At 39.8% G+C, this 72,089-nt stretch overlaps 2 protein-coding genes and 1 long non-coding RNA gene across 7 annotated transcripts; all 3 read left to right on the top strand.

Annotated features, from left to right (window-relative positions):
- Window positions 1-3,404: 3,404 nt before the first annotated feature.
- On the top strand, window positions 3,405-4,820 carry LOC145557579 (uncharacterized). Its single transcript, XM_081618753.1, has 2 exons — window positions 3,405-4,361; window positions 4,461-4,820. The coding sequence occupies exons 1-2, from the start codon at window positions 3,405-3,407 to the stop codon at window positions 4,818-4,820; spliced, it is 1,317 nt and encodes a 438-aa protein (XP_081474879.1).
- Window positions 4,821-38,640: 33,820 nt separating this feature from the next.
- LOC145558498 (uncharacterized) lies at window positions 38,641-45,037 on the top strand. Of its 4 annotated transcripts, XM_081619763.1 has the most exons (13): window positions 38,641-38,903; window positions 39,014-39,082; window positions 39,289-39,456; window positions 39,908-40,003; window positions 40,102-40,159; window positions 40,243-40,258; window positions 40,510-40,693; window positions 40,782-40,954; window positions 41,517-41,597; window positions 42,494-42,631; window positions 43,752-44,195; window positions 44,304-44,373; window positions 44,464-45,037. In XM_081619763.1, the coding sequence occupies exons 7-11, from the start codon at window positions 40,675-40,677 to the stop codon at window positions 44,049-44,051; spliced, it is 711 nt and encodes a 236-aa protein (XP_081475889.1). In that variant the 5' UTR covers window positions 38,641-38,903; window positions 39,014-39,082; window positions 39,289-39,456; window positions 39,908-40,003; window positions 40,102-40,159; window positions 40,243-40,258; window positions 40,510-40,674; the 3' UTR covers window positions 44,052-44,195; window positions 44,304-44,373; window positions 44,464-45,037. The 4 variants fall into 4 exon arrangements, with proteins under 4 accessions (XP_081475889.1, XP_081475890.1, XP_081475888.1 ...); XM_081619764.1 differs by lacking the exon at window positions 40,243-40,258; XM_081619762.1 differs by having other exon boundaries at window positions 40,243-40,693.
- A 13,377-nt stretch (window positions 45,038-58,414) lies between these two features.
- On the top strand, window positions 58,415-62,305 carry LOC145559696 (uncharacterized). Of its 2 annotated transcripts, XR_014092879.1 has the most exons (8): window positions 58,415-58,816; window positions 58,917-59,043; window positions 59,727-59,786; window positions 59,872-59,949; window positions 60,065-60,083; window positions 60,756-60,916; window positions 61,221-61,262; window positions 62,032-62,305. It is a non-coding gene; the product is annotated as an uncharacterized LOC145559696 (long non-coding RNA). The 2 variants fall into 2 exon arrangements; XR_014092878.1 differs by lacking the exon at window positions 60,065-60,083.
- Window positions 62,306-72,089: the final 9,784 nt, after the last annotated feature.

The raw sequence follows: 72,089 nt of genomic DNA, 5'->3' as shown, positions 1-72,089 counted from the left end.
TTGCCAGCCTCTGAGCGGGGAGCGAGTCTTGATAGGGAGAAGCAAGCACGGATCAAGGTTATTCCAGATGATACCCATTTTGCCGGGAGATTCTGGAGGAGCCGATGGAGAAGATAAAAATGCCAAGCTGCAGGTATAACGGAACTACAACACCTAAGAACCATATTTCATCATTTGAGAACCACATGGTGCTTTACACCATGACAGACTCAGTCTGGTGCAAAGCATTCCCGCCAACTTTGGAGGGGTTGGAAGCGGAGTGGAATGGAGCCATTCCAAAAGATTTTGTGTACTCGTATAATAAGCTGAAAAGGATGTTTATGGAGCATTTTGTCACCTTGGTAGACCGAACTTAGATGACAACTGAGTTGATGTCACTAGTTTAGGGGAAGGACGAACCCCTGAGGGAATTTATCACCAGATTCAACAAGGAGGCAACAACCATCCCAAACATGAGCCAGGAGGTAGCGCTGCTGGCAATGCATAGCGGTCTGCTACCAAGCTCGCCATTCAGAGCGTATATGGGGAGTAAGAGCCTCAAAACGCTAGGCAAAGTGCACGAGTTCATCATAGCAGATGAGAATGACAGAGCAATGCTGAGTAGGAAAACGCCAAGCGACCTAGTTATGCGGGCAGAGGTCACCCGGATTGAAAATGTAGCTAGGGTCGACCTGCCCAGTAAAGCTGAGCAAGGTCATAGGGAGGCAGACAAAGCTGTAGGGGTGAGAAGGTCAGACCCAAAAAAGGGGGGAAGACCCGGAAGGTTTGATCAGTACACTCCACTCACTCACTCGAGTTCTCACATCTTCAGCGTGAAAAAATTTGATGATAAATGGCAAAGGCCCCCAAAGATGGTTAATAGGAACCGTGACCCCAGCGAGTGGTGCGATTTCAACAGAGATCACGGCCACACCAATGACGAGTGCATGCACCTGAAGGATAACATATAAGACCTTATTAGAAGGGGATATTTGAATTAGTTCCAACAACACTCCGATTCCTTCAGAAAAAGAGAGGAAGACAGGGCAGGTTGTTACCGCAGGGGTGGTCACCGGGGTCCCGCTGAGGACAGGGATAGAGATAGCAAGCCAGAGGGTAAGGTGTGTGTGATCAGCGGGGGACTCTTACATGGAGGAATTGTGAACAAAGCGCGGGCATACCTGCGAGCAATGACACATCAGATAAATTACAATGAAAAGCGGAGATGACTACCTTTTACCCCGCAGCCGCGACTTACATTTGACGAGTATGACCAGGAGGGCATAATCTATCCTCATGATGATCCTCTTGTGGTGACGATGAGAATTGGGAACTGGGAGGTGGACCGAATGCTGAAAAATTGGGGCAGCTCAGCCAACATCATATACATCAGCGTTAAAAGAGCTGAAGCTAGACAAGGACCTAAAAAGGGTGAGTTATGAAGTCACCGGGTTTAATGGGTCTGGGCTGACTCTCAAAGGCATAATTGAGCTTTCAGTCCGAGTAGGGGAAAGGTAAAAAAAAAAAAGCGATGTTCGAGCAGAGTTCCTAATTATAGACTCTCTTTCACCTTGTAATGTGATCATGGGTAGGCCGCTCATCCACAAGATCGGTGGGGTGGTGTTCGCCTATCATCTGGCCATGGCTTACACTACCAATGAAGGGAGATTGGCAAAGCTCATGGGAAGCCAGAAAACAGCTCAAAAATGCTACATAACTGCCCTAAAGCAGCCCAATAGGACCAAGCAGTAGCCGGTCTCAAAGCAAAGGTCCGCTGAGCAGGCTTAGAAAAAGTCAAGGAAGAGGAAATGCGGAGAGTACTACAGGTTGAAGGATGAGCAGAAATTAGCCATGAAAAACTTCGAACCCCTAAAAGAAGAGATAGCTAGACCACTTCCCAACGGGTAACATGTTACTATCGAGCTCACAGAAGGTGATCCTTCAAGAATAGTGAAAGTCGGAAAAGACATTGACCCACGAGTGAGAGTGCACCTCATAGAATTGCTAAGGACGAATAAGGATATCTTTTCATTCTCAGCAGATGAGATGCCCAGAATTGAACCTGCAGTCATGGTCCACAAGCTGAATGTGAAGGAAGATGTTAAGCCAGTCAGGCAAAAAAAACGAAGCTTCTCCATGGAGAAAAATCAGGCAATCTAGGAGGAAGTGGAGAAACTTTTAGAAGCGGGATTCATTGAGCCCTGCGATTATCTAGAGTGGCTAGCTAATGTGTTCATGGTAAAGGAGGCAAATGGCCAGTGGAGGATATACGTTGATTTCACAGATTTCAACAAAGCATGCCCAAACGACTGCTACCCGCTGCCGCGGATCGACCAGCTGGTAGCCTCAACCAGCGGGCATGCTCTACTAAGTTTCACGGATGCCTTCTCAAGGTATCATCAAATCAGCTTGCATAACCCAGATCGGCAGAAAACCGCATTTATCACCAACGGGGGAGTGTACAATTACATAGCCATGGCGTTCGGGTTTAACAATGTTGGAGCCACTTTTCAGAAGACAATGTATAGAGCGTTCATGCACCAGAAAGGTAGGAATGTTGAGGTGTACATTGACGACTCAATCGTCAAGAGTATCACGCAGGCAGGGCATATAATGGATTTGAAAGAAACATTTGCCACCCTGAACAAGTACAACAACCAGCTCAATCTGAACAAATGTTTTTTCGGGGTAAGCTCCAGAAAGATCTTAGGCTTCCTGATCAGCGAGGGGGGGATAGACGAAAACACGGAGAAGGTAGAAGCAGTTCTAAACCTGCCTGAGCCTAAGTTCATTAAGGATATCATGCGGCTAAGAGGCAGGATGGCAGCGCTGACTCGGTTTATCAGCAAGTCAGCTGATACAGCTTTACCATTCTACCAGCTGCTCAAGGGGAACAGAGAATTTAAGTGGGGACCTGCAGAGAAAGAGGCTTTTGAAGGCGTCAAGGAGCATTTGACTAAGCTCCCAACCATGATCAGCCCAAAGGTGAGCGAAAAGTTACAGTTGTACGTCTCCGCATCAATCCAAACAATCACATTCGTTATCCTAGTGGAAAGGCAAAAATAGTGGAGGCTAGTATACTTTGTGAGCCATGTGCTGACCGAGGCTGAGCAGAGATACCCACTGGTGGAGAAATTGACCTTCACAGTAGTGACTATAGCGAGGAAGCTGAAACCTTACTTCGACGTGCACACAATTCAAATCCTCACAAATCACCAGCTAGAGAAAGCTTTGCAAAAAATGAATGCATCAGGAAGACTCCTAAAGTGGACCATTGATCTCTCTGAATATGAATTCGAGGTGAAACCTAGGGCGGCTATCAAAGCGCAAGCCTTATCAGACTTCATTGTGGAAGCCTCTTACGAGGTGAAAGAAGATGACATTGGAATCTGGAAAGTGGAAGTGAATGGATCATCAGCCGAAACATGAAGCGGAGTAGGGATCATAATAACATCCCAGAGGGAAATGTATTTGAGTATGCCATTAAGTTCAAATTCAAGGCATTAAACAATGAGGCAGAGTACGAGGCAGCTTTAGCAGGCCTACGTATGAGCATCGCAGTTGGGGCCATGAAAGTACATCTGCAGACTGACTCTCAGCTTGTCGCCAGTCAGTTGAGGGGGGAATATGAGATTAGGAAATCCAAAATGCTAAAGTATGTAACCAAGGTAAAAGAGTTGGCAGCTTTGCTAGTACAATTCCACATAAACTTGGTCTCTAGAGCGGGAAACTCCCAGGTTGATGCGTTGTCAAAGTTAGCCAGTTCTACCCTGCAGAGCCTTACAAGGATAGTGATGGTGGAAGTCCTGGAGGAGAGCAGTATCGCTGAAAAGGAGCAGGTGAACTACATCGGGCAGCAACAAGCATGGTTCACAGACATACTGACATACCAAATTCATGGCTCGCTGCCGGATGACGAGGTGCGAGCTAAGAAAGTTAAGAAGGACGCCAACTGGTATGTGGTAATGAATGGGGAGCTCAACAAAAATGGCTTCTCAAAACCACTGCTAAGGTGTATCCTAGAGTGCGAGAAGGAGAAAATCATGGAAGAACCACATTTGGGAATATGCACCAATCACATCGGCGGAAAGGCCTTGGGAGTAGAAGTGCTCAGAAGGGGTGCATACTGGCCAACTCTGACGCAAGATGCACTAGCATATGTGAAAAAATGTTATAAGTGCCAAAAATACTCTCTAGTTATAAACCAGTCAGCAAATGATCTGAGCCCAATCCTCAGCCCGATCCCGTTTGCTCAGTGGGTAATGGACATATTAGGACCCTTCACCACTAGGTCAGCGGGCAGGAAGTACCTCATAGTGGAAATAGAATATTTTACAAAGTGGATAGAGGCTGAGCCTACTAAGTATATAAAGGCAGTCCAAGTGAGGACATTCATATGGAAAAACATCATCACAAGGTTTGGGGTGCCACAGTGCATAGTCTTTGACCATGGGTGCTAGTTCGACTTTCACACCATCAAGGATTACTTGGAGGAAATGGGCACCGAGTATGCAACTGCCTCAGTCTACCACCCGCAGAGTAATGGCCAAGTTGAAGCAACAAACAAGCTAATCCTAACAGCCCTGCAGAGGAAGCTGGAGGAGCACAAAGGTTTGTGGGTTGATCTGGTTCTAGAAGTGTTATGGGCAAATAGAACCACCGAGAAAGAATCCACTGGAAAAGGCCCTTTCACTCTAGCCTACGGGGCCGATGCGATCGTCATAGTGGAAGTACAAATACCCAGCCTAAGGATACAACACTATGAGCAGCATGGAACTGAAAAGTGCATGCTGGAAGAGCTGGACTTCCTGTCGGAAGGAGCTCTCAAGCTTGCAGCCTAGAAGAGCAGGATTTCTAAAGCTTTCAACAAAAGAGTCCGGCACCGAGAGCTTCTGCCAGGAGACTAAGTCCTCAAAAGGACGGCAGTAGTGGGAAGAGGAAACCAACATGGAAAGCTGTCAGCCAATTGGGAAGGCCCCTTCATCATTCACGAACAAGTAGGGCCTGGTGCTTTCCTACTCGCAGATCAAAAAGGTTAGGTCTTAAGGAATAGTTTCAATGCTGATGTGTTAAAGAAATATTTTGTTTAAAAAGGCAAAAAGTTGAGTAGAATTTGGAACACTTACTTTGATTTTTGCAAAAAACTTTGTTTATCTCATATTATGTCAATTAAGGCACTTAAGCAATTTTAATTTAATGAAATACAAGCCTCTACGTGAGGAGTATGTTGTGTAATTTTTTTTAATTATGTTTTGCTTTAGCATCACGCGCACTAACATGCAAATATAAAAAGGGGGGAGAAAACCCATGTGAATGCTAAAAGCAGAAAGCAACATATCGTGGTGCAGCAAACCAACATTGGTCGCTAAAGAGCATCCCGCCCTAAACATTCACCTTACCTGCTCAAAGTAAAACAGGGTACCACCTCGGGGACGCCTGAGGGGGAAGCCTAACACGTTCTACTTGAGCAGAAAATGGCAATAGAAACAAAAAAGGATGAGCTGCGCGGACAACACTTTGGTCCTCTTAGTCCCACCAGCTCACCTCTTTGAGGGGGAGAAGAGATAAGCAAATGATGAGCCCTTACAACGAGAAGTGAGAGGCATAAAACAATAAGTCGCGGCACAAATAAGCTGAACGACACAAGCAAGTCACAGCAAAATAAGCTGAATGACATGAAATGAGCAGTCAAAAAAGCTGATTAACATAAATAAGTCTCAGCAAAGCAGACTGAATGATGCCCAAACAGGCAACAATCAAACAAACAAGTCAATATGCAAGCAAGTATCTGCGAAAATTAAGTAGAGTACGCAATGCACAAGCATCTAGCGTAAACATGGTAGAAAAGGCAAAGCTCATCAAAGTTCCTGCTAAATACAGCAAAGAATAAGAAAATTAGAAATCCCTCTACAACCGAATCAGAAGAACCGGGAGGCCCAACCTACAAGGCTTCACTGAAAACAACAAAGGGGTTGTTGCGTTAAGGTTTAAGTACTACTACACCTTGGCCCAGCAGCAGGTCCAGACAAGCACGCAGACTATAAAACAATCAACAGGCGAAATAGTAGAAAGATCACCGAATACATACAACACAATGCTGAACCCCTGCCCACTAGGGCTGAGTAAACATTCAGTAGGTAAAGTCATAATAGCTGTAAGGCTGAACCCGTACCCACTAGGGTAGAGTAAACATTCATCATGTAAAGTCATAATGTGTAAAGTTGAACCCCTGCCCACTAGGGAAGAGTAAACATTCAGCAGAGTAAGTTAATAAAACACAAATTCAAATTAAGCTAGACAGGCCCAGCAGTGAAATGATAAAAGTGTTAAGAGAGGACACAAGAAAAACATAATCTTTGGCGGATATACACCCCAAAGATAGTAACAAAAACTACCTAGTTACTACAGATCTGGGTGAGGGAAACTCAGAGGAACCGCTGGAATAGGAAGGTGACAGCCACCAAAATCTTTATTGCCAACCAGCCAAGGTCTCCACCAAAATGGTCGCAGCAATGTCAGAGCAAAAGGAAACCTCCAAGTTCAGTACGACATGGTCACGAACTTTGCAGTTAGCAACACAAGGGTGATCAGCAGGCAATTCGAACATGCTAGCATCCCTAGCAGCCTCAACTTTAGTCTACAAAGTGTTAAAGTGAGCCTTCTATTCCTCACCCTCGCTATACAAACTGCTTACACAACGGGTTGCGGCCTCCCAGCCTCCATCATGGCGATCAGCCAGTAACTTGGCAAAGGCATGAGATAGTGCAAAGGCCCTAAGCGCCTCCCTCTTGGTAGCTTCCAGCTCAGAGCTCGCAAATCAGCAATCTCCGCCTCCAACGTCTGCACCCTGGCCTGAGAAGTCTGTAACTATTCCTCGCAGTTCGTCAACTTGGTCTTAGTGACTAGAATTTCTCACAGCGGAAGCTGTAGGGCCTCCGCCCTCTCTCTTAGGGGATTCACCTCACTGACCATGACGTCCCTCTTAGAACGAGCCTGCTGAACCTCAAAATTCTTCTGAGAAAGGGCCATACCCTGATTTTGGAACTCCTTCTCAATTGTAAGCAAGGCATTGGATAAATCCGCGACAGACTTGCAAGCTACAAGAAGTAAAAACAAGAGAATAAAAAAAAAGACAAGACATCAATAGGAGAGTAAGCAAAGAAGAAAATGAAACCAGAACTAGAGAAGTAAAGACTAAAAGCATAAACAAACCTTTTACAAGTCATGACAAGCAATAGCCTCTGAAAGGCTGACCGAGCTGGGAGTAGAGTCAGCAGGGAGACGAACCCCCTTAGTAAGGCGATACCCCAAAGTACCACCTTAATGGGGGTCATCCACAAACAAAGACTGGTCAGCCATGACATTCATCTCAGGGCGGGAAGGAGTATCTTCAGCTCCAGCAGGGCACAACAACGGACGGAGGTTGACAAAAATGGGCACCTCAAAGAATTATATGGGTCCAATAGGACGAAAGGTACCCCCGACAGAAATAGAGGTCGCAGACAGTGGGTTCTGAAAGGGTCGCCCAAAAACTCGTGAACGCGGCGATTAAGTTCACTAGAATTCATAGTGTCAACTATCCTATAAGTATTTCAACCAGGGAGCCCAGTGTTGGCAGAATGAGAGGCAAAGGGATCAAGACTAGAGGAAGTACAGGCCTTCTTGGCAGCGGGCTCATCAGCATCATGGGGGGAGGTCACAGGGTCATCGTCTAAGTTTATAACTGGCCGATCTTGCTTTTGTGTACCCTCCAGCTGAGAGAGCCCGATCACGGGTTATATAGGTCGTTAAGCTACTACCCTAATCAAATTTATCATTTATAATACCTAAACCTACACCAAACTAGTTAGCGACAAGTAAAGGGTCGAACCACTAGGAAAGAACACTAATTCAACATCAATAATCACTAATGCAAGAGTAAAAAGGGGATTATTTTTGTTGGTTTTGTTGAGTAAGAACACTAAAACTACAAAAAGGCAAGAAAATAATGATTAAAACCAATGAAAAATGACGCTAGGGATACGGGGTGTCAAATATGATTAGGAAGAGGGGAATAATGATGATTATCATGAAACACATGCCAAAGAACACAAGATTCTACCTAAATAATTCACTCTCATGCAATCTAGGCAAATCAATGAAAGAGGTCTACACTAATAAGGATCATTCTCATGCATCTTATTAGTCACAATCAAATCAAGAGAATAAAGAAGCACAATCCATAAAAACTCTACTTTAATAACTATTCTCATGCAATCATTAAAATAGAGATGATCTTAATCTAGTTCAAATCACTTTCATGCATTTAAACTATAAAACATCAAATAGAGTCCAACAATAATCTCAAGCTATTAAAAATCATTATCTTTCATCAATTTATGGAATAAGTTCAATCCAACCATCATCATTCATCCAATATCAACTCATATCTTCCACCCCCTTCCCCTAACTAAAAGATTAGCCTAAAGAAGGGAGATTAAACATAATATCAAAACTAGAAACAAACTTAAGAAACTCAAAACAAAACATGATTAAAATCAATGAAATCAATAACAACGAGATGAAGTAATAAGATTAACAAGAATAAGAAACAATAAAACAATAAATAAAACTAAAGGAAAGGATAAGATATTACTAAAGAAAGGATTAATGAAAGATGAAAACTTGGATTCTTGCTTGATTGAAGATTAAACTTGAGCAAAGTTGAATACAAAAAGGAAGTTTGAATAACAATCTACTTTCTCTCTCTAGATTAGGCTAATCTAACCCTAAGAGAGAGAATCTCTCCTAAAACTAATTAAGAAAATAGCATAATAAATTCCCCCCTTCTAATTACCAAAAAATGGGTATTTATACAAGCTAATAAAACTAAGTAAAAATAAAAGAAATGGGAAATTAAGGAGGAAACAAAAGAAAATAAAAGAGAAAAGAAATAAGAAAATAAAAGGAAAATAAAAAGAATAAGGAAAGAAAATAAAAAAAAATGAAAAAATTGAAAATGAAAGTAAACCCACCCATTCTCCAAATTAAACCGTCAACCCATTTCCTTTCTTCTTCGATTTTGCTTCAATGGGAAATAATCCCATACTTAACTCACCATCAAACTCCATCATTAAACATCGTCATCAAATCCCCACCGTTCATCATCATCAACTATAATAGAGCATCAAATCGTTGCAATCCGATTTTCATTAAAATCACGTGACAAGCTCGTGATTGCACCTACATTTGCGCGCCCGCGAAGACGTCGCGTAGAGGTCGCGCAAATGCTACTGCCTCGAATCTGAATTTGGACTCCATTTGTGCGCTTTCTGACAGGGCTGCGCGGCTACTAATAGCTTCAGTCAAATTAGACCTTAATTGAGATCCCATGTATGCAAATGGTGAAGAGTGTTGGCCGGAAATCGCTGCTGTGCTGGTTAGGGCAATGGTGGCTGGAGATTGAGGGTGATCTGTGATGCAGGTGGCGTGTTAGGGTGGCTGAAGCAGAGATGCGGGCTGCTCTAGTTTGGTGGTGTTGCGAGTGCGGCAGCTTTAATTGGTGGCTGACGGTGGCTGTTAATTTGGTGGCTGCTCTGTTAGAGGTTGTTGGTGAGTGTGTGACGGTGGTTAATTGAAGGTGAATAATTGCGAGGTGATGTAGGGGATGTAGGTTGTTTGCGGGTTTGTTGCGGTTGAGTTGGTGGCTTGCAAGTTGCAAGTTGGCTAGGATTGGTGGCGAAATAGGAGACGCAATAGGTGCTGCAGGTTGTTGCTATAGTAGTTGCGGGTTGTGATTGCAGGTGGTCTTGGTGTGGGGTTAGTTGCGTTGTTGTTGTCGTTATTAGGTGGATGGTGGTCGAAATGGGTGAGTGTGCGGATTTGCTGCTATTGCTATTGGTGTTGTTGAGGAAAGCAGGGAAGCAGAGGATGTTGGTGATAGCAAGTGAGGAGCAGGGGAGTGAGAGGTGGAGGTTATGTTGTGGTGTATGGTAAGGTGTGATGTGGTGAAGGATTAGAGGCAGCAGAATGAGCAGCAAGGGGCAGCAGCTTGCTTAGCTCAAATTTTGTTCCTTGAACCTCGAACCTTGAACTTAAATATGACTTTGAAACCCGAAATACCTAACACGACCTACAACAAAAACACGAGGGTAATATCAAGAGATAAGATAAAATAAAATAAAGATAAAACAACTTTAAAATAAAATCAAATGAAATTAAATAAAATAAAGAACACAAATATGAAAATAAAATAAAATAAGAAAATGAGAAAAAAGAAAAATTAATAAATAAAATTACGAAAATAAACTAAAAACTAATAAAATGAAAAAATGCTCAAATATAAAGACCAAAAAAAGGAAAATAAGAAAATAAGCGAAATAAAGCATAAAACTAGGGAAATTATTAAAAACTAAACCGGAAAATAAGCATAAAAATGCCCTTAAAGTGACATAATAGTCACGTGTCAGAGCCCACCCCTACTAGCACTTCGGAGGCGCTCACGCAGTTCAGCAGGGCGTGGTAGGAACTTAGGGAGCTCCATGATAGTCTCATTAGGAAGCTTGAAATCAACGGCCTCAGCAGAAGGAACAATAGTATCCTTCGCCGCATCGGTAGTATTAGCACCATTAGAAAAGAGCAGAACATGCTCAGCAGACGTAGTGGGCTTTCCACAAGCAACAGTAGTAGTCTCAGCCTCATTAAAGGGATTCTTAAGAACATTATCCGCCAAATCATCAGTGGTATTCTTTGGATCATTAAAATCTTGATCAACTGGCTCCTTGGCTGCGTAAGTCTGAGGTGTCGCCTGGTCGAAAGCCGCAGCAGGCCGTTTCTCAGGAGAATCACCCTGCACCACTAACGCCTCATACCCTGAAGCCGCTCTCCGGGGGGCAGGACGAGTGTCACGCCTGCTCCGAACAGTGGAGGATGAAGGCTCAGCTTCAGCATGGCTGGACCCTCCACGGTCAACAGCTGTCATGGTGCCAAAGACAGCCCGTAGTTCAGCTGGAGCTAGACGCACTTCATTCTGCAAAAAACCAGCATACACCTCAAGAGTATTAAAAAGCTCTAGGGGGTTGTCAGGATTAGCAGTCAAGGGATCCTTCAAATTATCAGCCAACCCAAGAATACACCTGTCCAGCATGTCCTAATCTAAAAACCAAGAGACCAAAAGACAAAGTAACAATAAGGGACGAAATAAAGAGGAGGAAAGAGAAAGGCATTTAGAAAACATGAAGAACAGAAAGGTAGAACTTACCAACCTCATGTGTATGGCATAAACGCATGGTAGAGAGTTGCTTGTTACCCACAATGTACAAGGAGTTAGTCAACCATATCTTGGGATACCTCGAATCGCCTGACCTAGTTCCCTACAAAGCATCAAAAGCTTCTGTCTCACGAACAGGCTCGCAGGGAGAAACATTAACCCCAGCCATATTGGTGCGAATTTCCCGAAAGTTACGCGGCACCGCGAAAGTGGAAGGCACCCTCACCCATAAGAACTTGCCAGTCCAATCCCGAAAGTGGGCAAGCTTCGAGTGGGACAAAACTCTGCTTTCTTCAGAAGCTACATAATACCACCCAACCTCTTAGCCAGAAGCAGACCTTTTCAAATTCAATAAATACTAGAATAGGTGCAGATACTAAGGATATCTTTGAAACCACATAAACCATAGCAAGCGTATTAAAGTATGCAGAGAAGCAGGATGCAATAAAGCAATGCAGAGGTTAAAGGTGCGGAACACCTTCTCAAGAGTGGGGTCAAGAGGAAACCTCAGATCCAAATTCAGCTGAGAAGAGAACACCGCTATATGACCAGCAGGGGGAGCAGACAGCTTCGCACCCGAAGCAGGCAAAACAAGCTCATAGCCCTCACCAAAATCATAAAACTTATGTCCCATAGAAGCAAGGTTCAGCTTCATGGTGTGTTTACGGTAGTGGGAATCCTGCACACAGTTCTTCTGCCCATAGCACTTGTCGTCTAAAAAGAAATCGGTTTTGCCCACTCTACAGGCTCCACAACGTAAGTGGGCTGGCAGTCATAAAAAGCGCGGTCACTCGGAGACTCAGCCATTTTTCTCAACTTAACGGCTGGGGAAGGAGATGGTGATGAAGTCGCAGCGCTGCAACCCCACACTACATAATGGTCAAACGGATTCACATCAGCCATGTCATCAAGCCAAGCAAAACTGTTTAAAGGCTGAACATGGGAAATGGGGCTAACAAGAGACACGTTAGGGGGATTATCCTTGACAGCGTTAGCTAAAAGTCTATGGCCCATTGCACGAATCCTTTAACAATTGTGATGGGACAAACAAATCCCATCCTTAACAAGCACCCGCTCGCAGTAAGGATAAAAGAAATCAGGACAAAGCTCCCGCCGAAAAGGGTGAAAAGCACTACCCTCAGCAGGACGACTACTGCCTTACCCAAACGCGACAGTAGGAGTCGCAGCAGTACCCGTATTGCTCGCGACAGGAGGACAATCAAAGGGCATAACCGTTTGCAAAGGAATGTGGGAAGAATTAGGAAAAGTAGAAGGAGTGTGCGCAGGCCGCTGACCTAAAGGGGCTAATCGAGAAGGAGAATCCAACTCAGTGGCCACATGAGGCTCACTTATGTTATGACTGTCAGAAGTGTCGGACATTATGAAATCTACAATGACAAAAAGCCCACAAAGAAGAAGAAGAAGAAGGGGCACCAAAAATTAAAAATCAGTTTAAGAGGCAAGGCCAACGGAAAAACAAAGAGAAAGAGTCAAGAATACGGATACAACAACAACAAGGGCAAAATCGGACAATGGTAATGGAAACGAACCAAAAGACGCAACTTTGTGAAGAAAAACGCGAAAAGAAGCATAATTGGGCAAGTACATACAATAAAATATACAAAGTTAGTACCTTTAGAACAGAAGTTACAGAAGTAATAGAGAAAAACAACAATGAAAGGGAAGGATGAGAAAAAGAAAAGTGAATTAATGAGGAAGTAAAAGAAATAGAGAAGGGACAGTGAATTAATTACGGAGTAAATAGGCTGTTGGGCATAAAACAATGCCAAACCGTCACTTCAGTAAAATAAAAACCGATGGCTTGGATGACCGACATGTGTCCCACTCATGCAAACACTGTTCCGACCTAAACCCAAAAAAAAAGGAACTTCAGCGGGAGTGATCGAAATTCCTCTCCGCAAGATCGTCATCTCTAAGACTTCAGCAGGAGTGATCAAAGTTCCTCTCCGCAAGATCGTCATCTCTAAGACTTCAGCAGGAGTGATCAAAGTTCCTCTCCGCAAGATCGTCATTTTTAAGACTTCAACGGGAGTGATCAAAATTCCACTCCGCAAAATCGTCATTTCTCAGACTTCAGCGGGAGTGATCGAAATTCCTCTCCGTAAGATCATCATTTCTCAAACTTCAGCGGGAGTGATCAAAATTCCTCTCCGTAAGATCTTTATTTCTCAAGCTTCGGCGGGAGTGATGGAAATCTCTCCGTACAGCCTCGGCAAGCCACAACCAGAAATGTGCCCAGCAGGCAGAAACGGAGCCATCATAAAAACCTAATAGTACGACCATGTCATCACCAAAATTACGACCTGACCTCTCAAGTCTTCCGATCGCATCACCAACCTAGAGACTTGAGGGGCTAGGAGTGTGTAGGGTAATTTGACTAGACGACCCGTTGAGCCACGACCGATAAGGCTACACGCTCAGAATAACTGGCATGAATGACCTCATACCAGCTCTTGAGGGGCTAGTTGTAGGGGATAGCTCCTGCTGAGCTATTTCTTCCAACTAGGATCAGTTAGGAAGACTCCACCGCATAAATAAGAGTCGGCATGAGTGACCTCATACCACCTCTTGAGGGGCTAGTTGTATAGGATAGCTCCCGCTGAACTATCGCCCAGCTTCCAGGGTGCGCAGTCATTGCCAAGAGAGCAGCTAAGATGGGCTCAATAGCCCAATAGAGTCAGCCCGTAGAGCTGACCAGGCCGAACTCTCCACAAAGGAGATCGTACACCTATAAATATAGGGCAATGTATAACGGAAAAGAAGTTAGACACACATGTTATTACACTCTCTTTATCTCTCTAAGTACACTTTCTCTCATTAAACACTAACTAACATAGGCATCGGAGGGGGGTTCCTCGAGCCACCCCCGAGGGCAGTTCACGTGTGTTGCTTTGTATAGGGTGTCAATAAGACCCAGCTCACCCAACAGAACCCTTGGATCCACACCTGAAACAATTCTTTATTTAATGTGTTGGTTATTTTTGCAGAAGAAGCTTTGAACATGGTGGCTGAGGACAAGACCCCTAAGTTGTCCTCTGCACAAATAAGGAGAGACCTAGCGGAGGCTAGGGCCACTAAGCTAAGGGCGGAGGTAAATACTTTTGCTCCTTAGCCTAACTTTTTATCTAGCGTCTCCGGTTGCTCATTTTTTAATTTCTTAAATTGCAAGGTGGCAAACTTCCCAGGTCCTTCACCAAATATCTTTTCAAACGGAGCCTGCTATGTCTGAAAAAGCAACTTCAGGTAAGACAGGCCTTGAGGGGTCTTCCGGGAAACACCGCCTCCGCATCGGGGGGAAGAACACCACCGTGGGAGGCTTCAGAGTGGGTTTTGATTTGGTCCCATGTGGCCTTTATGTGCATGTGGGTGGAGCAATCCCATAAGCTTCTTAAGGTAAATATAATCCCTTCAAATCCCCGCCTGAGCTGGGCTGGCCGTTGCGAGTGAAATCTGACTCTCAAAAACTTCCTTGTCAGACAGCCGGTATCAAACCGGTGTCACCTATATAGCTCACTCACCTTTCACATATGGTGCGGATCAATACCCCCGATGGCCGGATGTCCAGGCGCATGCCCGAGCCATGTTGGCGGTCATGCACAAGAAGGAGAAGGATGTTATTCCCGGCATTGAGACGTTCAATGTTGACTGAATCCTTGCACTCCTGTCTGAGGTATACCTAATTCCCTTTTTCTTAAATTAAGTATGAAATATCTCGCATGATTGACGCCGTTTGTATCTAAAGACCATTCTCAGGGTTGAGGGACTCAAGCGGCCATATGCCCGGAAGAGGGGGGAGGTAAAAAGAGCCATTAGATCAACTAGGGATTCCCAAGATGTTGCTGAATATCAGTGTACGATTAATGAACTTGAAACTAAAGCCGAATTGATGCAACAGGTGGATGAGATTAGGGGTCTTAAGCAGGCCTGGAGGAGGCAAAAGAGAAGGCCAACACAGCTGAGACCAACCTCAAGAAGGCGGAGGAATACCTTAAGACCTTGCTGGGTGACTCCTAGAAGAATACTAATCTCACGGTGGAGGTTGAGAGGCTGAAAAAAGATGTGGAGCAAGTTCAACAGAATCTCAGGGAAATAACCAAGGCTGAACAAGACCGCCTGATTTCTGAGAATGAAGAAAACTCCGACACCCAAATGAAGATCGCTTGGGCTGCTCTTCACCCCAACAAAGACTATGGCGTGTGGGTTATGGCTTTCCAATATGCTGAACACGTAGTTTATTTGAGAGAAAAAGGGGAGCCAGAGCCCGAGTCCTTCGTTGCCTGGGCAAACAGAGAGCTTGAAGAGCCTGCTAAGGACCTCCCTGAAGAAGGGGAAGCCATTGAGCTTCAATCTGATGAGGAGATCCCGAAGGAGAGTCAGGCGGCTCAAAACCAAGCGGCTCAGAACCAGGGTGTCCAGCATCAGGAGGACCAGGCGGCCCAACCTCGGCCTTGATTTTTCAGCGGCAATATGCCAAATTTAGATCTTTCCAGTCTATGTATTGAGTATTTCTGTTTTTACCAACTTTGGAGTCGGGTAACAATTTAACTTCTCTTCTCCCGGATGTCGATCCGGTTAACAATATTTATCCGATTTTTAGGCTGGTTTTGAATGAAATATGCCGACTAAGTTGGCTTGATGAAATTATATGGTTTTGATTCAATTTTTGCATGTAAATTCTGCAATTTTTAATTTCAAAATTTTTGACTAACTTTTTAAAGCATGCGGCAATTCAAACTGTATACCGGCTACTCTTGCCCCTGGCGGCTGTGTGATTGGTTTTAGTACTTGTATGATTGATTGAATTTGGAATGTTTGATACTTTAAAGAGTATGGAATGTTCCTAAGTCAATCAATCATAGTAGTAATTTCCCCAAACCAAGTACATAGCCGTCAACAACAACCGTTTTACCTAATCGGGTATTCTTATATAATTTCTTTGTGAGCCGGGCGGGTAATTGCCGCCTGACAGTCGATGGGACAAGGGACATATAGTTTGCCTGTCCGGTGGATCCCAGACAACTTAAAAGCCGTTTGGGATACCTGCAATCTATTGTACCTTGCTCGTCTGCCCCATTGGGGTGACTGGTACAACTTCGTTAAATAGTCTAACAGAGAACTTCAGTAATTCACCGGCTGATTTTTGACATCATGTTTTACACTTAATCATTATTTTAGACTATTTTTGCAGACAACTATGAGTTAACAAATTTGGTCGTCTACATATGCTGGTAGAACAAACGATAGAATGTCCTCTATGACGATTGGTGATATTTGCAGTGTGCATTAGGGTTTCAGTAAGCTATCCTCTTTTCAATCGGTGGGTCCCCCAAATGGTCCAATTGGATTTATAAGACCTTTGGAATTCAGTCGATCGAATGTGGTGTCATAACTCATACAAATAGGAGTAAAGTTCCTCCTAAATGGTTTCTTTTGTCCTTGGTTGTTCATAGCAAGGACTTCACTCAAATTAAAGGTGCTAACATTATTTGAGTTGGTGGTTTTGGAAGAAGAAGGATTGTCTTTCTTCTTGCATTTCCAGCCACTATTGGAGTTATTGTTAGCAGCTTTTTATTTAGCAAGGTCGTCTTCAATGTTAATCCCAATATCATAGACGGCCTTGAAGGTATGAAGGTTGTTTTGGTACTTAAGATGCTTGGAGTACTTTTCTTGAAGGTTCTTGATAAACAACCTCACAGATTCCTTTTCACTTGGTACTTCAATCATCCTAGCAGATGTTTTCTCTTTGTCAAGGGAAAAGAACCATTGTTGGCAAACGGTTTCAAGAAATAAGGAAAATAAAGAATGAAATACTTTTCTATCGATATCCTTAATATTCATTATTGTTTCAAAAGCTCTTAAATGAAAGTAAGGGTTATTAGTTGCCTTGAAGTTTGGGATGTCATTGGTATTGAACTTCTGCAGAAGAAGCTCCTTCTCCACCGAGACCCCTTGTGAGCTAATGCCCTAGAACCTGTAATCATTGGATATCTAGCTCAAGCTTTCTTTCATAAGCTCCATTTGTTGTTGCTTCACAGGGTCATTAATTTGGAGGGTTAAGGTCTTTAGTAGTTCAATAACACCAGCCATGTAACACCCCCAAAATTCGAGTCTTTTAAAAAACAATAAGAGTAACCTTTAACTTTCAAACCGAACCATCGAACCCTGGGAGAGTTACTGTTACACTTATTTTCTATACAAAATAAATGCAAACCAAAATGAAATAATATATAAATAAACTAAGTGGTCTAATTGGTGGCAAATAAAATAGTCATTACATCAAAACTGCAATTATTTTGAAACCAATAGTTGTAAGGAAATAATTGAATTTAGAAATAAACTAAATTGTCTTGGCTACGTGATTATTCTCTCTAACGTCTCCTCACACGTAACTGAGTACCCTATTACCAACCTGAAAAAATAAATCAGAAACAAGAAAAGAGAGAAAACTCCCAAAAATCAAATAAACTGAGTAATTCTTACTCCATCCCGTAAAATAAATAATTTTAGTTCAAAACATTTTATACATAATATAGTCTCATAAATATTTTAATACTTAACCAAGTTCAAATAGTCACATAACATATTAGTACTTTATTTATGAAAGGGAAAGAGAACGCCAGTAAGCCGGGACTAGTCCCTGTCACCACCTACTTTACAGAGGGTCGCGCGTTACCCCTAATGGCCATGAAATAAACAGAATGTCCCTAGTGTGCAAACCCCTCACTAATACCCAGTGATTAGGAGGAAGACTAACAGCAATATACAATAATTTAAACCAACTAGTAGCAACCATAACTACTAGTGGACAACTTTTTCTTCACCCTTTCGGGTTTCATTTCCCTTCTTAAATTAAATTTCACTGTACATTTTATTAGATTAAATCATCCAATTACATTGTACACAAGTATTGCACAAATCAATTTAATTTCAAGTAACAATACTTCAATTTCAGTATTATTAGACCATAGTCATCCTACATTACATATAGACCATTAATCACATATAATCAATCATCCAATACCCAAGATTTTATTTATTTTTAAAAGAAACTCATACGATATCAAATAATAAAATTTTTCGAAAGTACATATACTAGTTCACAAAATAGAAAACTAATATATAATATGATTCCATAATATCATACGATATCACACTCATCACATATAATTACTGTAGGGAATAAATTTCAAGCGTTAATGCCACTAGCTTGAACCCCACTGTGATCATACACTAAAGTACGGTGGCGTCCAAAAGGGAAGAAGATAGAGCAAAAGAGTCGCCAACAAGTTTTAGGAACTTGTAAACCGTTCACAGGGTGAAGGTTACACCCCTTAACGATCCAGGAGATCGTCAACTCCATAAGGTCTAGAACCAAATAAGGGTTCGGGGATGAAGGTACAAATTCAACCTAAAAGAGATTGAACCTGCCCTAATAATAGGCCTCTACTTTATTCTGATCGTATTCATGTGCGCTTTCTAATTAACATGCAATCAATAGGATTAACCCTAAACCTATTTAATCTATGTTGGTTGAATATTTATGCACAAATAAATCTATTATTGGCAATCACTTGAAATTATAATCATATTAACCCTAACAAGATTATTAATTATCTTATTAAGCGTGATTACAAGTATAAAATTCCCTTTAAACATGCATAAAAGGTGTGATCAAGCAATAAAAATAAATATCAAGCAACATAATAATAATAATAAATAATAATAATCATAATAGCAATCATCATAATAATAATAATTATAGCAATAATATCATTATAAATAAAATAATCATCATCAAAATAATAATAATAATAATAATAATATTCATAATCATCATAAATTATAAAATTATAATCATAATCATGTTCATGTTAATATTAAAGCATAATAATAGCAAGATCCTAGGCATGATACTAACAAGATTAATAACAAACCCTAGCATGTCACTAAGCAATAAAAATCAAATCTTTAACCCTAACATGATACTAACAATCATAAATATTAGGAAGAAAATAAAAGGCATCATAGCAATCATACTTAATATTAAAATTACCCTAGACATGATACTAGGAATCATAATAACAATTTAAACATGATTTCTACATCATAACATCAATAAAAACCATTAAAGTACTTACTTTGATTCCTCGTACCTCTTTCTAATAACAAAATACACACGTTAGTAACTTCAAGGAAAATAATAAACAAAACAATTAAATTAAATAATAGAAATAGAGATTTGGGACCAAACCCTCATAAATTAAACCTTTCACGTCTAGGGCGAAGGCAACTTCGAATATGGCTAGGTGTTTCTAGATCTAATGAATGTGGAATTTTGTATGTAAAAGACTAGTTTAGAAAAAGAGAAAGAAAGAGATGAATGAATGATTAGAGAAAAACTTGATGAGAATTAGCGAATGATTAAAGAAGAGAATTAAAGAGAATTGAAAACTGGATGTAGGTGAATGAAAACGGAGTTTTTAATACATTATTTATAGATAAAATCATCCAAAAAGATAAAATATCAAAACATAGCATCTGGCGCACAAAAACAGAGTTGGCGCCAGCACCAGCTAATTGGCGCCAGGCTTGGTTCCAGGCGCCAATGGCTGGCGTTGGACGTTAAACCTGTTTTTGACGCGTTTTCTCAAATCATATATATTTTGCCGTACAGGAGGATAAAATCGTATATTTTCCTCAAAAATGCTCTTTGATTTTAATTAAAACTCTGAAAAGTCAACAAAAGTCGATTTATCAATGCTAATTCAATTAGGAATGAAATGAACCTTCTAAAAGAATCTAGAAGACTAAAACAATTCCTAATTGCATTAGGAATGATAAATCATATTAGGCCCTCTCCAAGATCATTGGGTCGCATATAAGGCTCAAACCGGGCCCATTTTAGTAAATTGGCCATAACTTCCTCAATATTCATCGGAATTGGGCTTATAATATATCGTTGGAAAGCTCTTGTCAAGCCCCATCCAAATACACTACTATTGGACCCATATCATGGACCAACCAAACTGGATTGGCTGTTTTCTTAAAATAAGATTTCAAAAACAAAGAGAAGAGAAAAGAAATTAAAACTATCCGCAACACTAGACTTTCCACACTTTCGCTTCATTCAATTATGATTCGACGTGAAAGGTACTCATCACCGGGTTTAGTTTTGGGGAGACACAAATGGGTGTCTACAGAAGCCCCCACTTTGACTGAGTTTGTAGAAACGAAAGTTTCGAAAAAAAAAGTCAAAGTATCGATAGAGACAGAGAATCACCCTTGTAACGTTCTGCGATCCTAAATCACCCTTGTAACGCCGATACCTGCAAACTAGCGTTAGTTAAACAAATAAAAGAGTTAAGAAACGCGTATCTTGCACCGTCGAGCACACGTCTCTGAAAGTAACTGATTTTCCGCTTTTCCGTTGTTTTGATGACCTTCTGCAAGCTAGAGAATGCCATCCCGCTTGAAAACCGCTACGCCCGTAACTGCTTCCAAATTATAAGATTGCTTCGCCTGAAACGATCCTCCTCCGCTATGATAGTATTCCACGTCCAAGGGAATACTACCGAAGATTATTTCTGTCGAAACAATCCTCATCCGCATTGATAATATTCCGCGTCCAAGGGTATACTACCGAAGATTGCTTCTCTTGAAACAATCCCCATCCGCATTGATAATACTCTGCGTCCAAGGGAATACTATCGAAGATTATTTCTCTTAAACAATTTCCAGTTGTTTGTGACAACTCTCCACAAGCTAGAGAATGTTGCTGAAGATTTCCTCGCCTGAAGCTATCCTCATTTGATGCTAATTTTCCAAAGGAAATTAGCGAAGATCTTCGCCTGTCGATCTTTAAAAGCTCGCCTGAACTTTGCTCCTGCTATGCCTGTACATCGGCGCTTCCGCTGCTTTGAACTCGTACGTCGGTGCCTTTGCATGTTTATGAACCAATATGTCGGTGCTTTTTCTGCTTTTGAACCTGTATGTCGGTGCCTTTTGCGAATGAGCCAATGTTCTTTTTCGGGAGAAAGTCGACACCCTCCACAAAAATAACGGAAAATTTTTGCTTTTTTGCATTTTTGAGTCGCACAATCAATACAATGCACACACGGGTCATGAGTCACACGTGTCATTTCACTTCGAGTCGAGTCGACCTCGAGTCAATCATAGAGAGTCAAGTTTATACCTTGAGTCGTGTCAAGTCGATGAGTCAAGCGACATTAAACCTTAGGTCAACCCTAAGATAATTAAAGAGAATAGAAAAGTTATATAGTCAAAAATAAATACAGGTGCAGCAGAATAGGGAAAACCCTACTCCAGCGCCAGACGACAACATCTAGCGTCTGGCAACAGAGTTCAGCGCCTGACTCTAGATCCCAGCGTTTGGCGACAGAGTCAATTCTTGGCGCCAGAGATATTTCAGCAACGACAGAGCTCGAAGCCTCTCGGAAAGGTGATTTCGACCTCATACAACAATTTCAGGCTCCTTGGTACGCCAGTTAGCCCCTATAAGCAATTTGACATGATTAAGTAGTCTGTTTGATTACAATCACAATAAGTGATCGACCTGATGAAAGATCGTCTCACTTAGCTTTAAGCGCCTAAGAATTGGCTCATCACGGAGACACCGACGTACTGGATTTAGCGGAAGCAAAGTTCAAGCGAGCTTTAGAGGTCGGCAAGCGTTGGTCTTCGGAATTTTTTCTGCGGAATATTATTGCAACAAACGTTCAATCATCAAAGCTCTTTTGTTCAGAGACGCGTGGACATATCATCCAAGCTCTATTGTTCAGAGACGCGTGGACATTTCTTTCAAGCTCTTTTGTTCAGAGACGCGTGGACATATCATCAAAGCTCTTTTGCTCAAAGACGCGTGGGCATCCTATTATCAAAGCTCTTTTGTTCAGAGACGCGTGGACACATCATTCCGAAGTTCATATTAAAGAAGAATATAAAAAAGAAGCTCTTTGTTCAGAGGCGCATGAACATATCAAAGAATATAAAAAAGGAGCTCTATTGTTCAGAGACGCGTGGAAATATTAAAAAAATAAAGAAGCTCTATTGTTCAGAGGCGCGTGAACATATCCAAAAAAAAGAATCTCTTTGTTCAGAGACGAGTGAACATCAAAACAGCAAGATGGCGTTCCCTAGATTGTGGAGAGTTGTCACAAACAACTGAAGGTAATTTCAAGCGAAGTTGTCTTCGATCATGTTCCCTTAGACGTGGAGGATGGTCATAAAGCAGAAGAGGATTGTTTCAAGCGAAGCAATCTTCGATAGTATTCCCTTGGACGTGGAACATTATCAAGGCGGATATTGGAAATAGTTACAAGTGTAGCGGTTTTCAAGCGGGATGGCATTCTCTTGGCAAAAGGTCATCAAAACAATAATAAAGCAGCAACAAATCAGTTACTTTCAGAGACGTGTGCTCGACGGTGCAAGATACACGTTTCTTAACTCTTTTATCTGTTTGACTAACGCTAGTTTGCAGGTATCGGCGTTACAAGATTAATTTAGGATCGCAGAACGTTCTGAATCATTCTCCGTCCCTATCGATACTTTGACTTTTGTTTTCGAAACTTGCGTTTCTCCAAACTCAGTCAAAGTGGGGGCTTCTGTAGACACCCATTTGTGTCTCCCCAAAACCAAACCCAATGATGAGTACCTTTCACGTCGAATCATAATCGAATGAAGTGAAAGTGTGGAAAGTTTAGTGCTGCGGATAGTTTTTAATTTCTTTTCTCTTCTCTTTGTTTTTGAAAACTTATTTTAAGAAAACAGCCAATCCAGTTTGGTTGGTCCATGATATGGGTCTAATAGTAGTGTAGTTGGATGGGGCTTGACAAGAGCTTTCCAACGATATATTATAAGCCCAATTCCGATGAATATTGAGGAAGTTATGGCCAATTTACTGAACTGGGCCCGGTTTGAGCCTTATATGCGGCCCAATGATCTAGGGGAGGGCCTAATATAGATTTATCATTCCTAATGCAATTAGGAATGGTTTTAGTTTTCTAGATTCTTCTAGAAGGTTCTTTTCATTCCTAATTCAATTAGCATTGATAAATTGACTTTTGTTGACTTTTCAGAGTTTTAATTAAAATCAAAGAGCATTTTTGAGGAAAAATACGATTTTATCCTCCTGTACGGCAATTTTTATCTGATTTTAAGAAAATGCGTGAATTTCCAGATCAGCGCCAAACGCCAGCTGTAGCGCCTAGTGCTATGCTTGGCGCCTGGCGCTAGCATTGGCGCCTGGCGCTAGCATTGGCGCCTGGCGCTAGCATTGGCGCCTGGCGCTAATGTTGGTGCCTGACGCCAATAGCCAGCGTTGGCGCTGGTTCAGTTTTATGTGCGCCAGAATTTTGTTTTGATATTTTATCTTTTTTGGCTGATTTTCTTTATAAATAACGTCGTAAAACTCTGTTTTCATTAACCATTTTTCACCTACAATTACCAATTTTCAATCTACCAACTCTCATAAAGATTTTCTTTATTACTCTCTCTCTCTTTTCTAAACTAGCTTCTCTCAAATATAAAAATTCCGCATTCATTAGATCTAGATACACCTAGCCATATTCAAAGTTGTCTTCGCCCTAGACGTGAAAGGTTTAATTTCTGAGGGTTTGGTCCCAAATCTCTCTTTCAATTATTTAATTTAATTGCTTTAATTATTATTTTCCTTGAAGTTACTAACTCGTGTATTTTAATTGTTTAATTGATATTATGATATAGAGATCATGTTTAGATTGTTATTATGATTCCTAGTATCATGTCTACGATAACTTTAATACTAAATATGATTGTTATGATGTCTTTTATGTTCTTCCTAATATTTATGATTGTTAGTATCATGTTAGGGTTAAAGTTTTGATCTTTATTGTTAGTGACATGCTAGGGTTTGTTATTAATCTTGTTAGTATCATGCCTAGGATCTTGCTATTATTATTATGCTTTAACATTATTATGATTATTTTTATGATTTTTTATTATAATTTTATAATTATTGTTATCATGATTATTTTAATTATTATTATTATGATTATTATTATGTTTCTTGATATTTATTTTTATTGCTTGATCACGCCTTTTATGCATGTTTAAAGGGAATTTGGTACTTGTAACCACGCTTAATAAGATAATTAATAATCTTGTTAGGGTTAATTTGATTATAATTCAAGTGATCGTCAATAATAGTTTTATTTGTGCATTAATATTCAACCAACATAGATAAACAGGTTTAGGGTAATCCTATTGATTGCATGTTAGTCAGAAAGCGCACATGAATACGATCTGAATAAAGTAGAGGCCTATTATTAGGGTAGGTTCAATCTCTTTTAGGTTGGATTTGTACCCTCATCCCCGAACCCTATTTGGTTTAAGACCTTATAGAGTTGACGATCTCTTGGATCGTTAAGGGGTGTAACCTTCACCTCGTGAACGGTTTACAAGTTCCTAAAACTTGTTGGCGACTCTTTTGCTCTATCTTCTTTCCCTTTGGACGCCACCATACTTTATTGTATGATCACAGTGGGGTTCAAGCTAGGGGATTAACGCTTGAAATATTTCCTACAGCGACGAACTCTGTTTTCTCAGCGCTAGTTCCTACATGCCTCAGCAGTTTTCTGTGTTCTTGGAATTTTCCAGTTTTTGCAGTATTATTTTGATTCTAGTTGTGAAAGATATTTCTCAAATTTCCTACGTGTAAAAATCCTATGTTTTTTACTCATTACGGATGGTCTTTCCAATGAAAACCATTTTTATGCTTATGCCAATTGATTTGGGTATTTTATACCCGGCCAGGTGGCCCAATCAGAAAGTGCCACGTGGCCTCCGTATAGGTGCCATTTGGACCTATGGATTGATGACACGTGGAGGGTGGACTCTTCTCCGTCCTACGTGGACTGCAGGTCTAGAAGGGACCATTCAGGTGGCGACACGTGTCACACATAAAGTGCTTCCAAATCCTTTGGGCACAGTGACACGTGTCACTCAGGCATTTGCCCTGGGATGGCGGCCTTCTAAGGCCCAAATCCCGAGGCGCCGCAAAACGGCGTGACCTAATTACTAGGTCACCAGATCCTAGGAAGGCACACTTTTCAAAAGGACCCTATAAATAGGGACATTATGTCATTTATGACAGAGAGAGAATTTTTGACACGCAATACGAGACAATACGTCACTTATCTCACTTTACCTGAGCTTGGAATCCAAGCAGATAACTTTACTTCCGCACGTTTTATTTCCGAACGTTTGCTGACTTAATCTTCGGAGGCGGACCCCCAACCATCCGGAGGTCCGTTTGCTTTGCAGGTACAGGCGTCCTCAGCTGAATCCAGTTTCAGTGTTGTAACTCTCCCGAGGGACAAAAAACCCCGAAACATTTGGCGCCCTCTATGGGGAGAGTACCTCTTAAATGGCTTCACAAGAACCTGTACCAAATCCGGAGGCCATTCGGCCTCCAAATGATGTACTGGTCCAAACGGACCATGACTCAGGTGACGACGCTGATGTCGAAACCTATGTGGATCCAAATAGATCCCTCATCTCTAAACGCATCCGCAGTAAGGAACGGCGAGAGCGTCCCCATGTTCAGGCAGGACCAAGCAAAACTGCTGGTCAGCCAAAGAAGCCCTCGGGGCGGCCGGTTGATCCTTCCTAGGCGGCAGGATCAACTCCCGTCACTCGGGATGAGCTAATGTCACTCCTGAGCAGCCTCAGGGGTGAAACCAAGCAGCTCGCCTCAAAGAAGTCGCCTACTCCTAGAAAGGAGCAGTCGGCCAAGAAGCCAGCCGAAGCTGGCAAACAGAAGTCGGTCAGGGACCGTCAGCCGACTCCTCATCCTGCTCCTAAGGAGAAGGCCAGGCCCCAATTTGACCTCAATCGGCTCCGTTTCCCAGAAACGGGCGCAAGAAAACCCATCCGGCACATACAGCCGGATGGTAGCAAGAAAACGTTCTCTGACGCTCGGCAATACATTGAGGAGAGGAGAACCCAGCAATCAGAGTCGGCTTCAACGTCGACTTATCATGATAGCTTTCGGAATACCTCTGTACGGTGTTCACAGTCTGTACATGAGACTCCAGCAAGCAGCCAAAGGGTTCAGTCTGGGCCGCATGTGATTCAGTCCGCTCAGTACATGGCACAGCCATTGTACCAGGCGCCAGTTGTACCTTACATGCAGCCTACCCTCTACGGGGGACAGGCGGCATGCGGCTATCAGCCGATGGACTGGCAGCTTAGGCTGCAGCACCTTGGAGACCAACCCTCTGCTTTCTCCAGAGAAATAACTGAAGCCGTGCAGCCGGCTAAAGTTAAAAACATTCTGGTTGGAGCCTATGACGGGACCTCCAACCCAGAGGACCACCTGTTGGCATACACCCACCTCACGTATTTACAGGGGTTGGATGATGTCGCATGGTGTCGTTGCTTTCCAGCCACCCTGAAAGGCATAGCCCAGCAGTGGTTTGGCAACCTGCCGGCTGGCTGCATAAATAGCTTCAAGACGCTTGCGTTCTTGTTTGCATCAAACTTCTCTATGAACATCCCTGCCAAAAAGACAAGTCTTGACTTGGGCAATGTACAGCAGGGAGATAGAGAAGGTTTGTGATCCTACGTCCGGCGGTTCAATCTGGTCCGAATCCAGATTCATGGGTTGTCTGATGAGGTCGCCTTCACAGACTTCTTTAAGGGTCTAAAGGACGGGTCTACTTTTAAGTACGAACTCGTCCGCAAACAAATCTTTACCCTACAAGGAGCCTTGCGAGAGGCGGAAGCCTACATACAGGCGACCGAACTCTGCTCCTCCAGTAAGCAGTCGGACCATAAGAAGTCCGACCGGCAGAAAGAGAGTCGGCCTGCTCAGCCGGCTCCTAAGCCAGAAGAGAGCAAAAAGAAAAAGCAAGTCTGGGCCATTGATAACTCTGATCAACCGGCCCAGAAGAAGAAAAAAGAGTGGAAACCGTACGTCCCAAGGTACGAATTCCACAAGGACTGCTGCTCCATCCTTTTGGAAATTAAGGATCGGCTAACTCTTGAAAAGCCGACTGCTATGAAAGGTTCCGCTGAAAATCGGAACAAGAACAAGCATTGCCATTTCCATGAGGATGTTGGCCATGACACGAACAACTGCTTTAGTCTCAAGCGGGAGCTCGACCGTCTGGCCGACAAAGGACAGCTGAAGTCCTATGTGAAGTCCAAAGTGACTTTAAGGGCAAATCCGGGGCAGTCCAAGAAAAAGACTCCCCAGCCCGCTGTGAGTACCAAAACTGATGAAGAACCGGTGTACACCATAGCAGGCGGATTTGCCGGTGGTGGCCCGACCATTCGGGGTACCAAGGACCATCTAAGAAAGATGGTCAATTCTGTTGATGAGGGGGATGCAGCTAGCACATCCACCTTCCCTAAAGTTGTCATCACCGAACAGGACAGAGGCAAAGTCCGTCGGCCGCATGATAACCCTGTTGTCATTGAGTGTAAAGTCGCCAACCAGCTGGTTGGCCGAATTCTGATTGACACAGGAAGTTCCTCTGACCTCATCAGCCTCAAATGCTTGTCCAATCTCAAGTACAAACCGGATAGCATGATGGAGGTCACCCACACCTTAGTTGGGTTTGGGGGAGGACTTGTGCACCCAGTCGGACGAATTGACCTACCTGTCCGCCTGGGAAGCAGGGGAGATGGTCGGCACATGACCATCCGTTTCCTAGTGGTTGAAGAGCTCACGGCTTACAACCTCATCTTTGGCCGACCCACTCTTAATGAGTGTAAGGCCGTCATCATCCCTGCTCTCATGCTACTCAAGTATGAGAAGGATGATGGAACAGTTGGTTCCCTTAATGGGGACCAAAAGACGGCTCGAGAGTGTTATCTCTCGGACGTCAAGCCTGCGGCCGCAGCATCCGGCCGGGGCAAGCAAATGATTGACCTCGACGATGTCGAGGAAGAACAGTCGGCTCCACCAGCCGGAAAGAAAAGAAAGAATGATCAGCTGGTGGTGGTCAAAAAAGAAAAGCAATAGCAATCACTGACCGGGGAAAGGTCGGATGATCTTCGTCCCCAGCCTACTGGTGAGCACATTGATATCCCTCTGGATGATAGCCGTCCAGAGCGGACTGTTAAGGTGGGGACGATTGCCTTTGCAAAGTTGGGTGAAAACCTTCACCAGCTGCTCAAGGAATTCAAAGACATCTTTGCCTTTGAAGTGGAGGAGATGCCAGGCATCAGCCCGGATCTCACTGTCCACAAACTCGTCGTGGATCCTAAAAAGAAGCCCATCCGGCAAAAGAAAAGAAACCACGGTGAAGAAAGAAGTCAGGCGGCAGCTGCCGAAGTAAAAAAGCTGTTAGATGCCAAGTTCATTCAGCCGTGCAACTTCCCTGAGTGGGTAGCTAACGTTGTGTTAGTAAAAAAGCCGAATGGAACCTGGCGGATGTGTGTTGATTATACAGACCTCAACAAGGCATGTCCAAAGGATAGCTATCCACTGCCTAAGATCGACAGTCTGGTCGACTCAACAGTCGGACATGCCCTGATGAGTTTCATGGACGCCTATTCAGGTTTCCATCAGATCCCCCTGTGGAAAAAAGATCAAGAAAAGACGGCATTCGTCACTGATCAGGGGTTGTTCTGTTATACGGTGATGTCGTTTGGTTTGAAGAATGCGCCTGCTACCTTCCAATGAATGATTAATACGGTCTTCATTAATCAAATCGGAAGGAATGTAGAGGCGTACATTGACGATATGATAGTCAAATCCAAATAGCAGGCGGATCACCTTGCTGATCTCCGAGAAACATTCGCCACACTCAGGCGGCACAAGGTCATGCTTAACCCAAAAAAGTGTGTCTTTGGTGTTGAGTCTGGGAAGTTTCTCGGATTTTTGATTGACCAAAGGGGAATAGAGGCCAACCCTGAGAAAATACAGGCGGTAATCGACATGCAGTCGCCCCGTACTGTGAAGGAAGTGCAAAAACTAACAGGTTGTCTGGCGGCCCTGGGGAGATTCCTCAGCCGTTCAGGCGACAAGTGTCTCTACTTTTTCCAGGCAATCAAAAAGAAGACAAACTTTGAATGGGGGGATGATGCAGAGGCGGCCTTTCAAAGGCTAAAAACTCATCTGCACTCTTTGCCGAGGCTTGTCAGCCCTTTGCCTAAAGAGAAGCTCTTCATGTACTTAGCCGTCTCTGATCATGCCCTCAGTGCCGTTCTCTTAGCTGAAAGAGACGGCATCCAGCTCCCGGTGTATTTCATAAGCCATGTTTTGAGAAACGCAGAGCTTCTGTACCCCATGGTTGAGAAATTCGGCCTTGCCCTTTACATGGCCATCAAGAAGCTTAAACCTTACTTCTTGGCGTATGCGGTAGAGGTATATACTGACCAACCGATCAAACGGCCACTCACAACCTTGGAGTCTTCTGGACGAATGCTCAAATGGGCGATTGAAATGCAAGGATTAGAAATCACTTACGAACCAAGGAAGGCAATAAAGGGACAAGCATTCGCTGACTTTATTGTCGAAATGACAAGGCCGGTTGTTTCGGACAATACAGACCAGGTTTGGAAAGTGTATGTGGATGGGAGCTCCACTGTGAACGGATGTGGTGCGGGGATTATCTGTCAATCTCCTGAAGGAGATAAGTACGAATACGCACTACGGTTCAAGTTTCAGGTCTCTAATAATGAGGCCGAGTATGAGGCCTTGCTGGCCTGCATCCGGTATTGCAAGGCGGCAGGGGCAAAGAAGATATCCGCCTGCTCTGATTCTCAACTGGTCGTACTCCAGGTTAATGGAACGTACGAGGCCACTCATCCGGCCATGATAAAATATTTGCAGGCGGTCAAGAGTGAAGTTGGGTCACTTGAAGAATTTCATCTAACTCAGGTGCCCAGGTCTTCAAACAATCAGGCGGATGCTCTGTCCAAGTTGGCATCATCCGCCTCCTGTGAAACGCCTCGGTCAGTTTTCTGGGAGGTCATGGAAAAAAGAAGTATATCTGAGGAAGACCCCATTGGAATTCTTGACCGAAGCTCAACCTGGATGGACAGCATCCGGGCCTATCTTGCAGACGGCACGCTCCCTGACTCACCACGGGAGGCGGCTGTTCTAAAAAAACGAGCAGCTAACTTCGAGTTGCGACAAGGAGAGCTCTTCAGGGCTGGCTTTTTGAAACCCCTGTTGAAGTGTGTTACCCCTGAAAAGGGGAAGGAAGTCCTCGAAGAGTTGCATTCGGAATTCTGCGCCTCCCATATAGGCGGCAGATCCCTCGCGGCCAAGGCCAGGCGGCTTTACTTTTGGCCAACTCTGGAGTCGGATGCCATGGAAATGGTGAAAAAATGTGACAAGTGCCAAAAGTTTGGCAAGCTCATCCATCGTCCGGCTACAGACCTGACGGCCATCCACAGCCCAATACCCTTTGCCAAATGGGGCATGGACATTCTGGGGCCATATACAACTGCACCAGGCGGCAAGCGCTATATATTGGTGGCTGTGGATTACTTTACCAAGTGGGTAGAGGCTGAGGCAGTCAAAAACATCAAGACTAAAGACGCCATTTCCTTTATCTTGAGGAACATAATCACTCGTTTCGGGGTGCCCATGTCTATGGTTTTTGACAATGGTCCTCAATTTGAGACGCCTCAACTCAAGACTTGGCTGGGAGACCAGGGGATCTCAAGTTTCTTCGCATCAGTCGGCCGGCCGCAAGCAAACGGCCAGGTCGAAGCCTTCAACAAGTTAATCTCAGACGGGATTAAAAAGAAAATTGAGCGGGCTAGTGGCCTTTGGGCGGATGAATTACCACACGTCCTTTGGTCCATCAGAACGACTGCTAAAGGGGCAACGGGAGAAACCCCATTCCTAATGGTGTATGGTGCAGAATCTGTTCTGCCCATTGAGCACTATGAGCCGACCCTTCGAATCATGTTGTATGATGAAGAGGCGAATTGGGAGGCCATGCGCCTAGCATTGGACTCACTTCCAGAGCGCAAAGGCAATGCTGCCTTGCGTCATGAGATATACCGTCTGAGAATGACTCGGGCATACAACAAAAGAGTACACAAGCGTCCTCTCAAAGTGGGGGACTTTGTGCTACGGAAAATGGAGGCAGTCGGTAGGACGAACGAACAGGGAAAGCTAACCCCAAATTGGGAAGGCCCCTACCGAATCTATGAGGAAGTAAGAGACGGCACCTACCGCCTGGAAGACCCAGACGGCAGGCAGCTGCCCAGAACTTGGAATGTAGACAACTTGAAAAAGTACTACTTCTAAGTACGAATGTAAAAACCTCAATTTTGTAAATCTCACGTATTGTTAATGAGAATATGCCTTCATTTCCCAACTTGTCTTTTTATTTAAGCTCTTAGTGTCGCCTGTATACAATACAGACGGCCAATACGTTTGTAGAGCGTTTGTCTCAACAGCAGACGCTCCAATCCTTCTGAAGGAACCGATTGTTTTAGAACAGTCGTTCCTACGAAATTCATCAAGTTTACACCAACACGACGAATATTTACGTAACTATTTAAGAAGCCTAAGGCCAGATAAAATCATGATGAGGCCCATGGCCGGATGTTAATAAACAAAAAGAGACCGAATGGTCACAGTCTGCTCCAATATGAGTATGACCGTCTGCTCCAACATGAGTCAGATAACCGGCGACGTCCATTCGGGCGAATTCGTCGAGGAGAAGCATCTCCCATTTGGGTGGCACATTGCTCTACGAATATACCAAGCGGCCCTACCGGATGCTAAGGCAGCATTCGCAGTCGTTTGTTTTAATCGAAAGTGAGATCTAAAGAGACTCGAATTTTCTAACTGCTCTAGTACAGTTCAGAAATGGTCACTGTTCTCATAAGTAGAAGCTAAACGAGGCATAAAGCCGGATGCGTCTGTTATTGTTCGGGGGCAAAACAGGCGGAAAATTTGATTAATAAAAGAGTTAAGTCAACTACTTGGCGCTTATTGAGGCCAGTGGCCGGATGACGCCTGAACCTTGCCTATGGGGCAAGACAGGCGGGCAATCATTTTTAAAAGAAAATTGGCTAAGTTACAAACTTGGCCAATTTATCTCTAAGAGGCCTATGGCCAGAGACGCCTGTTTTTGCTTATGGGGCAAAACAGACGGAGGTTCTCTCTTAGCAAATTTGTTAAGTTGGAAGTCTGAGTTTTGTTCGAGCCAATGGCCGAATGAAGGCTTTAAGCTGCCTGTTTTAGATGGACGACTGCCGAGTGGTTTGGGGCAATCACCATAAGTGATTGATTGACTTAGAAACCATGCATACCCTTCTAAGTATCAATGATTTCTAAGTCAATCAATCCAATAAACCGAAACCACTCAACATCCGTCCAGGGGCAAGAACATTCGCATGGTATACAGGTTATAATACTTAGCCAAAAACATGCAATGAAAAATAAAAATTCAAGCAGTTCAAAGGACAAAATATGGATAACTTCAGCCAAATGGCCGAATGATTCAAATAAAAAAAAAAAGACCAATCGCCACCTGACGATTGGTTAAGATTGTCATCTGGCAAAGCCAGAAAGATTGTCAAATTACTCGACCCCTCGGTCGGTAAAGATACAAATACTCGGCACGCAGGCCGGAAAAGAAAAGTACATGGCCATTCGGCCGCAGAAAAGCATAAAAGCTTAAGTGATCAGGGGAGAGCCTCTTCAGTGGCAGCCGGCCTGTCGTCCTTCGGCTGCTCTTCATCCTTTTTCTCTTGCTCCTCCGCCTGATCCTCCTCCTCGCCACCAGAGGACGACTCCCAAGAAGAGTCGGACCCAGAACTTTCCTCGGCCTCAGCATTCTCAGCCTCTTCAATAAGGCGAGCGTCGAATGCTTTGCTGGCTTCGTCAAATTTGGATTTCCAAATCTGATAGTCCGAGTCCGGCTGTACAGCCGCCCAAGTGTCCCGCATGATGGCTTCATAATCGCTCATCATTTGCTTAACAAGAGCCTCTCTCTCTTGATCAGCCACGGACTCAAACTTGGACTTCAGCTGATGCTCCTGGTTGCTGAGGCGCTGCTCCAGGCGGCCCACCTTCTGCTTGGCTCTCTCGGCCTCTTCTTTGGCATCTTGAAGAGGCTCGAGCTTCTCCTTAAGAGTTGTAATCTCTTTCTTAAGGGAAGTGATGCGCAGGCGGGCCGAGTCCAGGTCCTTCTTCACCTGCATATTGGCTTCCGCCTGCGAATACATCATATCAAGCGTCAGATACTCATTCTGAGCAATATCAAATTGAGCTCGATCCAAGGCGGACTCAGCCCGAGCTTTAGCGACTGTTACCTCTTTGGATTTCTCCTTGAGGGGTTGCCTGAGCCCTTGGACGCGCAGCATGGCTTGCAAAAGAGCCGAATGGTTAAAACCAGGCGGAAAAAGAAATAATACTTAGTAAAAAAAAAAAAAAAAAAAAAAAATTTGCCTGAGCTAAGACTCATACCTCGCAGAGGTTCCCCAAGATGCGATCCAAGTCAAGGGTGCCGACTCCTCTGACAGACGCCTTGTCGTCAGGATCAACCGCCCTCAGCATGGACTTGGCCATCTGGACTACAGACGGCCTCTGCACAGGAACTGAGAAGGAGAGAAAGTTAGAAAAATAACTCAAGTACATCTAAATGGAAGAACAATAGAGGCGAATGGATTTTACCGTCGTCCTTATGTTCCTCCTCTCTCCCCAGGCTCCTCTTCTCTCCTGCTGAGCCGACAGCAGTGGTGGGTTGCTTAAAGCCACCCTTCGATGCCCTCTGGGCATCCGGTTTGCTGATCTCCTTTTCAGCTTCGAGAGAAGAGGCGTCTGGGCCCTTCTTGGGCCTATGAGCAATGTGCTTCCGGCCGCCCTTGCCGGATGCGCTCACATCACCCGCCCTAGTCTTTTGGATTTTAGGGTCGGATGGTTTTGAAGGAGATTTGGAAGGCGCACCCTACATCAACACAAGATAAACGCAAGTTAGAAATCATTCGGGCAAATAGAATATTGGTCAGAAATGAAAGTATAACAATTTTCTACCTTGGAGGTGCCGCCAGTTTTCTGCTCGTCCACTTTGGTGTGAGTGGTTACTTCTGCCCTGTTTAGGACATTCGACCTGTATCGAGCAGGAGATACAGCCGGCTTCCTTGTGGCCGAGAGCTTTTCCATTGCTTTGTCTGCAAAAATGAACAAGTGATAAGCATCATTAAATAAGTACTGAAAAGGAAAAGTAAATTGCATATAAAACAGACGGCCGACTACCTCTCGGCATCTCAGAACTTAGCCCACAGGCGGCTAAGAATATCCCTTCTTCAAACCACTTGTACAAAGGGAGATAGCATTGAGGGGTGACCTCCTTGTCCCCCTCATCATTCGTCCACACGGACACGGTAAACAACCCCGCGTCCATGATCTCCTCCTTTGCCCGCCTGGGAATAGGCGGCAATGCGCTCCTGCCTGCTAGGAGAGGTGGATCCTTATTCCACCTGTTATACTTTTGGTTCAGGCGGCTGTCGGCAGACTTGACTATGTAAAACTTAGTCCTCCAGTCTTTCCACTTGTTCTCTTTGCCAACAGCCATCATGTACCCCTTGCAAGTGGTCAAGGTGTACCAGCCTTCACCGCCCCTAGCAGGCGCCCTGCTCAGATAGTGCATGTGGGCGAACGCTTCAAAGCTCGCCTCCACCTGCAGCATCTCACAGGCGGCAACGTACCCCAGAATATTGATCCAGGAGTTGGGTACAAGTTGCCAGATACCCAGTTGGTATCCGTCCAAGATCCTCTCCACGGCCGGATGGAGAGGGAAGCGGAGGCCAGCCTGGAAGGCCGCTTCATAGTAGCCGAATGCTTTGTCTTGATAGCTGGCCAGGCTCGGCCAGGTTATGGTGTCGCCCTCGTTAGGGACCGACAAAGTGTAGCCATAGCCTAGGACGACCTTGCGCCTAAAATTGGCAAGGCCGGATGTCATGGCGCTCCGCTGCCTGGCGGAACATGCTGATAGTAGGGGGCTCTCTCCAAGCGCCTGGAAGCACTCGGCTCGGCCCAGTTTTCCCCCCTATCCACTGCCAGGGACTCTCTGGCAGAATCTATGTTTGATCTAGCCTCCTCTGAAGTTACGGAGGCATTCTCTGAAGAAGATGACGAGGCCGACTCGTCATTAGAGCTCTCATCAGAGCTAGGGGATCGCCGACTTGTGCCAGCGGGGTCCTCCCCTAGACTCTCTTTCGGCGCCTGTCCAGAAGGCCCGGGTTGATATTCTTCATCCGCCTCCCCCAGGATTCCATCACTGGGAGTTCCACTAGATGTGGGCGAATGGTAATAAGTGAGGGTAGGAGGAAGATAGGAAGGGCTGTCAGGGTGTTCCGACAGCTCACTTCGAGGCACTCTTATTGAGCCGTCTGAAAAAACAGCCGACCCATCCGAATGGTAGAAAACTCCATCGGAGCTACACTGCCTTGCTGTTCTTTTGATTCTGGCCATAGTGTCCTGCACAGACACGGAAACGGTCGGATTCGGAGAAGTTCGCAAAGCAGGGTCTTTGGCCAAGCACTCGGCACTGCTAGTTCTAGATTCAGCCGTCCCCGGTGACCGGCTGATCACTATCCTACGCCGTGCCGCATGCATTTGGGGAGCCATTTTTTCGACAACAAATAAAAAATGAAGAGTAAAAAGAAAATACATGCGTTACCTTTAGAAGAAGGGAGAAAGACGTCTGGTTGACTAAAGAACGGTCGAACTGGTAGCCGAGTGTCGGATGCTTGAAAAACGCTTAGGGAATTTTGAGATTCTTTAAAGTCAAAAAGTCCAAGATTCTCCAGAGATTCGCCAAGGTGTGAATCCAAGAGGGGGGGGGGTCAAACCTTACTATTTATAGGGGGGTAAAACTCTAATTTTTTCCCTCCAGTAAATTTTTGAATCTGACCACTCAGATACTGACACTTGTCACAGGAGTCACGTGCAATGCACGTGACCCCTGTGAGGGGCAAATGATTTGGGTATTTTATACCCGGCTAGGTGGCCCAATCAGAAAGTGCCACGTGGCCTCCGTATAGGTGCCATTTGGACCTATGGATTGATGACACGTGGAGGGTGGACTCTTCTCCGTCCTACGTGGACTGCAGGTCCAGCAGGGACCATTCAGGTGGCGACACGTGTCACACATAAAGTGCTTCCAAATCCTTTGGGCACAGTGACACGTGTCACTCAGGCATTTGCCCTGGGATGGCGGCCTTCTAAGGCCCAAATCCCGAGGCGCCGCAAAACGGCGTGACCTAATTACTAGGTCACCAGATCCTAGGAAGGCACACTTTTCAAAAGGACCCTATAAATAGGGACATTATGTCATTTATGACAGAGAGAGAATTTTTGACACGCAATACGAGACAATACGTCACTTATCTCACTTTACCTGAGCTTGGAATCCAAGCAGATAACTTTACTTCCGCACGTTTTATTTCCGAACGTTTGCTGACTTAATCTTCGGAGGCGGACCCCCAACCATCCGGAGGTCCGTTTGCTTTGCAGGTACAGGCGTCCTCAGTTGAATCCAGTTTCAGTGTTGTAACTCTCCCGAGGGACAAAAAACCCCGAAACACCAATTATGTCAATCAAAATTACGCACATGAAATACTTAGTTTTTTTCGAGTCTCATCCACTCATTCTAAATCTTTGCCAAAATAAATTTTAGGAATTAAAATAGAAATCCTCCCCAGCAGAGTCGCCAAAAAAATTGTAGGGAATATTTCAAGAATTATCCCAAACTTGAACACCAATGTGATCATACACTTAAGCATGGTGGCGTCCAAAGGGAAGGAAGCTAGAGTAAAAGAGTCGCCAACAAGCTTTAGGAACTTGTAAACCGTTCACAGGGTGAAGGTTACACCCCTTAACGATCCATGAGATCGTCAACTCCAATAGGTCTGGAACCATGACTGGTGTTCGGGGATGAGGATATGAATCCAATCTAAAAGATAAAGGACCGCCCTATAAACTAGGCCTCTACTTTATTCTACTCGTATTCATGTGCGTTTTCTGACTAACATGCAATCATTAGGTTAACCCTAAACCTGTTTAATCTATGTTGGTTGAATATTAATGGATAAATAAAACTATAATTGGCGATCACTTAAATTATAATCATATTATCTTAAACAAGATTATTGATTATATTATTAAGCGTGATTACAAGTACTAATTCCCTTTAAACATGCATAAAAGGCGTGATCAAGCAATGAAAATAATAATATCAAGCAACATAATAACCATTATAACAATAATCATAATAATAATTAAATTAATCATGTTAAAGCATAATATTAATAGCAAGATCCTAGGCATGATTCTAACAAGATTAATAACAAACCCTAGCATGTCAATAAACATTAAAAATCAAAGCTTTAGACCTAACATGATACTAACATGCTATTATGAAAGAAAATAGGAAGCATCATAGAAATCATTATTGATATTAGAAACTTAATTAACCTTAAACATGATACTATGAAGCAATAAAAACATCCTAACATGATACTAGGAATCAACAAAATAATTTAAGCATGATTTCTATATCATAAGATCAATTAAACAATTAAAGCACTTACTTCGATGCCTCGTACCTCTTTCTAATAATAAAAGCTACCTCCTAAACTTGGTTCTTGGTTCTTGCTTCCTTCACGATTAAGAATGAAAATGAGCAAAGTTAAAATTTGCTTCTTTCCTATTGGATGTTCAATGGTTTTACTTATCATCTTGTCTAGATTCAGATGAGCTAAATGTTCATGCTTATCCTAGTAATATAGCAATATTAATCCTTTCTTCCTTCTCTTAATTACAAGTCTATATATAGTAGCAAGTAAATAACACCTGTAAGAAACACCACCACCGTATCCTACCCTACCCCTACTCTAGGCTGATACTGGCACCTTCCTCACGCACCGACCCAGCTCACACAACCACCCAGTTCACCCCCTTCTTCTTCCTCTTCCATTTATAGCTTGTTCTTAAGAAAACCTACTACTACATTCGTGCAAGTTAAAGTGAGTATTTTACTCTTCCTCAATATAATTTTGAGTATAAGTTTATCTTTTATTTTAGATAAAAACTCTCACTTTCTTTGAAAATTATTATGTATGCATTTTGGTGACTAGATATTGATAGTGTATATAGTATTATGATGAAAATCTTATTTTGCTTATCATAACTATAATACCTTTGTTTTTACTACTACTATGTACTGGTATATTTATTAAATCCATAACCCTTATTATAAAAACCAAATTGGGTTGAGGAAGTTGTACTTTTAGCAAATTCCTTATGAACAGCGTTCGGACGGTTTTGCCCCTGCCATAATATTTTATTGTTCTTGCTGAATGCTTCCCTTACGTTTTTGCCCTCTTCATTTTCTTTTTGGTTTTTTTGTTTTTTTTGTTTTGTCGTCTTTTCCAGCCTTTCTCAGCTTCATTATCCTCTTTTCCCTCTCATCCATACATTTCCTGACCTCCATTATTCACTTTTTCGAATTTCCCCCCTCTCCTCTCTTTTAACGATCATCCGTTCATTTGCTCAGCTCCGGTGATCCGGCCCAGAGAAGAAGATTGAAGTGGCAGCCACGATAATGGAAGGGTTCCATCCTCCAGCCAATTGTTTCTCTCCTTCAGATCTTATAGTTAGGGTTTTGATTTGGTATTTATTTTTTTTCCCTTCTTAATGAATTATACAATTTGTGTTTGATTAACGTAATTTATGAATTTTGACAAACTTTAGATCTGATTTTTTTTTTACTAACATGATAGATAAAAAAAAAAAAAACAGTTGAAGCTCTGAAATCGCAGCTCCGCCGTCTCAACATCCGCGAATGTCAGGTATACCGCTTTGTTTGTCAATCTTTTGTAATTTTTATTTGGATTTTTAACAATTTTAAATAGTGTTATTATGTGTTTGTTGATGATTTGTTTATTTTAATTTTGTTTTTGTGCATTAGATTTTTGTAATTTTCAAGAGTTTTCATACAAATTTTTTATGTATAAATGGAATTAAAGTCTTTTTACCAATTTCTCCTTTGTTTTAGGCTACACATGGCTACATGGATGGCTTCTTTTGGGGGATGCCAGGTGATTTGGGGAAGCTTCTTCCATCAACATCAGCAATAACAGTCGTCTCCGCTGCAACAACCACAATGTGGCAGCGGTGGTGTAGGAGGAGGTTACTTTCTCTCCTCAATCCTTTGTAATCTCAGGTAATTTGCGGACCTAATTTCTTTTCGTTATTTAACTTTGATTTCCTCCATTTTGGTCCAATTTTTGATTGATTGGTTTGATTTTTAAATTTCATCTTTTCTTATTTATTTTGATGAAGATAACACCCCACATACTTGAAACATATCACGTTGCTTAATTGTTCGTGAAATAAAGAAACGTAGAGTTTTATATAATTTTTAAGCATACTTTGCATGAGGCGTTATTATGTCGTTTACATAGATGTATTGATATTCAGAGGTGCATCAAAATTTATTTGTTTTATGTTTATAATTTTGAGCATGATTGTGTTGGCTATTAACCTGAAGATTGGAGGTTATGTAATATTTTTGGCATTTCTTGCTTTCCGGTGAGATCGTCATGTAATGCGGCTGTTATATTGTTTGTTTACTTGATTAAAGTGTTTGATCCAGTTTTTACTTTATTTTGTAGGCTTTCTATGAAGAAAGGAGTTGTCGCTAAAAAGGGAAAGCCAACAAAGGACCCTAATAAGCCAAAGAGGCCTCCAAGTGTCTTCTTTGTTTTCATGTATAACTACAATTTCTCATTTTTCGGTTATTCAGTTGTTTCATTCTAGTAATATGCCATGTTTTCTTGATATTTGACTTGTTGATTGTGAATTATAGGGAGGAGTTTAGTGTGATATACAAGCAAAAGCACCCTAACAACAAATCTGTTGCTGCTGTGAGTCGCAATATTACAATCTGCCTTTTGAACTATTTGATTTTATTGGTTTGTCATTTGATGGAATTTTATTTTATGTTTAGGTTAGGATAGCTTGTGGTGAGAATCGACTGTGAATTATAGGGAGGAGTAGAGTGACATACAAAGAGAAGCACTCCGATAACAAATCTATTGATGCTGCGAGTCTTAAAATTACACTCTGCCTTTTTTGCACCTTTTTTTTTACTGCTAAAATCATCTTAATAATATGGATTGATAACTTAAAGTAGAGTCTGTTCTTGCTTGCTTAAAACTAATTGTGCTAATCTTTTTATATATTTAGTTTTGTAATTCCCAATCTCTGATTACAGTGTTTGGTGAGGCCATGCCACACACAATTGGTTATATATATACAAGACAAGCTGCCAAAGAAATTGGAAAAGATAAAAAGTTCTTCAAAGTACCCTATATAGCAGAATGAGTTCGGGACAAAGGACACCAGATAAAGTCACAGGTGATGGCAGCTTCAGGTAAGAATGGTCTTAGATTTTGTAGGTAAGATTTGTAAGGAGTTTGTGATCTTCTGAATTCTAAGACTTTAACACCCAAATTCCAATTACAACTTCACACTTTTGGTATGCAGGAGTTGTGTCATTAATTCAAATACAAGAAGATCTGAAGCGGTTGAGTCAAAGAGAAAACAAGGAAGATAACATGATGAAAGCAATGGAAGAGAAGAAAGATGCCATGCTTAATTCCCTTTGGCAACTCAATGTTATTGATTTAAAGACAACCTTATCACGTGTCTGCCAAGCAGTGAGTATAGTTATATTACTAATGCCAAGGTTACGGGGCATTTTTTGGTGCAATCTGAGATGATAAATTGCATTTGTGAAAAGAGTCTAGAATGAAGCTTTCTATTTTTTTAAAAAAGGGGATAACCAAACCTATGGCCTCATATGTTCATTTTGGTGCATATGTGATATTTTGTGAATTTAAAACCAGTAATGTTTGGGTCCTTTGAAAGCTTCATCATATATTCTTACCAGATAAAATTTTTGGGTTAAACTTCTAAAGTGAACTTGTATCTAATTTATATGGGTGTATTTATCTTTTTGTGATGCATAGTAATTACACTTTGTATGATATGCTCTTTCTGACCTAAAAAATAAAAAGTTGCTTTTCCATTTTAGGATGTCATAAGAGGTTGCCGTTTTTCTTGCAATACTGTTACAGATATATGCTTTCCCATAGCATTTAAATTCTTATTACTTGAAATTTTGGTTTAAATTGGTGCATGAAAGAAATTTATACCAAAATTGGTGAAGTTGCTGCTTTGATGAAAAGTGATTTGTATTTAATTCTTTGTTCATTGTAGGTTCTAAGGGATACTACTGTTTCAAAGGATGTTCTCAAGTCGCGTGCTAAGGAATTGAAGAAACTGGGAACAATTTTTCAAGTAAGTTTAGTCCATAACGGGAATTTAGTGAGGGTGTTGAACAAGTACGATCATAGGGACTATTACTATATTGGGAGTAATTCAGAGAGTAATTTGCAGAATATTTATTTTTCTTATGCAATGGCTTATGGTGGTGGCGTTTTTGCTATTAGTTATCCTTTAGCTGTTGCTTTGTCTAAGATGCAAGGTAGGTGTATTTAAAGGTATCCTGCTCTTTATGAGAGTGATGATCGAATGCAAGCTTGCATAGCTGAACTTGGTATTCCTGTCACTAAAGAACTCGGGTTTCATCAGGTATGAACCTACTCGCTTTCTTAGACGGGATTTGATCATAGGTCTTGTGTCTTTGTTTCTTTGTTTTATTTAAACGGGATTTGATCATAGGTCTTGAGTAATTTGATTGTTTTAGAAGTGTTTTGAATGAGTGATTTTTTTTTTTTTTTTCAATTTTGTTATTGGGTTTTTTTTGGTAAGTTGATTCAGAATCTAATTGGGAGTAATTACTTACCTAAATGGTAGATTAATGAGTTTTATTAGGTGGAATTAGAGATAGTATGGGATTGCAAAATGATTGATGAAATTGGGAATTTTGTGCCGTGTAATTTGCTGACCCTAGAGAGTCCGCTACACTTGCTAACACTAAAGAAGGGAATGCATCTGATGAGGCAGCTTGTAATGAACTCTCAAATCTATCATGGGTTGGGAATATTACTAGCCTAAAAAATGGTGATATTGAAGTAACATGGGCTGATGGAATGATTTCTACGGTACTTTACCACCACACTGAACACTGATAATATGTTTATTTTTAATGTTAGAAGTTATTTTATGTGCAAATATTCTATCAAATTGCTTCCCCAATCCTTGATTGATATTTTCTTTTAGCTTGGTTTCAGGTTGGCCCTCAAGCAGTGTATGTTGTTGGTCGAGATGATGATGAATCTATTGGTGCTGGGAGTGAGATTAGTGATGATGCTGCTAGCTGGGAAACAGTTGAGGATGATGAAAAGGATGCTCTAGATAATTCAGAAAAGGTTTTACTTTCCTTTTCATTAACTGCAATGTTTAGTTCATACCCTATGTGCCAATTGTGTGTATTTGATTAATTCCCTGTGTTTCTTATTTTATGGGCGAAAATGATAATGATTGGGATACTGGTAGAGTCTAGATGTGTATTATGATGCAATATCACCATGTGAATTTTCTTGCACTACAATATAGGATAGCAACTATTTATTTAGATAAAGTAAAAAGAAAAAAAGGAAGAAAAAAAAAAAAAAGAATACGTAACAGCATGTCATTATGTAAGCTATTAATCCTATGATAGTTTAAGTAGGTTCATGTGCTGAAATAAGATATTGTGAGTATTTGACTTACATGGTCTGTATTTTGGGCTTTTTTTTTTTCAATTTCCATATCTATTCTACTGCTCTATTTATGGTTACTTCATCAGGTATATGGTTGTTACTGTCGTTATCCTGATTTTTAGAAAGATATGAAGTAAAAAGAACTATTACTACATATGCCAAAAGATTACGAGTGAAAGATGGAGATGGAAAGTTGGGAGGGGAAGAGATGAGTAGGAAGGTAGAACAGAGACAAGTTAGGTTAATGGGGAAATATACTTTACACCTTTCTTTTAGAAAGGAAATCTGAAGGGAAATAATTAAAGGTCTCTGCACATAGCTAAATGTCACATGTATATTAATTGGATTAGAGTAGTTGTACAGTTGCATACCCCTCCAGTGAAAAATGACAGTTGTATATACTACTTGGGAATGTTAGGATAAGTTGTCCGCTTTTCTAAGAATTTTGTTGTCAATCGTAATTAAATTTCCCAACCTATTCTCACCTAAATTTTATGTTGGAGAGAACATGGAATTGCAATTGTTACAATGGGAGTTTTGCTTAGATCATGTTAAACTTCCTAAAATGGCAATTGCTGTAATATTAGGGGAACAGAGAAGTATATGTTTTATGAAATAATTAGCTCGTTCTTAATTATGTTATCTGTTGTGAATTGACTGTATCCTATATGTCGGTTTTGTGCTATATCACTTCGGTTGTTCTCAATTTAAGATAGTCAATGTAGTGGTTTGCAAATTTTGTTGCTTCCGTAATATAGCTAATGAATCTCAGCATATGTTGTTTTAGGAACCAACACCAGAAGGCAATTTTGATGCAGGACATGACATTGTAGTTGCTGAGCAAAGTTCAGGCAACGGACCATTGACTTTTCCTCGTGCAACTATTGAATATGTTACCAGATTTGCAACTGGCCCAGACGATCCTGTGGAAACCAGCATTCAACCAGAGGAAAAAATATGTATATCTAGTGAAAGAGTATCTAGCAACATGTCTAACACTCAAGATCCTTGTGTTATTGACAGTGGTAGTGGGCAAACTAACTCGAACATAGTGATGAATCTGCTGAAGTTGAGTCAGCAAAATTAACAGATATGGATGAAGCCTTGGGAAATCTGACGCCCAATGAACCATATGCTGAGCTATGTACTGGTGTTAATGCCTGTAGCTTTAAGCGCTTTGATACTGTCAAAGATCCATTGGATCATTTTTTTCATGGGTTTCAATATACAGGTAAACCTATGAACCTTCCTCACATTTAAAAAAATAAATAAATTATTATGTTATATTACAACATTTTGCAACTAAAGTATCTTCATTGAAATTTGACAACAATGGCAGGGCAACAGTGGAAGAAAGTGGCTCAAGATGGTGCAGCAAGATTGGAACATTCTTCAGAACAACCTCCCAGGTATTTGGTCTGCACATCTACCATCAATAAGCTCTCTCTGTTTTATGGATTAACTGATTTATTAATGGCTTACCTTGTTTGCCTTTGTAGAGGGTATTTATGTACGAGTATAGGAGGATAGAATAGATCTACTGAGAGCAGTAATTGTGAGATGGAGATGCCAACAAGGACATTCTTGAATTGGTATAGAAGGGCCGATTACACAACTTATGCATTCAACACTCGTCCTGTGGCCAGAAATCCATGCTAGAAGACCTATGTTTATTACTTGTCGAAAAAAAAATTTGATAAGGAGAAGAATAAGACAGTGATTGACTACTTGCTGCATCGTGTGCAACACCCACTGTGCCAATGGAGGATGGTTGAGCCTTCTACGATTGATAAAGTTATAGTATACAAGAAACCAGACCCGCAATTTTGGTCTAGGGTAAGACCCATTTCCAGTGTACATAATTTAGACAATGTACATAGTAATAACATATAATTTTGACAATTGTGGGATTATTTGATTTAATAATCAAACACATGTTGTCTTTTTGAGCACCTAAAGATGAGAGATTGTGCTTGCATCTATAATCTTTTTAATTCTTTTTGTTAGTCATGTTTAATGTTCATGTAGAGGCTACATTTCTGTTAATTAGGAAAAAAATTTCTTATCTTTGTCCTCCTTGTGCAATTATATAAAGTTTAGTTAATGGGATATATTTATTTGTTCGTAGGAGAGAAAAATAATAAAAAAAAAAAAATAGTGTAAATTGGGTTGGTCGGAGAGAAATAATAAAATAGTTGTGGAATCTTACCAAAGAAAGTAGTGTTGCAATTATTATGAAACAATTGTGGTAGAGTTACCTGAGTTATTTTGCTACGGGTTACTCGAGTTATTCAGTTAGGGGTTAGTCGAGGGGATGGGACAAGGGTTAGTCGAGGGGATGGGACAAGGGTTAGTCGAGGGGTTTACTCGATTAAGGGTTACTTGAGGGGTTCAGACAGGGGTTACTCAAGGGGTTCACTTGGTCAAGGATTACTCAAGGGGTTATTCGGTCAGGGGCTACTTGAGGGAGGGGTTCACTTGGTCAAGGATTACTCAAGGGTGACTCGTCAAGGGTGACTTAAGGGGTTACTCAAATTACTCGGCTAGGGGTTACTTCAGGGTTCAGTTAAGGGTTAATTGAGGGGTTACTCAATCAGGGGTTACTTAGGGGTTGAGGTTACCTGCCAGGGGTTACTCGGTTAGGGGTTACTTGAGGGAGGGGTTCACTTGATCAAGGGTTACTTGAGGGGTTCGGACATGGGTTACTCGATGGGTTCACTTGGTCAAGGGTTATTTGTGGGGTTACTCGATTAGGGGATACTCGAGTTACTTAGTCAAGGATTACTCGATGGGCTACATAGTCATGGGTTACTCGAGCTACTCGGTAAGTGGATACTCGAGTTACTCCATCAGGGGTAATTTAAGGAGTTAGGTCAGAGGTTAATTGAGGGTTCACTCAAAGGTTACTTGAGGGGCTACTCAATCAGGGGTTACTTGAGAGGGGGGAGGTTACTAAAGGTTACTTGAGGGGCTACTCAATCAGGGGTTACTTGAGAGGGGGGAAGTTACTTGGTTAATGGTTACTCGAGGGGTTTAGTCATGGATTACTCGAATGGTTACACGATTGTTGTCCATAAAGACGATGAATAATACGCTTTGTTATAATTCAATCTATTGAGAATATAAACAATAGATGATATAAACAAGAACTCTAGATTGAATAATGCTATCACCCATATCATAAGAAAATATATAAAGAGTCTTTATTCAATTTTGCTAAGAAGATTTTGATATAGAGCGGTTACTCGATTAAGGGTCACTCGAGGGGTTCAGTCATGGATTACTCGAGGGGCCACTGAGTCAGGGATTACTCGATAAGGGAGTAACTCAAGTAACCCCCGACCAAGTAACTTAATGAATTTAAAAGGTCAAGAATGTAGGTATTAGGCCTATTACATTTTGTATGCATTTGGATTGAACAATTAAAGGGATAATGTTGTTGGGCTATTCATGGGCCTTCTCTTACAAAACAAATACATTAGTTAAACAATTTTTCATGAAGTAATATATTCATGATATCCTTTTGATCACAAAATGTTATAAATTAAATATGAAAAAATCTTTTTATTACAAACTTATCAATTACGTAAGATATCAATAAGTAATAACACTAATATATTTCAATAAAACTTAGCTACAGTTTACACAATGATGCAATAATTTACAACATATAAAACATGAGAAAAAAAAAATTCTTAAACACCTATCATTTATGTATGTTATCAATAAGTAATAACACTGATATATTTCGATACAACTTAATTATACTTTACACAGTAATGCAATAATTTATAACGTATACAAGTATATATCATGTACAATTTACAAAAATTAAGCTAGCATGTACAATTTACAAAAACTAAGCTAATTAACTAACTTATACGTCTTGCTAATAATTTTCATAATAAGCTTTATAAACCGGTGTGCGCGGCGCAATCGGACTAGTAAATATAAGTATTCATTTCTTGTTATTAAAAAGAATAGTAGTAGTAACGTAGTACCTATAGCTGTCTAAACGGCTATTTCACCAAATGCCACAGAGTACTTTAAAAATTCACCAAATGCCATCGGGTTTTTTAAAATTCACCAAATGCCACTAACAAACAATATATTGTCATGGCGTGCCATTAATGAGCTCTGGCCGTTAGCTATCCGTTACTGCAATTCTTAATTCACCAAATGCCACCGATTACTTTTTATTTTTCATGAAATGTCATTACTTATATAAATTATTACACAATATACTTCAAAACTAATGAGTTATAACAGCTAGTTAGTTTCACCTTTTTTTTATTTTTTAAGGGTAAACTAGCCGTTATACCCAATTTGTTGTATAAAGTTGATACTTAGAACACACATACTAAGTAGCCCTCTACTAGCATAATCATGAGTATTGCCCGTTACAAAAACTCTTTTGTAACGAATTTAATTGTGTCCGTTACAAATGAGTTTTTTTCTACTAATGCATAACAAAAAATTCTCAATTCTGTTTTTAAATTAGGTGTACTGATGTGTGTAATGGTTGTGACTGTAATGTTGAAGTGAACTATTGTAATTGCAATTAAATTGAATAAAGTGGGAAATTGAAAATTCATTTAAGCATAATTACTTACTGTTTATATCATGAGCTGGAAAAAATTGCTTTCTCGTTTACATAAAAATGCCCAAAAAATAACAGAGAGAACCTGTCCATAAAAAAGATACCAAAAAACACAACACACTATTTGTTGGGGATTTTGTGTTCAAACCAGAGTCACAAAGAAAGCTAATAAAATTAACAGAAAATTCTTTGAGCCGTGAACGGGATCACTTTCCCAAAAGTATAATTTCGACCCTATACTACAACTGAGTATCACGAAAATTTACTCGGGAGATAAAATGAAAACCGATTTCAAACAAGTAGGATGATTCCAAAACAATGTAAATAAGCTTTGTGATTGGTTATGATAATAATTAAAGAAACCTTTGTAAATAAATGAATGAAAAATGGAGAAGTTACTGTTTTATCTTTCATTCTCTAACTTCCATCATATATATAGTATATAATTATAGAGTAAAACCCATTAACTTAACCGTTAAAATCAAGCAGCGTTGAACCCAGAAATTAGAGCTGATCAAAACTAGCCCGGCCCTTGGGCGGGGCAGCATTTTCTGGCTCGAATTTTATAATTTTTTGGTAAGGCTTGGAAATGCTTTTTTTATGCTATTTTAGTTCATATTTTTGGCCCGCCCCGAAAAGGCCGCACAGCTCGGCCATTTTGGGCGGGTTTGGGCATGAAAAATTTGGCTCGAAGCTAGCCTGGCCCAACCCGACCCATGAAATGAGCAACTTTTTTATGCATCGACCCAACTTGCCTATTATGGTCTACCGGAAGTCACCCGAGCCTAATCGGGCTAGAGTACCTTTGCGAAAGTATCAACTCTCGGGCTCGATCGAGCGGCTGCTGCCCAATCGAACGACAGAGTAGGTTTTCTCAACCTCGCATACGCGCCCGATCGAGTGGTGATGGCCAGATCGGGCAGCAATTCAATGAGTTTTACCCTCACTCTCGCGTTCGATCAGGCTGCATTAATGGAGTTTACTACTCCATGATTTTGCTCTTATTAATTGTTTAATTGATTGCAACATCATTTCCTAAGCAAATAATTAAACACCATGAATTTGTCTCAAATACTCTAAATTATTCATCACTACTGACTTCTACTATTCAAAAACTAGAATGACATAATAATTTGGCTGTGCATTCAAATTTATACAACAAATTGGGTGTAAAGGCTAGTTTACCCCAAATAAATTCAAAAAAGGTGAAACTAACTTGTTATTATAACTCATTAGGTCATTGGTATATTGTGTAATAATTTATATAAATAATGGCATTTCATTTAAATTCAAAAGTAGTCTGTGGCATTTGGCGAATTAAGAATTGTAGTAACGGAAAGTTAACGGCCATACCTCATTAATGGCACGCCATGACAATATAATGTTTGTTAGTGGCATTTAGTGAAATAGTCGTTTTCTAAATAGTTATATAAGCATATTATATAAAAAGGTTATACCTTATCATTACTTACAGTGTATTTTTGTTGATCACTTGCTTATACTCCTACAGTGCTACATATTTTCAAATAAGATTGCTAACTTCTTTTGTAAAAGCTTTAAAATGATTAAATTATTTATATATCTATCAATTTCCCTACTAATACTATAAATCAGACCTCGGAGCTCAGTGAGAACGATAGAATAAAGACTAACAAGAAGGTTATCAGACTGTAAATTGAGGTAACAGCTATTGCTAGTACCCGCAATTCCCTTCGAAATGCGTTTATTAAAGTATTATGTTACGATTGAACTAAAAGTGATTTATGTCTTTGATATATTTTATGAATTGCGGGATTATAACTATGATTTGTCTGAAATCTTTCCCTGAAATATATGATTTTCTGAGAAATCACAAGGATACTGTAATGATGAGTTTTACGGTACACTGCAAATAATTTATAAAGATATTTTACTATTTTACAAAAGCACTTTGAATGACTGGAATTTCTTGATTTCTATTAATTTATAAGAAAATGTAAATGTAATTTGATATGATTGAGCAATAGCTACCCTGAGGGCACTGGCCCATTCCTATTATGGAGCACTGGTTCCCCATGTTAGGAGCACTGGCTCCCCCTGATATGTATGGAGCACTGGCTCCCCCTATTAGTAGGAGACATCCTACCCCTGTTAAATGTATAATGATTATAATGATTTTATTAAAAAGGTTATGAATGAAGGCTTATTGAAATGGTGTTTTATTACTTGTTTTAATATATTCTACTCTCCCTGTTTTATTAACTAAAATGTATTGAAATGATGTTACACTCCTAGAGAAGTACGTTACTGAGGCTTCGGCTCACCGTTTTTATGTTTTCTGTTTTAGGTACTGCTGGAACAAAGGGTACACGTAGTGGCAAGGATTTTAATTATCTTAAGAAGCTCACTAGATATTTATACTTTTAAGAGGATGATTTATTAATTTAATTAGCAAGTAAGACTTTAGTAAGTTTATATTAAAATAAGATCTTCTATTATTGAAGTAGGATTAATGTCTGTATTGGATAGATTTCTATATTTTATGAATTAAGGTTGTTCGGTAGGGAATATTTCAAGCATTATCCCAAACTTGAACCCCACTGTGATCATACACTAAAGTACGGTGGCGTCCAAAGGGAAAGAAAATAGAGCAAAAGAGTCGCCAACAAGTTTTAGGAACTTGTAAACCGTTCACGAGGTGAAGGTTACACCCCTTAACGATCCAGGAGATCGTCAACTCCAATAGGTCTGGAACCATGACTGGTAGTTCGGGGATGAAGGTACAAATCCAACCTAAAAGAGATTGAACCTGCACTAATAATAGGCCTCTACTTTATTCTGATCGTATTCATGTGCGCTTTCTGACTAACATACAATCAATAGGTTTAACCATAAACCTGTTTATCTATGTTGGTTGAATATTAATGCACAAATAAAACTATTATTGGCAATCACTTGAATTATAATTATATTAACCATAAACAAGATTATTAATTATCTTATTGAGCGTGATTACAAGTACCAATTCCCTTTAAACATGCATAAAAGGTGTGATCAAGCAATAACAATAAATATCAAGCAACATAATCATAATAATAATTAAAACAATTATAATGATAATAATGATAATTAAAATAATCATGTTAAAGCATAATAATAGCAAGATCCTAGGCATGATACTAACAAGATTAATAACAAACCCTAGCATGTCACTAAACAATAAAGATCAAAGCTTTAGCCCTAACATGATACTAACATGATATTAGGAAAGAAAATAGGAGGAATCGCAAGAATCATGATTGATATAAGCAAATCACCCTAAATATCATACAAAAGAAAGCATCCTAACATGATACTAGGAACATCCTAAACATGATACTAGGAATCAATAAAACATCCTAACATGATACTAGGAATCAAAATAACAATCTAAGCATGATTTCTATATCATAAAATCAATAAATCAATTAAAGCACTTACTTGGATGCCTCGTACCTCTTTCTAATAACAAAATACACACGTTAGTAACTTCAAGTAAAATAATAAACAATAATTAAATTAAATAATTGAAAGAGAGATTTAGGACCAAACCCTCAGAAATATCAAACCTTTCACGTCTAGGGCGAAGGCAACTTCGAACAATGATAGGTATGTCTAGGTCTTGTGAATGCGGAATTTTGTAAAAAGAGGGTAGGTTTAGAAAAGAGAGAGAGAAAAGCTTTAGCTTAGAGAGAGAAAAGAATTAGAGAACTAGAGAGTTGATGATTGTAGATGAATGAAAACGGAGTTTTTAGGAGGCTATTTATAGAGAAAATCAGCCAAAAAGATAAAAAAAATTGAACCCGAGTTCTGTCGTGAAAAAACAGAGTTAGCGCCAGAGCGCCAGGCGCTAATGCTGGCGTTTGGCGATAATTAAATTTTTGACGCGTTTTCTAAAATCAGATAGAAATTAACCATACAGGAGGATGAAATCGTATTTTCCTCAAAAACATTCTTTTATTCCGATTAAAACTCTAAAAAGTCAACAAAAGTCAATTTATCAATGCAAATTGAATTATTGAATTAAGAATGAAAAGAAACTTCTAGAAGAATCTTGAAGACTAAAACCATTCCTAATTGCATTAGGGAATGATAAATCCATATTAGGCCTTCCCCTAGATCATTGGGCCGCATATAAGGCTCAAACCAGGCCCAATTTAGTAATGTGGCCATAACATCCTCAATATTCATCGGAATTGGGCTTATAATATATCGTTGGAAAGCTTTTTTCAAGCCCTATCCAAATACACTACTATTGGACCCATATCATGGACCAACCAAACTGGATTGTCTGTTTTCTTAAAATAGATTTTTAAAAACAGAGTGAAAAGAAAAGAAATTAAAACTATCTGCAACACTAGACTTTCCACACTTTAACTTCATTCGATTATGATTCGACGTGAAAGGTACTCATCACCGGGTTTGGTTTTTTGGGAGACACAAATGGGTGTCTACAGAAGCCCCCACTTTGACTGAGTTTGGAGAAACGCAAGTTTCGAAAACAAAAGTCAAATTATCGATAGGGACGGAGAATGATTCAGAACGTTCTGCAATCACAAATCATTCCTGTAACGCCGATACCTGAAAACTAGAGTTAGTTAAACAGATAAAAGAGTTAAGAAACGCGTATCTTGCACCGTCGAGCACACGTCTCCAGAGGTAACCAATTTGTTGTGACGATCTTCTGCAAGCTAGAGAATACCGCCTGAAGACTGCTACGCCTGTAACTGCCTCCAATTTCCGCTGTGATAGTCTTCAAAAAGATCACTGCTTGTTGATCCTTAATGTTGCTATGCCAGTACGTCGACGCTTTGCTGCTTGTGAACCAGTATGTCGGTGCTTTTGCTGTGATGACAATCCTCTTTTCTTTGGGAATAGTTGCCAACACAACTCTTGTATGATGTATGATGTATGACAATCCGATTTAGGGAAAGTTGTCAATGCTTTGTAACAATCCTTCCTTTGAAATGTTGCCACGATGAAGCGACAATCCGTATCTTGGAAAATTTGCCAAAATCCATTTTTGGGAAAAGTTGCCAATGCTTCGTAACAATCTGTCATAAGAATTTTGCTACGATCGACAATCCACATCTTGGAATATAACTCTTGAAAGCAATCCACCTTGGAAATTTGCCAATGCTATGCGACAATCCTTTTAGGAAAATATTGCCACATGACAATCCGTGTCTTGGAACATTTGCAAAAAAGAGTTGACCGACAATCCACTTCGGGAAAATATGCCACTTACTGAAATGAATGACAATCCACGTTGAGGAACCTTTGCCGAAATTTATGATGAGTAGAGACCTACAACAATCCTTTGGGAAATTTTGCCATAGGGAACAGGGTGTATGACAATCCAATCTCGGAAAACTTGCCAGCGATGACAATCCAATTTTTGGAAAACTTGGAAAAAATTACCAAACAGAGAAGGAGCACGACAATCCACGCTTGGAAACTTTGCCAGAGATGACAATCCAATCTTGGAAAAATTGGCGTTGAAGAAGATACACGACAATCCATTTTTGGAAATATTGTCAGTTGGGGATGACAATCCAATTTTTGGAAAAATTGTCGTTTAAGAAGAATGTGCGACAATCCATATTTGGAAATATTGTCGTCTAAGAAGAATGCGCGACAATCCATATTTGGAAATATTGTCGTTTAAGTGCTTGCTTTTAAACCGATACGTTGGTGCTTGTAATGAGCCAGGGTTTTAGGCGCTTAAGCTAAGTGAGACGATTTTTTGTCAGGTCAATCACTTACTACGATTGTAGTCGAGCCGACTACTAATCATGTCAATTTTCTTATAGGGGCTAACTGGCGTACCAAGGAACCCGAAATTGTTGTACGAGGTCGAAATAACCGTCCTGAGAGGCTTCGAGCTCTGTCGCTGCTGAAATATCTCTGGCGCCAAGAATTGGCTCTGTCGCCAAACGCTGGGATCTAGCGCCAGGCGTTGAAATCTATTGCCAGACGCTAGATGTTTTCGTCTGGCGCTGGAGTCGGGTCTTCCCTATTCTGCTCTTGCTGCCGCTGGGATGCACCTGTATTTATCTTTGACTATAAGACTTTGCTAATCTCTTTAATTATTTTAGGGTTGACCTAAGTTTAATGTCACTTGACTCATTGACATGACACTACTCAAGGTATAAACTTGACTCGCTGTGATTGAATCGAGGTTGACTCGACTCAAAGTGTTTGACACATGTGTTAGACTCAAATCATGGTGATATGACACGACATGACTAAATGTGTACATGACTCGTGTGTACATTGTATTGTGATCGTGGGACTCGAAAATGCAAAAATGCAAAAAAATTCCGTCATTTTTGTGGAGGGTACCGACTTTCTCCCAAAAAAGAAAGACGCGAAAAAAGAATCGAAGTTTTCGAATGCATGTTGAATAAGCTTAGTCAAATGTTGTTTGATACTATCTCTCAAGGTGCAAGGATTAATCCATCCTAGGCTATCTCAATGGTTGACTCAATGATGAAAGTATTTGAGTAACTTAGGCACGGAGGCAAAGCACTTCATACTTCGTGATGCAATGATGATTATGATTGATGAGTGATTTTTTTATGACGAGGCATGCTTCAACGTTGTGTTAAGATTCCATGACAAAGGGTTCCTAAGGGAAGGTATATTTGGTCATGTATCTGTGATGTGTGTGATAGTGATACTAAGGTTAGGCCGCAAGAGCTAAGTGTGTGGAAAAGGATATTGAAAAGAGTCAAATGGTGGTGACTCTTAGGTTAGGTAAACTAATGATGTAAGGATCAAGCCCCCAAGTCTAGCTCTAAGTGAATAGAGATGAGAATTAGAGATCCCTTGATATGACCATGATGTGTGAATGTGAATGTGAATATGAATGCATTTTTATTACGGCCGCACCTCGATGTGAGGTTGCCTACGTATCCGTTAGGAATCAGGCCGAACGTAGCTCTAGCCGAACCTCGCACAAGTGTGTGTATACCTCAAAAAGGTCTTTTTAAGGGTTGTAACGTAGTTAGGCTAAAGGTTGAAGAAGAAGGGGATAAAAGGTTCAAGACCCTAAATAAGCCCCCAAGGTGTGCAACTTTGCTTTTGGAATATTTGTATTTTTATGCTTGAGGTTTCTCACTCTTTTTTTTTTTTGCTTTATTTATTTTATTTTTATAAGTGTGGGCAATCCCGATCATGCGGTCTATCACTCACTTGGCATTCATGTTTCTCAGGCACGGTACCGAGCACTCGATAAGAGACGCAATCTGAGACGTGTTCTTATCAAAGACATATTCATGTCAAAGACATTGGAACACTTGCCCTTTTGTACACTTTATTTATTTATTTATTTTTGCTTATTTTTTGCTATTTTATCTTTTGAAGTCACTCAAGCTTTTTTTTTTTAAAAAAAAAAAAATGCATAAGTTACACACCATCCCATCCCAAGGTTAGGTAGATATGGGTTGAAAAAAGAAAGGTCTATCGTTAGAAGAGGCTCAAAGTTGTGTATCAAGAAAGGATTGCATATTTGAAGGGTGAAAGGTGATATGATGTGGCTACAAAGGGGTGCCTCAAATCATTGGTATACCTTGTGCTTATTTCGACAATGATTTTTTTTATTTTTTTTTTAATGCAATGCAACGCAATGATCATATGCAAGAAAATAAATGCTCATTTTATTAAAAGGGAAAAAGAAAGAATCTACAAAATTAAATTCAAGGGAAAAGAAAGGTGCCTATGCTAGACTTATTGGGGGAGGGAAAAAAATAAAAAGAAAAGGAAAAAGAGGTCATGAAATCTTGTCGTTGAAGCTCGCCTCTTGTCTTGTGTTGTTTGCTTCATCATCACCCAGTCTTCTCGCTAGCTAGAGGCAATGGGATCTTGTTTGCTTCTATGAGATCTTGAATGAGATTTTGAAACCTGTAGCACTCATCAGTGGTATGACCGTTTCCTCGATGGTACTTGCAATAGGAGTTGGGATTCCATCTCGAAGATCGATTTTCTGGCGTTGGATCCTCGGTAGGGCCAATAGGTTTGATTAATCCTCGATCGTAGAGACGGCCGAAAGCAGCATCGTAGGTCATTCCAATGGGTGTGAACTTTCTCCTGGGTTTCCTTTTAGATCCTTGATTGTCCATGGCTAAGACACCATTATGGTCAAAGGTACTAACATTATTACTAGAGTGGGCGTTTTCGGAAGAAGAAGGATTGTCGTTCTTCTTTCCTTTCCAGCCACTATGCATGTGGTTACTATTGTTAGTAGCTTTTTGCTTTGCGAGGTCGTCTTCAATTTCAATTCCGATGTCATAAACGGCTTTGAAAGTATTCAAATTATGTTGATATTTTAAATGCTTCGAATACTTCTCTTGGAGATTCTTTATAAACATCCTCACAGATTCTTTTTCGGAGGGCACCTCAATCATCTTAGCGGAAGTTTCCCTCCACTTATTGAAGAAAGAAGTAAAGCCTTCATTCTCTTTTTGTCTTAGCATTTCAAGTTGTCTATAATCGGTTTCGACTTGAATATTACACTTGTATCTATCAATGAAAGCGTTTACTATCGATTCCCAGGTAGAGATTTTCTCTTTGTCAAGGGAGAAGAACCATGGTTGACAAACGGTTTCAAGAGATAGAGAAAATATAAAGGGAAACACTTTCTTATCTATACCCTTAATACTTATTATTGTTTCAAAAGCTCTTAGATGAAAATAAGGGTTGTTAGTTGCCTTGAATTTTGGGATGTCGTTGGAATTGAACTTCTGCGGAAGAAGTTCCTTGTCCACCGAGACCCCTTGTGAGCTAATGCCTTGAAATTTGTAGTCGCTAGATAGCTTGCTCAAGCTCTCTTGCATGAGGTCCATCTGTTGTTGCTTCACAGGGTCATTGATTTTGAGGGTTAAAGCCTTCAACGCCTCAGTCACATCAGTCAATTGATTCCTAAGTTCATTGACTTCTTCTTGAGTTGCCATTATCTTCTTAGCTTTCCTCTTTTGACAAATCGGTTTATCAAAAAGTTGAACTTGAATAAAGGTGTTGTCCTTGATTAATCGCCCTTCTCTCCTCGACCAAGTACTGTGGAAAAGGAATTTGGAGATATTCATTGTTAATTATTTGACTCAAACTTTATTCAACATGCAATGGATGGAGGAAGTGAAGAAAGATGATGTAGATGGAGGGATATGAAGAATTAAGAATGGAATGTACCCCCAACTCAAATGACGGAAAAAATCGATTCATGCATGAACCTAAGACATGGTCATGGTGTGAAAAGAGTATGTACAAAGTGTGTGCTAAGACTAGTGAGTGTAGGTGACATGTTAAGACTCGTGTCATGACCATGTGGCTAGACTATCTGACTAGACTCAAGCAAAGACTAAGTTAAGACCTCGCATATATGCATTAAACTAGACAGACTGTGGTATTTTAGTCATAACTTTTGATCTGTGACTTTGATTTGGATGAAACCAACGCCAAATTAAAAATAAAACTCGGGGCTATAGATCCATAGGTTGTACGACTCGTAGTTCTTCATAGAACTCCGGCTATGACCAAAACAAGTTGACGCTTGTGCAGTATACGGGAATAAGAATCCGGGTTGACTTAAAGGAACTACGACTCGGTTTTAGGTATATTTTTTAATTAAACAAAGTCCTTTAGTCATTAATCAGTTTATTTAGTCTTAAACACAAGTCAAACCAAACGGTTAGTTTAGTCACATAATAAGTATGCACAAGTAAGAGATGCACAAGTAGTCAAGTAGTCACAACATGATGCAATGAGTTTGCAACCTAACCATGGCTCTAGTTCTCTAAAGTTCGGGATATGGGTTAGTCAAAGAGGGTCCATGGTTAATTTTCCGGATGCACTGCGCGAAAGCCTAACCGTGAAGGGTTGGCGCGAGTGGATGGGATACCGCGAGTTTAGGAAAACTCGCTTCCATGGTTTGGTAAATTCAACGTTCTCGGATGTACCCTTTGTTGCTTAGAGCGTTCAATCAGGTAGATGTAGCATGAATTCCGAGAGGGTTATGTCCATATGTAGAACACATATGGGTTTCAAAAAAGTGAGAAAAACTCAATCAGGAAGTAGGATCAAGCAAACAGTGCTAAAAACTGGTCAAAATTAGAACGCATATTTCTGGCTCGGTATTGGAAGAACTTGGCGCCAGCAAACAGAGTCCATCGCCAGCTTTTGGCTTTAGCGTCTGGCGACAGAAGCTGTCGCCTGGCGCTAACGTCAAAATGTTGGCGCTAATCTTTGTTCGCTGACGCTAGTTCCTACATGCCTTTGCAGCTTTCTGTGCTCGATAAAATTTTTCAGTTTCGCGCAGCATTATTTCGATCCTAGTTGTGAAAGATATTCCTCAAATTTCCTACGTGTGAAAAAATCCTATGTTTTAACTCATTACGGATGGACTTTCCAATGAGATCTTTTTTATGCATATGACAATAATGTTAATCAAAATTATGCACATGAAATACTTAGAACTTTTCGAGTCTCATCCACTCATTCTAAATCATTGCCGAAATAAATTTCAGGAATTAAAATAGAAACACTAGTGGAAAAATTGTCATTTGTAACACCCTATTTGTAACGGGCATGATAAAATCCGTTACAAAAAGAGTAATTGTAACGGGCAAAATATTTGATCGTTACGGAAAAACTTATTCGTAACGGGCAAACAAATGTCCGTTACGAACAATTAATAATTGTAACGGGCAAATAAATGTCCGTTACGAATAGTTATTAATTGTAACGGACAAATGTAAAGCCCGTTACAACTAAATAACTCTCTAGGGTTAAATGTTCGATCCGTTCCCACTTCCCCAGCCGCATTTCTTCCTCACTCCTCTTCTCTTTCTCTCTCCTCATACCACTCTCTCTTTACGCATCTCTCTTCTTCCTCACTCATCTGCTCTTTCTCTCTCCTCAAATCACTCACTCTCTCTACTCAAACCAGAAATTGTCAATAGCTAAAACTCACGAGTGATTTGCTCAAGAAGATTAGGGAGATCGAGGCCGATGAGACGTTGTCTGAGCCTGAAAAGGCGAAGAAGCGTCATCAACTTCTGGGTGGGGTTAGATCCGGAGCAAGCATCGATTGCCCACAACCACCGTCGTCGCCGTCGTCAATTTGAACCAAATACAACAACAACAACAAACTTGAATCAATTATTGATTCAAAAATCAGAAATTTGATGATAGGGTTTCTAAGTTCTTTAGCTTTGCGTTTTGGTCCAATTATTCAGGTTAAATGCCTTGATTTTTTTGGGTTTAATTTATGTAATATTGTTCGAAAAATTACTCCATTTTTACTCACGATCCACTCTTCAAATCCTATTATTTTAGGGTTAGGGTTTTCTAAATGGACCCAGTTGCTTCGGTTGTCGATAATTTAAAATCAATTGCAAAATGCGGCCAAGATCTTATCACCGGCATCACTCGCCGCCGGCAAAATTAGTCCCGTTAAAATCCGGTACGTTTTTTTTTTCTTCTCACTTCTGTTTTAATTTCTGTATATTATCATTTTGTTTGGCCTTGTTAATTTCTCAAATTTGATGCTGCAATGTTGTAAAATGCTGAATTTGATCTTGTTTCCAGATTATTATATGCTAATTTACATTATTTTATTTTTTTTGTAATTATTGATTTGATAGTGTCAAATTTGATCTTAATTGCTTGACTTGCTTTAGTTTCTGCCAATTTTACTCAGCAATTATAATTTTAGCCAGTACAATTTGATCTTTATTTGAAGTTTTATGGAATATATGTTTTTTTTTTTGTTTTTCTTTTGAAATTTGATTAACTGATCTTAATAAGTATAAAGTTCACTATGATGTACATATGTTCTTTACAGAGTATGTGTTCCCTTGGGGGCTAACTCCCTTTTTATTTGCATTTCCATTTGGAGTTTTTGAACAATTGAAACCCATATATGCACTTGGGTGCTGTTCAACATTGGGAAAAAGAGAAAAGTACCATTTTCCACTTCTAGGAAGTCACTTTATCTGTTTCCAATTGGCTTTAAGGCGAAGCCTCACTTAGTCTTATGGATTGGACACTAAAATGAGTGTTTTGCCTGATAGATGATTTTGATGCTGATGTGCATTTTCTTCTCCAGTCTTTTGAAAATTTCTTTGCTTGTCTACCTTTTTTTAGGTACAAAGACGTATTGGACAAAATTGTGAGGCTGCTCGCAAAAGTCGTATGCGGAAAAAGGTGGGAAGAGAAGTGTTACAAGTTTAATGAGTTGTGGTACTTGTTTCTGCTGATCTAATTCTTCTTGGAACTTTGTTATTTATAGGTCTATATTCAGCAATTAGAGTTGAGCCATTCAAAATTGATGCAAATGGAGAAAGAGCTTGAACGAGTGAGATAACTGGTATGATGATAATTGACATAATTCTCATTGCCCTTCTTATCTATTATAGATGTGTTTCCTAAAGACTGCATCTTTAATCAAAATGCTAAACACATCCTTGAATGGTTGATTCCAGGGTACGCTTGTAAGCAATGGTATTGACCCGCTTCCTTTCTCTGCCACTATAATTCAAGTTTGCCTTCCAATATGTCTGCTTCTAGCATTCTTCTACTTAAAATTTCTGTCTTTTGATAAACTGCTAATTCAATTAGTTGTTTGTGTAATATATAGCTGCAAATTAAGTCATTATTTTAAGAATGCACGTATTGCTCATTCAATCATTTAAAAAAATTAAAAAATAAAAAAATTGCTAAGTGGAGTAAGGTTTAATAAATTAAAACAGACCAATCAAGAGTCTTTTGAATAATAGCCTTCTTATTTTGAATTGTAGAATTCTACAGTTGCATAGCTTTATATATCAGTAATCTATTTTCAAACAAGATCAATTTAAGTCATTTGACAGTTGTAAGCAGAGTGCTGAGTATAGCCTTTTATTGTTAATTGATATTGAGATAGACTATGAAACTATACTGAAGTAAAGTCAGACTATATTGCTGCCAAAAAAAAAAAAAAAAAAAAAAGAGTCAGACTATTAGGAACTTGTGACTCCAAATTGTCTCTTGATCTCATTTCCTATCTCCATTACTAGATCCTATGCATTCATCCGGATTTACCAATATGGGGTTATTTTTAGTGCATACCTATTAAGCTTACTTTAATTTTAAAACATGAGACTTATGCATTCTTTAATTATTGTTTTTTTTTAGGGATTGTTGCTTTTGAGATGGAGTATGGACATTGGGTTGAGGAGCAGAATAAATAGATTTGCAAACTCAGAAATGCATTGAATACCCATATAACTGATGTTAAACTTCAGATTCTAGTAGATAGTGGCATGAAGCACTATTATGATCTTTTTCAATTGAAGGTAGGTGCAGCAAAGGCCGACGTATTCTATCTCATTTATTGATGCATTGAATACCCATATAACCGATGTTAATCCTTGCACTGCATAGAAGTATAGTAGTATTATATTGAATTTTTTGGTTTGAGGAATGTTTTTAGCACTAAAGGGGTTTGATTGGCATTATTTCCTATGGGACTCGATGAATTTTAGATGTTCCTGTTTATGTAAATCAAATTTCTTGAATGCATTGATTTGCTTTTTAAAAATATTTTTTAATTGAATTTTACCTTATGCTGACAATCAATTGTGTTTGTTTCTATTACAGATAATGCTAAAGTAATTGTCAACCCCAAGGGTGAAATGAAAGGTATGTGATTGCACCAACTTTGAATATTATGGGGGATCTTTGTGATGATATTTGAGCCTTTGTTAGTTCGGGAGTAGTTTGACATGGTAGCTTAGAATTTCATGGCATTTTGGTAGACCGTTCAATTTCCATGAAACCTGAATTCACCTGAATTTATATGGAATGTGTAACATGCATATCAGCTTATGTAATGGTTCAAAACAAAAAAAAAAATCTTAAGGGGACTGGGTAGGTAAGTGAAGTAAACTTCCCTTGTCATCAAAATTTTGTTACAAAGATTTCCCTTGCCATTATCAATGGAACCTTTTGCACCCTACATCCCATTTCCTGCTTTGTTGATTTATGATCCAAAACACAACACAATCTTGTGAATTAATGTTGTACAAGTTGCTTCTTATAGCTTTCGACTTGTATACAATCAACCCTTTTCTGTTTTTGTTAACTGAAAAAAAGTCTATTGACTAGTGTTGCCGCAGAACATTTCTCACATGTTTTGAGACTAGCATTTGATGAGTTGATGTGTTTAGGTGTGAACTCTCTGTTATTTTGACATGGTTGCATTTCAGTGTATATGTTTATAACATTTGTCTGAGATGTAAAGCATTAGAAACTTCTTAACCTCTGTGGGTATGTTATGAACAAACAGAACATAAAAAGCTTATTATGCCAACAATTTTACTGCATATGAAGTTTACTTCTCTGCTTATTGCTGATTACAATATAATTGTTTATATATCCCCGTCTTAATCCATATCTCTCTGTGTTTCAGGATCTGCTATTATTGGTCCCATTGCAAAGGAGTGTGCCGATTCGTGGCCAAGAATTGCTAGTGCTGCCAATGCCATTGTCTAAGAGATGTCGTTCAGAGTTTCCAATTTTGTTTTGCTATAATTCTGAATGTTTATAGTTGGATAAATGAACAATGCCGGTTTGTTAGGATGTGTTAAGTCAATTTGTGAGTTTGCAAGATATTAGTTGATTGTATATTAATTTATACTATATTTGTATAAAATATAAATATCTCTCATTATTAATTGATAAAATAGTGTGCAAAGCAATCCGGCATTTGCTGGATTTTTTTTAATTAGATCACACACTATTTGTAACGGGCAGATTTTAGGCCCGTTACAAATAAGTAAGTATTTATTCGTAACGGACATTTGGATGCCCGTTACAAATAACGGGGTTATTCGTAACGGGCAATAACATTTGCTATCCGTAACGGCCGCATACGTAACGGTCATTGCCCGTTACGGATGGGATGTTTTTACCCGTTATGGATAGGCTTTTTTCCACTAGTGAAATCCTCCCCAGTGGAGTCGCCAAAAAACTGTAGGGAATATTTCAAACATTATCCCAAACTTGAACCCCACTGTGATCATACACTACAGTACGGTGGCGTCCAAAGGGAAAGAAAATAGAGCAAAAGAGTCGCCAACAAGTTTTAGGAACTTGTAAACCGTTCACGAGGTGAAGGTTATACCCCTTAACGATCCAGGAGATCGTCAACTCCAATAGGTCTGGAACCATGACTAGTAGTTCGAGGATGAATGTACAAATTCAACCTAAAACAGATTGAACCTGCCCTAATAATAGGCCTCTACTTTATTCTGATCGTATTCATGTGCGCTTTCTGACTAACATACAATCAATAGGTTTAACCCTAGACCTGTTTATCTATGTTGGTTGAATATTAATGCACAAATAAAACTATTCTTGGCGATCACTTGAATTATAATCATATTAACCCAAAACAAGATTATTAATTATCTTATTGAGCGTGATTACAAGTACCAATTCCCTTTAAACATGCATAAAAGGTGTGATCAAGCAATAAAAATAAATATCAAGCAACATAATCATAATAATAATTAAAACAATTATAATCATAATAATGATAATAATGATAATTAAAATAATCATGTTAAAGCATAATAATAGCAAGATCTTAGTCATGATACTAACAAGATTAATAACAAACCCTAACATGTCACTAAACAATAAAGATCAAAGCTTTAGCCCTAACATGATACTAACATGATATTAGGAAAGAAAATAGGAGGCATCGCAGGAATCATGATTGATATAAGCAAATCACCCTAAATATCATACTAAAGAAAGCATCCTAACATGATACTAGGAACATCCTAAACATGATACTAGGAATCACTAAAACATCCTAACATGATACTAGGAATCAAAATAACAATCTAAGCATGATTTCTATATCATAAAATCAATTAAAGCACTTACTTGGAGGCCTCGTACCTCTTTCTAATAACAAAATACACACGTTAGTAACTTCAAGAAAAATAATAAACAACAATTAAATTAAATAATTGAAAGAGAGATTTAGGACCAAACCCTCAGAAATATCAAACCTTTCACGTCTAGGGCGAAGGCAACTTCGAACAATGCTAGGTATGTCTAGGTCTTGTGAATGCGAAATTTTGTAAAAAGAGGGTAAGTTTAGAAAAGAGATAGAGAGAAGCTTTAGCTTAGAGAGAGAAAAGAATTTGAAAACTAGATAGTTGATGATTGTAGATGAATGAAAACGGAGTTTTTAGGAGGCTATTTATAGAGAAAATCAGCCAAAAAGATAAAAAAATCAAACCCGAGTTCTGTCGTGAAAAAACAGAGTTAGCGCCAAACGCTGACATTAGCGTCAGACGCTAATGCTAGCGCCAGGCGCTAATGCTGGCGTTTGGCGCTAATTAAATTTTTGACGCGTTTTCTAAAATCAGATAGAAATTAACCGTACAGGAGGATGAAATCGTATTTTCCTCAAAAACTTTCTTTAATTCAGATTAAAACTCTAAAAAGTCAACAAAAGTCAATTTATCAATGCTAATTGAATTAGGAATGAAAAGAACCTTCTAGAAGAATCTAGAAGACTAAAACCATTCCTAATTGCATTAGGAATGATAAATCCATATTAGGCCCTCCCCTATATCATTGGGCCGCATATAAGGCTCAAACCAGACCCAATTTAGTAATTTGGCCATAACTTCCTCAATATTCATCGGAATTGGGGCTTATAATATATCGTTGGAAAGCTCTTTTCAATCCCTATCCAACTACACTACTATTGGACCCATATCATGGACCAACCAAACTGGATGGGCTGTTTTCTTAAAATAGATTTTCAAAAACAGAGAGAAAAGAAAAGAAATTAAAACTATCCGCAACACTAGACTTTCCACACTTTCACTTCATTCGATTATGATTCGACGTGAAAGGTACTCATCACTGGGTTTGGTTTTTGGGGAGACACAAATGGGTGTCTACATTAGGTAAAAATGTTGCCTTGTAACTCTCGTGAGGGAGTTACGACAGTGATTTCTCGACCGAATTAGGTAAATTCCGCTTAATACTTGAATTAGAGGTTGGGGCGTTACAAAAAACCTAAATACAAGTATAGAGGTAAGTCAGGGATCGAATCCAAAGGAACGGTTATGTTCAAGTTCTTTCAATTGGGTGCCTAAGCTAGGTCGAAGTCAAAGGTGAAGAGGTCACTAGACAACTAAAAAAACAAACAACGAAACAAATAAAACACTAGGGAACGGGGATCAACAAGTAATCATGAAAATTGCAACAACTTGGGAAAAACATGCCAATAAAAGGTTTTGAAGACTAATGATAAGAGCTATCAATTGAAATTAAAGAGCTATCTCCTAATCGTTAAGCTAGTGGTCTCTACGAATAACAAACTAGGAGAATCACAATCCAAACCAATTGATAGTTGCAATTCCTTTCAATGGGTTGTATCATTAGAAATCACAATGCAATCTAGCATAATTCTCAAGGCCTATTCAAATTGCACGCATGCAAACTTACATTAATCACTTTAATCTCAACAATCAATCAACACAATTCCTAAATTAATCACAATCAATCAATCATACAAGTTTCACCCAATCCCTTGCCAAACAACTACTCAAGAATCATCATATAATCAACAAGCAACTAAGAAATCAAGAATCAACCAAATGTAATGTACAATTACACTAATCAAGATCAATTATCAAAACCAAATCAATTAAACATGAAATTAAACAATTCAATTAAATAAGATAGAATTAGAAATTCTCATTGATTAATTATGGAGATCTTCAATACAATTGTCACCTTGAATATTCAATCTCTCAAATCCCCAATGAAATCTCTCACTTTCTCTCTCTAAATCAACTCCTAAATCTAACCCTAAAACTAGATAATGAAACTCTCAACTAAGCTAAAATTATGTCTAAAAACTTCATCCAAATATTAGGTCTTAAAATATTTATAAGAGGCGGGAAAACAAGCTCAAAATGAATCCCGAAGCATGGTTGCGCGACCGAGTAAGGTGGCCTGCATGCCCTCTCCTCCTCGATCGCGCCCGCGATAAATTGGGTACGAAATGGTCCTCGATTGCCATGAAAGAAAAGAAAGCTATGAAAAAAAGGTAAAAACAACGTAAATAATCATCAAATACCCCCAAGCTTAACTTTTGCTTGTCTTCGAGTAAAAATAAAACAAGTAAAGGAAAATTTAATATGTCATGCGTAAGGTTTTAGAGTCACCTCTTACAAAACACGTGACACATAAAATGCATCTAAACATATATTGAAATTCATAAACAACACCTACACTAAAATAGGCGACACTAAAACTATACGTGTCCCGTATTTTATCATATGTTACTTATAAAGTATTACCTTACGAGTCACCTATAGTCCTATACTATTACAAGCGACACCTTTATCAATTTTTTTTATTGACAGAAAGCAAAACCCTAGAAATCTCATTAATTCGCTTATTTTTTTTGTTTCTCTCTCATCGCCTCCCTCATTCATTCCCTTAGTCTTTTTGTTCCTTCCTCTCTTCACATCTTACTTTACTCCTCCATACACATTCTTATCTCCATTTTTAAGTCTCTACTCTCCAACAATCAAGATCTCAAAATTTTCCCCAATTCATCACAAAAAGCACTTCAATTATAGCTTAAAAACCTAACATATTCCCCAAAAGTTCATCAACAATTTTTCAGATTCTGCACATTTACAGTGAATCAATCTTCATCTTAAATCAATCAAATTGATAAGATAAGCAATCATCAATGGGAACAGCGACATTAGCACTAGGATTATCCAGAAAGCTAAAGAAGGTTCTAGAATCTCGAATCGATATTTCATAACTTGTCACATCTCTGTCCACACTATCCATATTCTACTCCGACATCTCTCCTCAGGCGCGCCATAACCTCAGATCTTCCATTGAGAAGCGCTCTCTTTCTATCAACCATGATTTTCTCTGCGCATCCGATGCGGCGTAACAGGTTCTTTCTTTATTGATTTCTCGGGGTTTCTGATACGGCCTAATAGATGGGATAGTTAAAGCTCTACAGGTTTGTTAAATTAAAGTAGAATCATTATTTTAATGAGTTCAATTATAGCAGAATTGATAATTATGTCTTCAATGAGCTCATTATTTTTATAAATTGATAGTTATGTCTTCAATGAGTTAAATTATAGCAGAATCATTATTTTAATAATTAGCAATGGTTATTTTGATACTTGTATATACAATAGGAAGCCATTAATTTAGTGTACACCACATGTTTGATAAAATGTCTAAGTGAATTTTGGCTGACAGTACCAAATTAAACCAAACAACATGATGCTTGAGGGTCTACTTTGAAAAATGCATATACTTAAAAGTTAACATACCATCAAAGAGTTTGGTGGTACTTTTTATTTCTTTAAATTTTAGCTCAGATTGTTTCTTTATATTTGGATAATAAGATTGAGTTATCTTTTGCTTAATTAAAAATAATTTGAATGGCTAGTATGCTAAATTTGGTCAGAGATATTTTCACATTTGAGTGAGCAATCTTTGTCTTTTCTTCATTGTTTAACTTGAATTTTAGCTTACTAAATTTAAAAGTGGCCTATTGTTTTGAGACTTTCCAAATGAATGTGGTTGATTGTGTTGGAGAGAGTAATTATAAAATAGGGCACATCGTCTTTTTGGAACTCTCTGCCTCTCTGGATATGTGCTTGGTGGATTCTAATAGTGCAATATATTGCTTTGTTATATGTTTATGTATATACCCGTAGAATCCTAAAGTTTTATTTCAATTGCTTCTTGAAGGTCACAATATTCATTTAAGCTTTAAAATTAGTGTATTCAATGTACGCATATCATCTAATTTATGCAATTTAGGAATTAATTATCTAGGACTGATTATGTTTTGTGTTTACAAAAGTGTAGAGTGTAAGGATCAAGCTGCGTGTCCTGTCATAATTAGCATAATGCTTACCAGATGATTGTCTGGTAATCAAGGAACTAGAGATGAACAATTTACCCCAACCGCTATTGAAATTCTCCCATAAAAGGTAAAAATTATATTCATACCTTTTTGCAAATTCTGTAGAATCTCGTAATTAGAACAGTTTGGAGGTCTGACTTCTCTGGGCTTGTTCTCCTTCATCACAAATGATTTTTAGGTGACTTTTTTTTTTTGAATTTGGGTGACTTTATGTGTACTCTTTGCTTGTAACATTTCAGAATTTTTTGAGTTTTTTTACTATTTAACTGTGTTGTTTTCAGAAAAATGATCAGTCTTGGTTCAATTTGGTATATGCTTCTATTTTAATGCATTTTTCTTAGAGATTTGTTGAGATTTTTGCTTGGATATTTCTGTGTGGTTTAGGGTGTTTGAAGAGTATTTTACTCATATAAATTTCATCCTTTCTACTATAATACTTTCTGTGGTTTGTGGCTTTTTGCTTTGATTGTGCACATATTTTGTGTTTAAAACATGGGTGAAGAGGCTATAAACAAACTTATGCAACATTTCTTGAGAAATTTGATATAGTGGAGGAAAAGTTGATTGATAGATCGGAAGCTAGGTTTGAAGCCTTTGCTAAGATGTTACAAGTTTGTAAGAAGAAAAAAATGGAAAGATAATGATGATGAGTATTCAAGTATTCTTTGCATATTCTGAAGCAAGTGACAGACAATATTAAGTATTCAATTTAGCAGATTTTTGAGAAATAGATATCTTGTATTTTTTGTTCTTTTTTAGTCTAGGTGCATGTACAAATATTATTACTCTTCATAATAAGGAGAGAAATTCAAATATAAGTCTTGGAATAGCAAGTATGGGTGCTTTAATTGTGTTTCCCACCATGGCTGTTATGTAAAGATTAATAACTTTCTTGGTATGTTAGTACTTTTATGTGACTGTACTTCACGTCACATGCAAAAGAAATATCCACCATGTTTAGCTAATACCTAATAAAGTACATTTTGATGTGTGCTAGTGCCACTACATGTTTTTTTAAACACTTCGCGATGCTGAAGTTGTTAGTGTTGATCTCCTTTTTCCGGTGGCTTACTAATTCCGAAACTTTAATTTAAATTATACTCCTAAATTTTCATATTTGGGACATGAAATGTCTCTCACATATCTCTGACTACTGTTCAGATTTGACTGTTTTGTTTCTCAGTATTAATTTTTAAGTGCATGAAAAATCAGAGCTGACCATTGCTCGGAAACCTACTAGAAAGCATGCACCACCTTGATCAGTGATTCTTGATTGTCACTTAGCTTGTCTTTGTTATTCTAGGTTTTTGATGTTTATGTTAATATTTCTAATATTAGTTTTATAGAAGTTTTCAAAAGCCTAATAGCTCAAATTGTAGAGCAATGTGCTATTGCACATAGATGTAGCTTCAAGTCCTACATAGGTTGTAATTATAGTAGCAAGTATGAACTTAACGAGGAAAAAGAAAAAAAAAAGTAATTTTGGCATCGCTATTGAAAAATTATACTTTTCAAAAAATTACTTTACGCGTCGCCTCATAAAAAGCAAGGGACTCATAAAATACACCTAACGCGTCGCCTATAGTGAAAAAGGCGACTCATAAATTAACCTAACACGCCGTTTGTAATGAAAAAGGCAACTCATAAACCAACCTAACGCATCACCTATAATGAAAAAGATGACTTGTAAACCAACCTAACGCGTCACCTGTAATGAAAAAGGCGACTTGCAAACCAACCCAATGTGTTACGTCATAGGCGACACATAAGGGGGTACCTATTATGTCGGTGCCTATAGTGTCGCCCTTGAAGCAATGTGTAAGATTGTTTAGAGGCGACTCGATAGGGGTTGTTTTTGTAGTAGTGTTAGTTTTTCCATGACAAACTAATACTGCATTTTTCCTAGCCGCATGATAATATGTTCTCCATGACAATGTAGTATGTATGCAAAACAGAGTATGTTTCGAAATTGCACGAAAACAACAGGCACCCTTCCCTACTGTTGCGACAATATAGCTTAGATTTGAACAAGTAGTTCCACGCTATAATGATAGTCCTCATGAAGTATCATTACATGAAAGTAATGTTTATATGAGACATATTGGATGAAAAGGCCTTTGTGGACTGTTTCTGCGAGTAATCAACATCCTGCACTCTTATCTAGTGCATACAAGTCATGGTTGAATCCTCGAAGTAGGAGGGAACGAGTTGGTTTGCGTAGGTTTGATGGTGATGTGAAGGAACGACTTGGAAGTAAGAAGGCGCCTCCTAAAGATTGTCTTGATCCGAGAACACAAGAAATTGAGTTTAAGACTCCTATATGCCTAAGAAGAATAGTTGAGTAAAAGGAAAGGGTAAAGACAAGATGGTGTATAGGAAGAAATAACCTAAGAAACGTGAGAGAGGTAAAAAGGGTGAAAGCTCTACTAGGGGTGTGACGGTTCGAGCTATGATGGACACTCTAATGGTGAAGGCCGAACTAATTGAAAAGAAGAAAGAAATTCCTAAGACTAAGAGAGATTAAATTAATATTGCTACGCTTTTATAATTTATGTTTTAATTTTTAAATAAGGCGTATGATGTCAATAGTTGTAGTGACATTTATTTCATTAATAATATTTCTTTTTGCCTTAATTAATTAACACTTACAATGACTTCTCCTTCTTCCTTTTTTTTTTTAATTAATTTATTTATTTGAGACAAGAAGTTGGATGAAATGGCAGAACCGACACACGAGTCGTTGAAAGAATCCTCCGGCGACTTTCGTCAGCTGAAATCGCTCGGTTATTCTTAATCGTGACCAGACGATGGCCGATAGGAAAGCGAGCCGCCCCAAACATCTTGGGGGCTAAGAAAGGCAAGTACGAGTACCCCAAGCCTAAAAGAAAAAAACTGAGATCAAAAGGCAAAAATGGGGATAAAAAAATAACAAAAGTTAAAAATGAACACGCACCTCAAGGATACGACCATGCCACAAAATGGAGATCTGAGGCACCTTAGTAGCCGCCGCGGAATCCATCACTCGGGTCGTCTTGCCCATAGCTATAAGCAGACGGGCATACGACACCTCCGCCCAACTTAGGTTACCTACTAGCCCCAAATCACCGAGGCAAACGAGTAACCTGATAGCGAAACGCTCTCCCCGATCACTCAAGATAGTGACGGAAAGAACGTGAGAAATGTATATCCGAGACAGCTGCTTAGGTATACACTGCCAATCAACCTCATCAGCCGCCAACTCGTCAGTAAGAACCAAGTACGGACAATACAAATGGAGGGATGCTGCAAGGCGGTCCCCCACAAGGTCACACAACGTCTCGTCTGACCCCTTAATGACTTCCATAGCTATAGGCTCACCTCCAAAAGGAAAACCCGTAATCATGGAGAAATTGTAAGGGGTAATCGTCATCTCTCCCAATCGAAATTGGAAAGTGTTGGTGAAATCCCACCAAAACTCCAGCAACCCACGAAGAAGAGCTGACGATGCAGGCTAACTCGATAAATCCCGAAGAGCCGCCAGTTGGGGGCTGATCCCCGAAAGCTCCACCACCTCCTTTATCACGAGGGGTAAACTCTCATAATGGCCCCTCAAGTCACCCGAGTCGTACACACGCATGCTGGGCTCACTCTAACAAACATATGAAAATAATACAGTTACGACTTGTTTTAAGAAAAAAGAGAGAAACAAAATGAAGGCGCGAAAAAACTCAATATGCCACGCCAACTCCTAATCGAGACGTGATGGTCTAGGTCCCACTTAAGGACCCGAGGGTCCCAGACCACATCCTTTTGGCAACGTCGATCAGCTACGACGCGTTGCTCCCGAACCTCCTCACGAGGACGTGTCACCCTCTTTCGAGAGTGAACTACCTCATCAAGAACAGGAACTCCCAAGTCCTGCTCGGCATCGACGAATGGAGGGGTATCCATGCTATAACAAATAAAGTTCCCTATTAGTTTATTTCCTAAAAACTAGGACTAAGCTAAATATGTCCTAGACCCATTTCGGCAGCATAACGGCTACTAAAGGGACATAACACAAAAATCGAATGCCACCCATGCTTGGGGGCTACGATACCTGTAGTTAAACTCAGTAAATGGGGGATTTTAACACCCACAAAGTCATCCTATACCAGTTTAAACTAAAGCATTCAAGAGATTATATTCCTAAATCTCAAAGAATCCACTATTTTTAGGCGAATAATAATAACACAAACATAATTATCCCGTCTACCAAACAATTTTGAGGTTCAAACATGGAAAAAACAAGCTAAGAGTATACTTCGTGCCATTTTTTCGGATTCAAAATTTTCAAAACATGATTCATGAAAGTAATACTAGTTCTAATGCTATAATTTACTTCATAATCAACAAGTATAACCCACATGAGCAAGCAAAACAACACAAATCGAACTAAAATCGAAGAAAAAATGCAAGAACGCACTTGAACGAAGAAATGCTCATACAAGGTTCAATACTAACCATTTTTCATTAAATTTGTTGCAAAATGCTCCCCA

The sequence above is a fragment of the Chenopodium album genome, chromosome 9, assembly GCF_948465745.1.
Source record: "Chenopodium album chromosome 9, dcCheAlbu1.1, whole genome shotgun sequence".
Lineage (NCBI taxonomy): Eukaryota > Viridiplantae > Streptophyta > Magnoliopsida > Caryophyllales > Amaranthaceae > Chenopodium > Chenopodium album.
This window is presented reverse-complemented; position numbering and strand designations above follow the sequence as displayed.

Coding starts and splice junctions, on each gene's coding strand:
- LOC145557579 (XM_081618753.1), top strand. CDS start 3,405: ATGAAGCGGAGTAGGGATCATAATAACATCCCAGAGGGAAATGTATTT. Junction 4,362..4,460: donor AGTATATAAAGGCAGTCCAA/GTGAGGACATTC, acceptor CACACCATCAAG/GATTACTTGGAGGAAATGGG.
- LOC145558498 (XM_081619764.1), top strand. Junction 40,955..41,516: donor TATCACGTGTCTGCCAAGCA/GTGAGTATAGTT, acceptor TGTTCATTGTAG/GTTCTAAGGGATACTACTGT. Junction 41,598..42,493: donor AACTGGGAACAATTTTTCAA/GTAAGTTTAGTC, acceptor GCTTGGTTTCAG/GTTGGCCCTCAAGCAGTGTA.